The sequence below is a fragment of the Eucalyptus grandis genome, chromosome 2 (genome assembly GCF_016545825.1).
Source record: "Eucalyptus grandis isolate ANBG69807.140 chromosome 2, ASM1654582v1, whole genome shotgun sequence".
Lineage (NCBI taxonomy): Eukaryota > Viridiplantae > Streptophyta > Magnoliopsida > Myrtales > Myrtaceae > Eucalyptus > Eucalyptus grandis.
Genome location: NC_052613.1, coordinates 31,930,849 through 32,002,937, shown reverse-complemented (window position 1 = coordinate 32,002,937; position 72,089 = coordinate 31,930,849). Strand labels below are relative to the sequence as shown.

At 38.3% G+C, this 72,089-nt stretch overlaps 1 protein-coding gene and 1 long non-coding RNA gene across 2 annotated transcripts; both read left to right on the top strand.

The window, feature by feature from the left end:
* Positions 1-45,186: 45,186 nt before the first annotated feature.
* LOC108956246 lies at positions 45,187-45,670 on the top strand. Its single transcript, XR_005547992.1, has 2 exons — positions 45,187-45,359; positions 45,452-45,670. It is a non-coding gene; the product is annotated as an uncharacterized LOC108956246 (long non-coding RNA).
* Positions 45,671-60,944: 15,274 nt separating this feature from the next.
* On the top strand, positions 60,945-69,011 carry LOC104435163 (probable disease resistance protein At4g27220). The gene is made up of 6 exons (XM_039306988.1): positions 60,945-63,104; positions 63,293-63,742; positions 66,117-66,731; positions 66,953-67,584; positions 67,740-68,367; positions 68,463-69,011. The coding sequence occupies exons 1-4, from the start codon at positions 60,945-60,947 to the stop codon at positions 67,466-67,468; spliced, it is 3,741 nt and encodes a 1,246-aa protein (XP_039162922.1). The 3' UTR covers positions 67,469-67,584; positions 67,740-68,367; positions 68,463-69,011.
* The last annotated feature ends 3,078 nt before the right edge of the window (positions 69,012-72,089 follow it).

Below are 72,089 nucleotides of genomic sequence, written 5' to 3'. Positions count from 1 at the left end.
GCCACACCGCCATCGAGGTAAGCGTGGCCACAACTATTATCGCGTCGCCTTTGGTGCTCTTATCGAATTCAATGGGCAACGCCAGGATCAGTTCCTCCGCGGAACGTAGAAAAAAAAGGCGACCATGGAGAAAGCACCATTCGCAGCAGGGCTGGGCACTGGGTCTCTAGTCTCGTCTTGCTCAGTCTCACAATTTCTCTTATTTCTCGGCAAAAGTAGATACATAAAAGAAGGGTAATGGACGCCCGCTTATAGCTACCACATGAGTGGTGCTGGCGATCACCGTCGAGGCCGCTTGCAGACCTTGCCTTTATGGGGCGAGGAAGTTGACCGATCTCTAAAACATTGATTATGACCCCGACAACGAGGGCAAGCTCATGCTCACGCCCTTCGAATTGCCCTTCTAACCCTAACCTTATAAATTTAAATCCAAAGTGCATCGATGGTTGCTTCCATGTATCTTCTAAAACCGTTTGATCAATGCTCTCTATTGTAGTATTAACGTCCAAATAATGATTTCTCATTTTCACTGTGACTATTTTTTCGGGTATTAAAAATAGGGGCAAGAGGTTGGTATTTCCTTTTCTCTTAGTACTACCGTATTATCACATATCAAACTATAATCTCAATCTGACATTGATGAAGTTGGCTTTGAAACCATGAGGGGGTTACAGCTGGACTATTAACACTCAGAGTTAGGAATCACTCTTGGTCTCAGGACATCACTAGTCCATAAAGTTCTCCGGCCTCCATAAGCTTTTTGATCCACAATAAAAGGGCAATAATGCAAATCACTATGGCCAGAACAATGGCCAATGAAAAAAAATAAAAGCACGCTAATTACAACATTATCAAATCCCCTAGAATCGATTTTGAGGGATCAGAATTGCCAACCTCGGCCAACCATCACCGCCAACTATTCAAATTCATGAGCTCAAGATCCACACCTTATGCGATGTTTTTCTATGTAAATCGAAAGGAATAAATGAAAGGCAAATGTGACATCTGCCTTTGCGTTAAGATTCCGTTACTTTTTTTTTTTCTTTCATCTTTGATTAAAAAACATTTTCTTTCTGAATTTAAAATCGTTAAGTTTTTTTATGTTTTACTTTTTCAATGATAAAAACAATGCCACATCAGCTTAGCATATAAGCATAATTGGGCTCGTACGCTCATCGAAAAAGATAATAGTGGTCATTTTTATACATCAAAAGGAATACAGGCCTTTGTTATTCCTTTCTTATAAATACATTGTTCTTTTTTATCTGGATTTGGCCAGAACTTCAAATTATGCTTCAACCCACGACGGGGCCCTAGTGCTCTTTGTTGGCATCTTGATATGTCCAAGTTGCAATAGCATCATGGGAATGAGAAAAAAAAAAAAAGCGAAAATGAAGAAAAAGCCATTGCGGTTGTCACCATCGACAAGTCAAAAACGACCGATTACGTTTGGGCTTCGGTCGACAATGTCCTTCGTTCCCTGCTGTTTTCGCCCGTCACGGGGTCCACTCGTTCGAGGCAATGAAGAGACAATGATTGCCAAGCGAACACATCATCTTCCTCGTTGGCTTAAAAATACGAGATCGCAATTGGACACAAAAACCTCGATGCATTCCGCAAAATGAAGATAATCGCCTGATCCGCGCATGTCCTTGTGTCTCTAAAGCAAGAATTAAGCAAATTTAAAAATATACAATATTTATATCATCATTATTTTTAGGACAGTCCAAATAGGTGAAATAGGACTCAAATTCAAAAGACGGGACGAGTGGAAACAAACCTTAGAAAGAGATGAGAGGAAGAGAGCATGCTATTGATCAAACAGATCCATGCTTCAAATCTCAGAAAGGTTGTATATGGCATTCGACCTTTGTCTTAAGTCTATCATAATCCACGCTTTTTTTTCCCTCCTAATTTAGATCTAGCCAAAAAATCAATATCATTGTAATAGCACTATGGACTATTCTCAAATTAGACTTATCAACTATCCACGCCTTTTGCCTATATGTGGGTGGCGCAACTTCAAACAACTTGCACATTATTGGTGGTATTCGAATAGGTGACCTCTAAGTCTTGACCTAAAATTTTCTTGATATCCCAACCAACTGTGCCAACTTTGACAATTATAAAAAAAAAAAAAAAAAGATGGAGATAAGAGAGAAAAAGGTTAATGAATTGGGTATAAACATCTTCTTTTCACTTTGAAGGCTCTATTTCAAAATGGAGAGAAAACTTAAGGCAGACTATGATGTGAATAAAATCATAGACTTGATCGACCATTCAAGACTAGGTTGAAACTATTACAAGGTTGTTGACTTAAATTGAATTTTTATCCCCACATGTCACGAACAGAAGTGATGATATGAGGTAATCCTCCTTTGTCTGCCATTAAATATGACTGGCAAAGATTGAAATTTACAAGTTGTGTGTATTGGGCTCAGCCCAAAACCTAATTAGCCCACTAGTTGTGTCTTAGTCTAATTGATGCCACAGACAACTCGTAGGACCAAGGAGGCCCAAAACAGAATTGTATTCCCAGAAGTTCCATGTCTTTGCTACATTTGCGATGAGGGGGTGAGGAAAAATTAGAGGAAATTTCAAAATTTCACCCTTTACTTTCTCGAAGAAATTTTAAGTTTTTCTGCATTTCCCAGCCAAACATTCATTTTCTCCATTTCCCTTAATTTCCCAAATGTTAAAAGGAGTAACTCTGCCATCACTAAATCTATGGTGAATATGAAAAGTGATGAAGTCATACGGGAAAATTGGCCGGAAAGGACTGAATTGGCATAACGTAAAAAGGTTTAGGACTAAATCGGCACCAAAAAAAGGTTTAGGGCTAAATCAGCACAAAAACAAAAGGTTTAAAACTTTTTTGGCACTTTTCCGGTCGAAAGTATATTAGGTCTAGGGTGAATCGGTGTGGCCGTGTTATTTATTTTAATTACCTATGCTAGTCATAATCCAGTATGTCTTTTGCAAATATAATAATTACCACATTAAAGCAGCATAATCCAAAATTTTTATCTTGTGGCTAGCGTCTCTTGAATTCAACTTATGCAAAGATTTAATGAATATGTAAGTGTAGATTTCATATTGACAATATATGGCACACTTAGCATGCATTAATATAAAAAAGAGCACGAAAGAGGGACGCTTGTCTGATTTAAAGTAGTTCAACTTAAATTAGTGGCCAGTCCACCCCTCAAGACCGTTCAGGAATTCTTTTGATTCCACTATATTTGAAGTTTCATAGAAAAGTTGATTTATGAGGACCTATTTGGTAACTGGTCAAACAGTGTCTGATTCTATTCTTTTGTTCTGTAGAACAAAAAAAAAAAAAAAAAAAAAAAAAGAATAGAAATTTGTTAGGTAACTTTTTTGTTCTCGAGAATAGATTTGGAATAGAATCAAAATTTAAAAAAAAAAAAAAATTGATTCTTTGTTCTTGAGAATAACTCCAGAATCAAACACATTTTCTTTTTTTCCTCTTTTTTTTTTTCTTTTTTCTTTTCCTTTTCTTCTTATTACTTGAGTCGGTCTCTAACTAGACAAGGGCTAGCAAACTCACCGAAGCGTTGCCAACCCCTGATGAGACTCGACCTCGCCTTAGCTAAGCGAGGTCGACATTGCCCAAATTTGGTGAGGCTAAGCTCACCCAACCATCGGCAAGGCTCGATCTCGCCCACCCACCGCGAGGTTGAGTCTCGTCAGTGGCTAGACAAGCTTGGCCTTGCTAGATCTGGGCGAGCTTGACCTCGCCCTTGCCGAGCCACGGCGAGGCTCAAACTGATAAGGCTCGGTCTTGCCGGGGGCCGGCGACACTTTGATGATTAACTCAAGGAAGAAGAAAAGAAACAAAAAAAAAAAAAAAAAGAAGAAGAGAAAATGCAATAAAATTATTCAAAAAATTAAAAGAAATTCTAAGTTATAAAAGTATTTTGAGGATCATACCAAATGCATTTCTATTCGGAGAATAGAAATTTTGGACAATTATTAAATGCATTCAAATAATGAAAAATTCGTCCAAGGAATGGAATTAAAAAAAAAACATTTCTAAGTAGAAATTGTTCTCAAGAATAGAATGATTACTAAATGCATCTTAATAGAGCTAGCATTCCTCTACGAATAAGGTGAATCCTTTACAAACAATTTTTCTCGCAAGAAGTTGATTTGCAAAGTGAATACAAGAATGACTTTGAAAGTATTTTCACGTACACATGTCCCAAGACGATGAGCTACCTTATTTGAAGGAAAGCAAACTCTCCTGACTAATCCCTATTAAGGATGGCAGATCCCAAGGCGTTACTAACATTCCGGATGTCCATTCAAAAGATGGCCCAACACTAATTAGGTTGGGTGAGCAAAATTACAATGTATATTATAAAGCTGGGTATTTGGCCAATCCTAGTCTATTATCTTGCAATTACTTAGCCGGGTACCTAGATATGTTTTTAGACAGCAGTCGGTTTCCACCTTGCACAAACTTACAGAAAACACATAAAAAAAATTCATAGCGATTACAAATATACAAAAGTGAGTCTTAGAATCATCAAAATTAAGTTAAGGTTGACAATCTCCCATTTCTTATGATGACAAAATCACTTTTAGAACCTCAAATTAAATCCCCCTTAACGTAATATAGGAGAAATAAATCAAGTGATTACATCACATATAATAAAACATTATTCTATTCCCCCCCCTTGTCATAACATCAAAAAGGACTTTAAGGTTGAATGTATCATCAAACACAAAAAACCCAGTTGTGTAACAAAGATATTCACGAAACATCAATTCAACACAAGGTTGACAATTATTAAGTACAACACAAACATATAGCAAGTTCAACATAAAACAACTTCAACATTGTCGCGACCAAATTTTCGAATGTGAACTACCTAGGGTTTGGCTAATGGATTGTTAAGCCTAGATTTAACTCAGGCTCTCCCAAGCCCATACCAATTCGCGACTTTAGGTTCAAGTTTTTGACATGCAGTTGATTTTTAACTAGGAGTCGCCGCTAATCTATTTTTGTTGGGTCGATTAGAAACCTAAATAAAGTAACGGGAGATTTACTTTACTCCTACGAACCAGAGATTTGGGTACGGGGACTTGGTTACGCTAGATTTCTCTAACGCCCTTTCGGTACCATTTCTTTTTATTTTGACAAAAAGGTTTTGCAGGCAACTTGAATTGATTTTAAACTATCTCACTAACATGTAAGGTGATCATACGGGTGCGCAAACCACCAATTTAACACCTAGATAAACAATAAATAAATTGCAAAAACTTACCTCCAAGCAACAAAAGCATCTGCAATGTTAAATTAATATCCACATCAACAACCCTAGATATGGTTTCTAATTAACACGCAATTTTTTTTATTTTCACTTAATTAATGAAAATCATGCAATATGCAATGCAATATTAACTAAATGACTTAATTCTAATGACATGTAATTTCTAATTAAATGGGCCTAGCAAAAATACTAAATGACATACATCTCAATGAATCTAACCCTAATGACATGCATATGGCATTTTTTCTTTTTCCTAAAAGAATGCATTCTATCCTAAATAATGAAACTAATTTAGCCTAAGGCATTTTTGTATTTTTCATGAAATTCGAAATTTGGTAAAATATGAAAATTGACTAATTAGATTAAGATCATATTTAATTTATATTAGGAATTAGGTTGAGCCAAATCCTAATTTAAACTAAGATATTATCTTAACCTAAATAATCCTAAAATGCAATCTATTTAATAAAATACCTAAACCTATAATAAATTAAGAAAAATATCATTTAAAAATAAACTAAATGCAATTTTACCATAATATGCAATGACGTGCAAAAGATGCCCTAATTTTACATGACATATGCATAATGACCTTTTTTGTGTTTTTCCTTTTTCCTTTTTTTTTTTTAATTTCGAAATTAATAATTGCCAAATAATTAAACATGCAATACAAGTTTTTTTTTTTAAAAATAGCAACCTAAATTAATTGATTTGATTTTTTTATTTTTTGAAAATTCAAAATAAAATTCTTATTATGAGCATGCAAACCCTAAAACTACATTTTTTTTTTGTTTTAAAGAAAACTAATTTAAGTAACACCACAACAAATCAAGCCATATTGATACCCAAATTGACGAACCATATCTCGCGCATGAGATCGGGTTAGCCAATTTCACATAAATCACGAATCGGATCTCGGGCAAGAGATCGGATTGGCAATTTTTTAAGTAATTGCAAGTCGGATTTCGGGCGCGAAAATCGGACTGACAATCACTAATTTCAAGGCAATTTCATATCATGGAATTTCAATTTCACATTAAAGGAATAATTACACTAAAAAGATAAAATAAAAAAAAAAAAATAATAAAACAAAAATAAGATAAAGAAAATACCTAAATTTTCTCTTGCTTTTCTCTTTTTCTTTTCTTTTTTTTTCTGAAAAAGAAAAAGAAAAATAAAGCTGGTGGCCGGTCCGGCGAGGGGAGATCGCTGGCTAGCATTTCGGCGAGGGCACTAGGAGCGGCGCGACGGCGGCACAAAGCAACAGGGCTTCGGGATCGGCGCGGCGGCGTCGCGGCACTGTGGGGCTTCGGGATCAACACAGACGACGTTGGCTCTAGGAGCAAAGTCGCAGAGGGGACCTTGGGCACCGGTAGAGGCGAGGCGAAAGTGGCGACGAAGCGGCACGGCAAGATCGGCGAACGGCGTCGCGGGTAGGGACGAGGAGATAGGGACGGCGTCGGATCTAGGTCAGTTGCTGTTCAGATTTGCAGGCGGCGAGCGGTGTCGAGCTGCGAGCGTCGGGGCGGCGTAGTGGCTCTTCGGGACAGCGACGTGGCGGCACGGGGAAGGTTGGCTCGGCGGTGGCGCGACTCTGGGTTGCCAATGGCTTGGCAGCCTACGCAAGCAAGCGGGGACGGCACGGGCAGACACCCCCCATGAGGAAGATAAATAGTCGCGGGGGGTTTTCTCTTCTTCTTCGGTTTTTCTTTCTCTTACCTCACCTTTTCACCTTTTGCTCTCTTTTTTTTACCAACGGAAAGGACCCCCCATGCTCCCACCGTACGCGACTCCTTTTATACACCAAAAAATTGTATCTCCATGGTATATTTCATTGCCAACTTTGCTTGTACAAAATACTATTGAATATATCATCCCACCACGCGCAATATTTTTTGTGTTTTTTTTCAATATTTCATTCAAGAATTTCCTTTCCGTAAAAAATACATCCCTTGATGTATATTGCCTAAATATATGAAAATCCCAATGGCAAATGTGAAAAATTTTGCACTTGCCTGTGGCACCCCTCGACGGCTCCCGATCCGATTAGGGTCGCCACAGTTCGCTTACCATTCACTATTCCTATGTCATGTCACTCGGATACCATTTCAATTGCAGCGGGTTCATACAACCATGGGGGTTTACAAATTTTTTTTTGATAGGTCCCTTGCGCAATTCATATACGGAAGCACATCCAACAAACTCCCTTCCCTATATTTAGAAAACGATGCACACCTACTAAACATCTTATATAAGTTAAAGCCGTACACTTTTATTTACATAAAGCAGATGGACATCTTTAGTCGGTACATCGAAATGCCATAGTTTCCTATACATGGCTATACTTCAAAAGATGACCGACATCTCCTCCAACAGTCGTACACTTAAAGTCCATCGATCAGTGTCGGCGTCAAAAAAGCTCATTCCTTTGCTATCCTCCTCCTCACGATCATATCCAATCACTCAATCTGTCTACTAGTAGCAGTGGCAGCAGAGGCATCTTATTTAGTCTGAAATGTTGGTCCCCGAAGGGGTGAGTACAACCACTCATCAGGTAAAGGACCAATAAACCACTCAATACATCATGCCATGCAATCATCACAATCATAGCATCACATGTCATACACATCTATACACAACATACCATGGCATCATGCACATGTCATCATACCTCATGTACCATCATCATCATATAGACATCATCATCGTATCGTACACTTACCATCAACATGTCACATACGGCATCATCCTGACCATGCATCAATGCGTATAACATCATCATCATATCACACGTACCATCATCATTGCCATGCATCCATGCACATGTCATACTCATATCATTGTCATCATGACATTATTATATCACACACATGCCATCCTCATCATATACATGACACCATCATACCATACACATGTCATCATCATAATGGCATCATCATATCACACGTCATCATGCCTTATCATACATCATCATCATCATATCATTATGCCATGGGTGTTCATCATCATGGTTTAATTTCCACTTTTAACTTTCAATTTGATCGCCACATCATCCTTCCTCGGATCATCAATTTCATCTCATATTATACACTCGCATCCTATGCGAGAAAAACCTCCGCATTCAGCCATTCCAGCCACCGGGCATCCGGCCCCCCACATTCCGGGCATCTCGCATCCCAACTGACATCACGAGGCATTCCCCTCGGGCAAAAACGTCCGACAGGGCTTCCGGCATTTACACTCCCTAGCCGGGCATCCCACACCCCAATCCTGGCATCACGAGGCATTCCCCTCGGGCAAAGACCTCCGACAGGGCTTCCAGAATTATGTACCGACATACCACCAGGCCTCCCCTGGAATTACGTACCGCATACCACCGGGCATCCCGACACTCCCGGGAATTATCATCCGCCACATCAATCTCCTCATTGAACATTATTCATGTTCACCAATTTCGGTCTTAATTTAGCATGGCATATGATGTGATGGGAAACAAAGTCATATTCAGCATAGAATCCATACATGCATCTCAATCTATTGTCATGCATACATCAAGGCCCCATCATACATGCTACATGGTACAATTATTTATGAAATAAAATTTATGGAATTTATGCCAATTAAAATAATCCATTTATCATGCCCCTTTTTTACATTTATTTAAATTCCAGCTTGTGCCATTTTCAAAAATATTAAATTTAATATCTATATCATTCTCAAAAGTCATAAAAAAATTAGGGCAAGAAATAAACAAGAAAACAGGATAATGATTTCATGCAAAATACATGGCCAAATAGAATTCCACACAAATCCATAATTCACACAAAACAGCATATAATTTTCGGATGAAATCAGAATGCACAGTCTCCGAAATAATTTTATTAAAATATTCATACGGCCTCCAAAAATTACGAAATTTTACCGAATTACAGCCAAGACATTTTCGTACATCTTTCATCAAGATTTCCAAGCCAGATTCTTTTTATATTAATTTCTACAGTCTCACGAAGCTTCTGCATCCATTACCGCATCGTCCAGTGCATGCTTCTCCGAGATACTGCGTTTTCACCTACCTATTCTCTATCGTTTCCTCTGAAATTTGGATATGTTATACATAAAGATTTCCTCTACAAGTTTCATGAAGAGATATAAGTCAAATAACCAGATTATAGTCGTCATTTAAGTCCATGAAGTCTCGGGTGTCCCGAAATACATCTCCAGAATTACCGTCTTCAAGATCTAGTCGATTTACTAGGCTATACTTGTTCATTTCACTTCAAATTTGAGTATGTTGTAGTTTAAGATGTCCCCTAAAACTTTAATGAAGAGATCAAAGAAATATTCTTAGCACAAATCAACATGCAACCACAAATCCAACAAGAGGTCCGTAAAATCGTTCCAGATCTGAGGTCTCCGTAGGATGAGATTTTAACCCTTTAAATCTCCATCATTTTCCACCAAATTTTAGTATGTTATATTTCAAGATGTTAGCTACAACTTTCATGAAGACATCAAAGCCAAAATCAGACTCTAAACATGCATGCAACCTCTCACAACATTCTGTCTCAGGCGGATCTCACGAAATCAGCATGCAAGGTCAAGAACAGCCACATTCTAGCTCCGATTTTTGCCTTCCCTATGATCCGAAACCTACCACAAACAAATCATACATGCACTGCACACATGAAAGGGTGGAAATCAGTCCCAACTGGCCTCAAAGACCAAGCGGACAGCAACACACGAACGGCACACCGGCGGACGGACGGACGGCGTGCGGCGGCGACGGGTGAGCTCCTTCCTTTCTCTCTTCCTCTCTTTCTCTCTTTCTCTCCTCTCTCTCTCACCTCTCTTGGACGACAACCCTCAACCATCAGCCACTCCCTCTCTCTTTTTCCTTTTTGGTTGTATTTATATTGCATGCACCCCCTCTTTGCATGGGGGACACTTGTCCCTAAGAAGGAGACAAGTGTCTCCTTTGCCGAAGACACTTGGAGGCCATGCGTCGGCAGCCCAATGGGCTTCCCGGGCCGGGCCTCTTGGCCCACTTTAGGCCCACCTCACTTGGGCCTAAAGCCCAAACTTAAATGGCCCAAGTTTATATTTAATAATACATCTTAATCCTTATTTAAATAAATACCTAATTGCATAATAAAAAGGCCAAAAGACTTTGCAACATAGTTTAATAAAATCCAACCTATAAAATTCATGGCCAAATACATAATTTCCTCATCAAATAAAATCCTTGGTCTCACATGGACATAGGATGCGTTTCCAACAACAATAATTATCCATTTATATAAATACCAGACCATTCTTATTCACTTGACCATAAATCTTGAAATCATAATTCAATAAACTCCTACTTATAAAACACATGGCCGTGAGTTATTTTTGAGATGCCACAATTCTCCCCTCCTTAGAGAATTTCTTCCTCGAAATTAGACATCACTTATGTTTCTTCAAACAAGTGGTACCTTTCCTTCATCTCATTTTCACTCTCCCATGTGGCTTCCTCCACATCATGATATCACCATAACATCTTAACCAATAGAATTCTCTTGGTCCTGAGAATTTGTTCCTTTCAATCCAAGACTTGCACAGGCTCTTCAATGTTCCTCACTTTCTCATCCATTTTGATGGCTTCATGATCAAGTATGTGACAAGGGTCTAACTAATACTTCCTCAGCACATGCCTCTACTTTTCTAAAAGCTATTGCTGTACACAAATTCTACCAGGTATAACTTTTCATCCCAACTTCCTTTAAAGTCAAGGATGCAAGCTCTTAACATATCTTAATTTATCTCAACACCAAAACAGTTTTAAACCAATAACCACATCTGAAATTCCTTTTGAACGCTTGAAAATCTTCCTTCATGAAATCAAACAATACAAACTGAAGTTTTCAGAAGTATTCAACAACAACAGCAAGCTTTGAAATCATATGTCATTTCCATGTCAAAACGTTTTCAAATCACCAATGTGGAAAATCCTTGAGTTCTTGAAAATTCCACTTTATGATGTAAAATAGGGATTTCAAAGACACAACAATATAACAATAATAGTCTTTGAAAATAGGTAAATCTCATATCATTGAAACCAATTCACAAAATCAAAGCATGATACCAAATCCATAAAATCCATGTTCGCGTTTAAATTTCAAATGTTTTTTCGAAATCCACATGTAAAGCCTCGAGTCGCACTTGCATCACAGCGCGAAATAAAATACTTTATCAAAACCCTTAGTAAATTTAAATCAGTACATTGGTAAATTCCAATCTCAATCCCAACTCCAATGGGTTGGAATGTTTTCTATAAAAAGTTCAGAAATCCTTGAAATAGAAAACATTTCTTAAAACATTTGGGCACGGTGTCATAGTACTCATAAATTTTGATGAAATTCAAGAGATTTTCTAAAATAGTTCACAATCAAAATCTTTTAATAATTCCATCCACCTCCTCTGTCTCATATTCGATTCCTTTTGTGAAAACATCTATTTCAAGCTCTATCCTAAGTGCAACTATCAATGAGATTCAAATTTAAAGAATTCCACCTTTTCGACTCAATCAAACACACCATTTAGCCAAATTATTCATATATCTTTGTCACCACCAATTCAAGCCTATAACCATCAAAATCGACACCACTAATAACTCATTTGGTTCAGTCCAACAAAGACATTCACTATGCATTCACCGCAACATAGATTCAAGCCTAAAATATAGCATCATTCCTTCGATTCAAATATCTATAGTCCACCAAGACTTATTTAATTCAAAGATCGACAATCCACCAAAATAAAACTTGTCTAGTTTCCACCGAATATATCTCATATCTCATCCTAAAGAATCATCACTTAGACTAACCATTCATCAAATCCACAATTTGAACTTCCACCATCTCATCTTGGAAAGACTATAACCACAAATGATCATATCCACTAATTCCACAAAACCTTTTCAAACTGGGATCATCACCTAAATTAAAAGTTGATCATCGTCAATTAAACCTATTATTCCAATATATAAACCGCAAATAATTTCATGTCTCATATGACCACTCAAACTCATGACTTCCAAGATCAATCTATACATGATAAATGCCTCCATGTAATGCATCAAGACTTCCAATGAGATCCTCTAATGGGAAATCACTACTTAGCTCAAATGATCATAACTTAATCCTCAAATTCATAATTCACTCTCCATAATTCACTTCTTAAGCCTTGCTTGCAACACTACGCTTAGGTGCTACGCATGCTCTTTAGGTCCTTTAGAATATATCAGGATATCATTAAATGAAGACAATCACAATTTGATCCAAATAAGGCTTAAATATCCTATTCATTAAATCATGAATGCATCTAAGGCATTCGTCAATCCAAATAGCATAACTAGGAACTCGTAGTGTCCATAGTGAGTTCTAAATACAGTCTTAGGAATGTCTCATTTCTTAATCCTTAACTAATATCCTGATCTCAAGTAAATTTTTAGAAAAGACCGAACTTCCTTGCAGTTGATCAAATAGGTCATCAATTTTAGGTAATGAGTACTTACTCTTAACAATTACATGATTCAATTGCCTATTATCAATGCACAAACGCATCGACCTGTCCTTCTTTCTTACAAACGAGAGTTCCACAAGCTTAACCATGCTTCCGCTGCGCCACTCTGACAAAATTATCCCAAAAACACTACCTTTCCAGTTCAGCTCATAGTTCGGTTCATTCCTGCCCCCTTTTTACCATCCTAGAAGCCTGCCAGGAGCCGCTCCTTGTTCAGGTCCTCTGACCTCGGCGTCCACTCCTTGCTCTCATCAAACCAGGATGTTACAGGTACACCAGCTTTCGCCTGGTTCGAACCCAAACTACACATCTACTGAAGGGTCTCATTTCAATAGGGATTAACTTACAGAGTTATTATCCGATTTGGCCTATCCCATACTAGGCCTCATGGTTTCATCCTTAGCGCATGGGTAAGTACTATCTTAGGAGATCACTCATCCTAGTCCATTGCTTACGGAGCTAGTCCATACTTACGACGACGTCAAAGTCATACATAACTATCACTATCAAGTCCATTCCCAGATCTCATTCTACTAGGGTTATGTCACACATCTCACATACTAACGTAGATAACAACATATCTTTCAGCGATGTAGAAATACAAAGAGGCATATCTAGAGATTTGTTCCTACTCCTCACAATCACCTATATTTTTCAGACACAAATGAATGCATGTCACTCATATCAAATAACACATATACCTTCTTATCCTTCTATCAAAATCATACCTGAGATAACACTTTTGGAAGCTCCTGCTTCCTCTTGAGTGACCGCATACACCCTTCCTTGTGGTGGCGGCCTCTGTGGATTCCTTGGTGGATTTGGTTCAACGGTACTTTGTTGCACCTGTCCGCACCGAGCTAACATTCGGCTGCAACCTCTTTTGTGGACAATCTTTCTTAAAGTGTCCTATTTGCCCACATCCATTACATCTCGCTTGGCTATTACAAGGTCCCCGCCCATGTTGTCTACCACATCTCTGGCAAAAATTACCCTGGTAGGGTGCTCTTCCTAAAATCGGGCCATTCCAAGCTCTTCTAAAATTTCCAAAGTTATTCTTTTTCTTAACATCCCAGGTCTGACCTTGACCAGGATAGGGTCTCTTACCTCTTCGAACATCATTAAAGGTCATCTGCCTCTTAGGTTCTAGTTGCTCTCTCACTAACTCTTGCTCCACCAACTGTGCCCTCTCATAAATCTCATTATAATCCCTTATATTCAAAGGCACCAGTTGTTTCCTAATATCAGTCCTTAATCCTTTCAAGAATCTCTTAGCCTTTTCCTCTTGATCCTCAACCAGCCTAGGAGCATACCTAGACAATTTAGAAAATTTTGTCTCATACTGGTCTACTATCAGCTCCCTTTGTTCTAACTGAACAAATTCAGTGATCTTCCTATCCTTGGCACAATCAGAGAAATGCTTCCTATTGAAAGCCCTAACAAACTCATCCCAGTTCACATCAATACTTGGTGGAAAGATCGTATCCCTCGAAGCTCTCCACCAAAACTTTGCATTTTCCTCCAGTTGGTACTCTGCCAAAACTATTTTCTCAGCATCACTGCAGTCCAACAACCGAAAAATTCATTCCATTCCATCAATCCATTGTTTCGCCTCCTCCGAACTTCCCATTCCACTAAACTTAAGTGGCTTCAATTTTAGGAATTGTTCCACCAGTCCTTAAGGGCGACGTTCCACTATGGGTTGTTGCTGCGCTTGTCTATCCATCATATTTCCAATATTAGCCAATGCCTGCAGGATATCTTCCATCCGGGGTTCAGCCCTTGATGGATGAGCACTTCCAGCTCGTACCATGATTTTCCTGCAGTTTCCAAGCATTGCCTCAGGAATAATCTGAGACTCACTGTCTCCTATTCAAAGCAACTACTACTACTACATAAGTAACATATACATGTTACTGGTACCTAAAGACAACTCAAGATAAACTACTAGGGATCTACGAGTGAATACTCATCACCCGTTATTCAATGTTAATCAATTTTTCCGTTTTATATCCTATGGTGTACATCATTCTATCCTCATTTCCATCTCGAGGCACCTTATCACTCCAAATAGACCATAGCTCGATACCAAAATAGGCCGTGGCACCCTCGACGGCCCCCGATCCGATTAGAGTCGCCACGCCGTTAAACTTACCATTCACTATTCCTATGTCATGTCACTCTGATACCATTTCAATTGCAGCGGGTTCATACAACCATGGGCGTTTACAATTTTTTTTTTTTTATAGGTCCCTTGCGCAATTCATATACGAAAGCACATCCAACAAACTTCATTCCCTATATTCAGAAAACGATGCACACCTACTAAACATCTTATATAAGTTAAAGCCGTATACTTTTATTTACATAAAGCAGATGGACATCTTTAGTCGGTACATCGAAATGCCATAGTTTCCTATACATGGCTATACTTCAAAAGATGACCGACATCTCCTCCAACAGTCGTACACTTAAAGTCCATCGATCAGTGTCGGCGTCAAAAAAGCTCATTCCTTTGCTATCCTCCTCCTCACGATCATATCCAATCACTCGATCCGTCTACTAGTAGTAGTGGCAGCAGAGGCATCTTATCTAGTCTGAAATGTTGGTCCCCGAAGGGGTGAGTACAACCACTCAGCAGGTAAAGGACCAATAAACCACTCAATACATCATGCCATGCAATCATCACAATCATAGCATCACATGTCATACAAGCATCCATACACAACATACCATGGCATCATGCACATGTCATCATACCTCATGTACCATCATCATCATATAGACATCATCATCGTATCGTACACTTACCATCAACATGTCACATACGGCATCATCCTTACCATGCATCTATGCGTATAACATCATCATCATATCACATGTACCATCATCATTGACATGCATCCATGCACATGTCATACTCATATCATTGTCATCATGACATTATTATATCACATACATGCCATCCTCATCATATACATGACACCATCATACCATACACATGTCATCACCATAATGACATCATCATATCACACATGTCATCATGCCTTATCACATATCATCATCATAATCATCATGCATATCATCATCATCATCATCATCATATCATTATGCCATGGGTGATCATCATCATGGTTTAATTTCCACTTTTAACTTTCAATTTGATCACCACATCATCCTTCCTCGGATCATCAATTTCATCTCATATTATACACTCGCATCCTATGCGAGAAAAACCTCCGGCATTCAGCCATTCCAGGCCACCGGGCATCCGGCCCCCCACATTCCGGGTATCTTGCATCCCAACTGACATCACGAGGCATTCCCCTCAGGCAAAAACGTCCGACAGGGCTTCCGACATTTACACTCCCTGGCCGGGCATCCCACACCCCAATCCTGGCATCGCGAGACATTCCCCTCGAGCAAAGACCTCCGACAGGGCTTCCGGAATTATGTACCGACATACCACCAGGCCTCCCCTGGAATTATGTACCGTATACCACCGGGCATCCCGACACTCCCAGGGAATTATCATCCGCCACATCAATCTCCTCATTGAACATTATTCATGTTCACCAATTTCGGTCTTAATTTAGCATGGCATATGATGTGATGGCAAACAAAGTCATATTCAACATGGAATTCATACATGCATCTCAATCTATTGTCATGCATACATCAAGGCCCCATCATACATGCATCTCAATCTATTGTCATGCATACATCAAGGCCCCATCATACATGCTACATGGTACAATTATTTATGAAATAAATTTATGGAATTTATGCCAATTAAAATAATCCATTTATCATGCCCTTTTTTACATTTATTTAAATTCCAGCTTGTGCCATTTTCAAAAATATTAAATTTAATTTCTATATCATTCTCAAAAATCATAAAAAAAAAAATTAGGGCAAGAAATAAACAAGAAAATAGGATAATGATTTCATGCAAAATACATGGCCAAAAAGAATTCCACACAAATCCATAATTCACACAAAACAGCATATAATTTTTTCAGATGAAATCAGAATGCACAGTCTCCGAAATAATTTGATTAAAATATCATACAACCTCTAAAAATTACGAAATTTTACTTAATTACAGCCAAGACATTTTCGTACATCTTTCATGAAGACTTCCAAGCCAGATTCTTTTATATTAATTTATACAGTCTCACGAAGCTTCTGGATCCATTACCGCATCGTCCAGTGCATGCTTCTCCGAAATACTGAATTTTTACCTACCTATTCTCTTTTTTTTTCCTATGAAATTTGGATATTTTATACATAAAGATTTCCTCTACAAGTTTCATGAAGATATCTAAGTCAAATAACCAGAGTATAGTCTTTATTTAAGTCCATGAAGTCTCGGGTGTCCCGAAATACATCTCCAGAATTACCGTCTTCAAGATCTAGTCGATTTACTAGGCTATACTTGTTCATTTCACTTAAAATTTGAATATGTTGTAGTTTAATATGTCTCCTACAACTTTAATGAAGAGATAGAAGAAATATTCTTAGCAAAAATCAACATGCAACCACAAATCCAACAAGAGGTCAGTAAAATCGTTCCAGATCTGAGGTCTCCGTAGGATGAGAGTTTAACCCTTTAAATCTCCATCATTTTTCACCAAATTTTAGTATGTTATATTTCAAGATGTTAACTACAACTTTCATGAAGACATCAAAGCCAAAATCAGACTCTAAACATGCATGCAACCTCTCACAACATTCTGTCTCAGGTGGATCTCACGAAATCAGCATGCAAGGTCAAGAACAGCCACATTCTAGCTCCGATTTTTGCCTTCCCTATGATCCGAAACCTACCACAAACAAATCATACATGCACGGCACACATGAAAGGGTGGAAATCAGTCCCAACTTGCCTCAAAGACCAAGCGGACAGCGACACACGAACGGCACACGGGCGACGGACGGACGGCGTGCGGCGGCGACGGGCGAGCTCCTTCCTTTCTCTCTTCCTCTCTTTCTCTCTTTCTCTCCTCTCTCTCGGCACCTCTCTTGGACGACAACCCTCAACCATCAGCCACTCCCTCTCTCTCTTTTCCTTTTTGGTTGTATTTATATTGCATGCACCCCTCTTTGCATGGGGACACTTGTCCCTAAGAAGGAGACAAGTGTCTCCTTTGCCGAAGACACTTGGAGGCCATGCGTCGGCAGCCCAATGGGCTTCCTGGGCCGGGCCTCTTGGCCCACTTTAGGCCCATCTCACTTGGGCCTAAAGCCCAAACTTAAATGGCCCAAGTTTATATTTAATAATACATCTTAATCCTTATTTAAATAAATACCTAATTGCATAATAAAAGGCCAAAAGACTTTGCAACATAGTTTAATAAAATCCAACCTATAAAATTCATGGCCAAATACATAATTTCCTCATCAAATAAAATCCTTGGTCTCACATGGACATAGGATGCGTTTCCAACAACAATAATTATCCATTTATATAAATACCATATCATTCTTATTCACTTGGCTATAAATCTTTGTTGACACCTAAATTTTGACGATTTAGTTTATTTATTTATTACATAGGAAATTAGGGCTTAATTTTATTAATTACATAGCATATAGATTTAGGTGCATTTTATTTTAATTGGCATTTTATTTATTGGACCAGTGCGGATGGGTTCAAATTAATTGGACTAAGCCCACGAAGCGAGCAAGTTGGTCCAAGCCCGTGTTTTTTAATAATTAAAAAATTATCTCGTGGGAATATAATATTTTAAAATTTTTCCGAGATATGAATATTTTTTGGATAGGCCGATGGGTAAAAGAATATTGCAATTTGGTTTTGAAAGATTTGGATTTAGAGAAAAATTCTATCATAATCTTGAATCCTTATCAATATGGGATAAAATTGGTGAAGGAATATTGCGTTCGAAAAATTCTCGTGGACATTGATCTAAAACCCTAGTTCACTCACCTATAAATAGGTCGCTACACCACAAGGAAAAAAAAACATGGACACATACGGCCATTGAGAGTAAAACGTGAGTGGGGCTTCACAATTGAGAGACAAGTGAGAGAGGAGAGAGTGTGAGTTTTCTTGGCCAATTCTTGACCAAGACCCACGTCGATGCTTCTGCCGCGGTGCTTTTGTCATCCCCAATACATTGTCAATGAGCTGCTATCCTGTTGAGTTATTACTCGATCGCTTGACAACGCCACCGCAGCCCCTTCATCGATGACATCACTGCAGCTCGACCCTCGTAGTTGCTGTTCCGACTATTACCCAATCGCCGCCGTCGCTGCTGCCGCGAGACCACACGTTGATCTGTTGGCCAGCTGTTGCCTTGTTGACGCCATCCCTGTCTTGCTAATCTGTTCCGACCCGAGCAGCAACATTGCAACGATCTCATCAATTCTAGTGAGCCCCTCCATGATTTCGGGTGCGTCCTTGCATCAATGACGAAGCAGCCACGCCTTGCACGAAGCACACTAGTCTGTCCTTGGAGGTTGAAAATTTAAGTGTGGGTTTTAAGAGGTCAAAGTTTGACAATCGGTGGGATTGTCGAAGGCTAGTGGATTTCCTTGCGTCACCAAATTCCACAAAACCAACAGTGGGAGACCAAGATTCGCCATCCATCGACGAGTCCCTTGCCGAGCTTACAAATTTTTGTTTCGCAGGTCTCGTGGAGCTCATCGAGCGATTTTTGAGCAACCAAGCATCGCACGTTGCATCGCGAGTAGCCATTCGAGGATCAGAATTCAAAAACCAATATTCAAATTAGGTGAAAATCTTATCTATTTTGATTTTCGAAAATTCCATTACCTTATTTGGGATATTTGTCGCTGCATACAATTGAAATTCCCGATATGCCATGATATTCGCAACTCGAGTAGCCTCCTGAATTAGGAAATTTTCCTAATTTCGCAACGTGCGTATGATTGACAGTCCGATTTCACGCTCGAAATACGACTGGCAATCGCACGGAAAAATCGCCAATCCGATCTCACGCTCGAGATACGATTCGCGATTTTATTTGAAAATTGGCCAATCCGATCTCATGCGCGAGATATGATTCGTCAATTTATTTCCAAAATGGACATAGATGATATCTTGCCTGATTTGTTGCCGTGCTGTTCTTGATGTCTCATTTCGATATCTCCCGTAAAAGAAAGGAAAAATCCGAAAAAATCCGAGTTAGATTAGATTTGTTTTAGAATATTCATGGTTTTAGGGTTATCCTGCATGTTTAGAATAGGAAATCTATTTATTCGAATTTTTGAAAAAATGAAAAAATCCAAAACAAAATGCATTTGTTTAGGATGTTAGTTTTTTTATTTAAGTTGCATGTGGCAATTTTTTTTAATTTCGAAATTAAGAAAAAAAACAACAAAAAATCATCATGCATATGTCATGTAGAACTAAGGCATTTAAATCAATTTTTTTAGATAGATTGCATCTTAGGTTAGAGATTGCTAGGTTAAGATAATATCCTGGTTTAAATTAGGTTTAGTCTGACCTAATCCTTAATATAAGTTGGATAAAATCTTAATTTAGCTAGATAATTTTCATATTTTTCTAATTTCGAATTTCACATTAAAAATGCAAAAAATGACATAGGATAAGTTAGTTTCAATTCCTAGGATAGATTGCATTCTTTTTTAAATAAAATAAAATAAAAATGCCATTGCATGTCATATAGAATTAGAGTTGGTAATTATTGCTAGGTCTATTTAATTGGAAATTACTCATCATTAGAATTAAGTCATTAGATTAATTTAGATTGCACATTTAATTATTGCATTTCTTTTATCCATGTCATATAGTTTAGGCTATATTGCCATGCCATATCACTACATGTTAGATTAGTAACATTGCATTGCATGTAGATTAGATTCTCATTAAGAAAAGTGAAAACAAAATTGGGAAACTGCGTGTTAATTAGAAACCATATCTAGGGTTGTTGATGTGGATTTTAATTTAACATTGCAGATGCTTTCGTTGCTTTAAGTAAGTCCTGCAATTTATTTTCTGCTTTACTTGGGTGTTAAATTAGTGGTTTGCGCACCCGCATGATCACCTTACATGTTAGGAAAATAGACTTAAAATCAATCTAAACTGCTTGCAAAAACATTTTTGAAATTAAAAGAATGGTACCGAAAGGGCATTAGAGATTTCTAGCGTAACCAAGTCCCCGTACCCATAGTCTCTGCTTCGTAGAAGTAAAATAATTCTCCCGTTATTTTACTTGGGTTTCTAATCGACCCACCAAAAATAGATTATTGGCGACTCCTAGTTAAAATTCAATTGCATGTTAACAATTCAAATCTAAGTCGCGAATTGGTATGGGCTTGGGAGAGCCCGAGTTAAGTCTAGGCTTAACAATCCATTAGCCAAACCCTAGGTAGTTCACACCCAAAAATTTGGTCGCGACAATCTTGAAATCATAATTCAATAAACTCCTACTTATAAAACACATGGGCGTGAGTTATTTTTTGGGTTGCCACATCGCCATCAGTCCAATAAACAAAAATATTCCTAAACTATATGCCATGTGATTTTTTTTTTTAGTAAAAATTAACCCTAAAAATTATGCAAAAATTTAGGTGTCAACAGCTGCCCCTCTTTGAAAGTGAGCTCGAAGAGGTTGGCTTCAAAGACAAATTGAGACCTAAATTTTGGTCATGCACATGCAATGAATGATTTTTTGTTGGAAAATGAATTCCATTTTTTAATGCAATTTATATGATGCATGGAAATACTAATACAAATGATAGATGAACCTACATGGAATAACTTACCTTCGAGGATGATAGAGTAATTCGAGGTAGTGGGTGTTACCTGTCCAGGACCCGTACTATTTTACGATCGCCTAGAATAGTAACATGACTTTGTGAAGATGCTGCTTTCCCAGGACCCGTACCATTCTACGGTCGCCCAATACGGCAAAAAGGTTTTGTAAGGAACTGCTTTCCCAGGACTCGTACCATTCTACGGTCGCCCAGTACAGTAGAAAGGTTTTGTCTAGGACCCATACCATTCTACGGTCACCTAAATGGGGATTCGTTTTCCAGGACCCGTACTATTCTACGGTCGCCTGAATAAGGAACAGGTGTTGTCAAGGACCCGTACCATTCTACGGTCGCCTCGACGAAGAAAATTATTTTTCCAGGACCCGTACCATTGTACGATCGCCTGAATGAGGAAATTGCTTTTCCAGGACCCGTACCATTCTACGGTCGCCTGTTAGAGCAATAAATGTTGTCTAGGACCCGTACCATTCTACGGTCACCTAGACTGAGGTTTTGCTTGGCTAGGACCCGAACCATTCTTCGGTCGCCCGGCTTTGCGACAGAATTCATCTGACCCGGACCCGAACCATTCTTCGGTCGCCTTAATCAAATTGAATCTGGGGAGAAATCTTTGGGGGACAACTCAATTGAGTGTCGGTATGCTTAAAAGGAAATACCTGTGCAATGACAAATATTCAAGGTATGGATAGAGATATACTTACCTAGTAACATCTCCGATCTTCGGGGATACGTCTCCTGTAAAACGTGGTCGTAGGAGAGGCAACATGCATTGGTAATCATAAACATGCATCAATTTAATGGAGGTTCGTGATGATTTCCATTAATCTTGCATCACCTAATTTCCATTATGAGCACATGAGTGTCATGAATGTGTCAAATGAGGGATCCCTAAATTTTCCATGCAATGTTTATCAAGAGAGTTGTCCAAGAAGTTTTGTTTTACACGAGGCACGCGGCCTAGTGATTGGGCGGTCGATTGGGACATGAGATCGGCATGAAAGTTATGTGTTAATAAAGTGGTGATATAACTACCGTGAAAGCAAAATAAAGTTATGCAAAATGTCTAAAATGGTGATTTAACCCCAGTAAAAACAAAATAAAGTTGTGTTGATCAAGTCGTGATGTTTTATCGCTTTATTATGTTTTCTTTGTCCTATGTTGAATTGCAATTATTCATTTGGACAAGTTGGACAAAACCATGTCGATGAATTCTGTCCTCGTTATTATTAAATATCCATTTCACTTTGATTTGCGTGGCCCGTGATCCAATTATAAAGGGAACTAACAAAATATCCTGAAGTGTACATAAGGGGAATTCTTCTTGCCAGTTTAGAGGAAGGGATTTTTTGGGTGGTGTTGGACAAAGGATGAAGATTAAAAGTAAATTTGCCTCATAAACCCTATAAAGAAACGCAATCCACCACAAGATTTCGTACATCCTGAGTGCATTTGGTTCATCTTCTGGGGCAAGAGAAAAAGTAAAGCCCCATTTAATGGCAAGAAGGGCTTGTGCTTGAAGAGGAGACTTCGCTTGCGCCAATCACGTGAGATAACCCTTCTATATCTCACCCTTCTATTAAGAAACAGAGCGTTTGGACTGAAATAAAGAGAAGGACACTAGAAGTGCTAAAAGTTGTGTATAGTGTTCACTATAGTGTCAAAAGATTTTTTTTTTCCGGATCACTTAAGTGTCACTTTTTTAAAATAAAATAATAACTTTAATGCTAACTTCAATATGAGTTGCCGGAAATCCGACATAACTATATTTGATTAATTTCTCGGTCCTATGTGGCTTATCGACGTGCCTAGTTAGCATTGTTAAAAGGCGATACGAAAAAAAATGACGTCGTCTAAAAATTGTAAATAGTGATGCTAAATTTTCTTTAAAGTGATTGCTTTAGTGCTAATCATTGTTAAAAAGCGATTACTTCTATGCCAAACACACCATAGGAAAATATCACATGGATTGGATTTTTTGTATATAATATGCCAAGTCGGATAAATTTTTTAATTATAAATGCCATGTATTATTTTTAGCTAGAAATTCTCGCCGTTGGCACTTAAATGATCGTTTTTTCTCCGATTTGACACTTAAGTGATATGGAAAATACTTTTGCTATTAAAGTGATCGTTATACACAACTTTTAGTGTTCTTCTACCTAATGAAATGCAAGTGCTGGAGGAAAATCCATATAAAGAGATTTAGCAATCAATCGTCTCATTATGAGTACTTGAATTTTTTTTTTAAATATATTCATTCGCTAAGCTCTTTGGCCTGCTTTTCATGATTTGAAATTTTGAAGATATAGTTGGGATTCATTTATTAAGGTCTATACTAAATTACAACGTTTGGGTTATTACCATATTTAGATTTCTCTCATTGTAAATGAGATTTCCACTAGCATTTGAGAGAGAGAGAGAGAGAGAGAGAGAGAGAGAGAGAGAGAGAGAGAGAGAGAGAGAGAGAGAGCATGGGGACTTGCCCTAACTAGAGAGAGAGAGAGAGAGAGAGAGAGAGAGAGAGAGAGAGAGAGAGAGAGCATGGGGACTTGCCCTAACTATAGTCCATACCGCTATATATGAAAACAAATGATTTAAAAATATTTTCTAAAAATAATTGCTTTTATCACTTATAAAAATAAATTAACAAAAAAACTATAATTGTCCATAAAAGTTTTTAAATGTAAATTGTTATCAATAATAAATAAAAAAATTCATTGGTTAATCATTTCAAGGAAAATTGTCCAATAAGTCCTACACTTATTGTGCTTTTATCAATTCAATCATAAACCTTTCAATTTTGCCAATTAAAGTCTAAGCTTTTTATCTTTTGCCAATTGAGTCTATTAAACCAAAATTGACCGAAAATTACTGACACGGACATTCTTAATAATTTTAAAAAAAAAATATATGAATTTTCTTTTTTTTTCCTTTTCCTATTTATTTATTTATTAAGGTTTTGGAAAAAGGGGCCACAAGTGAGGGCCGGCCAACCCTCATTAGCCCTCGGCAAGGGCCACGATGCCCTTGCCGACCAAAGCAAGGCCACGCGAGCCCTCGCACACAATCGGTGAGTGTTGCGTTGCCCTTCCCAAATTTGGCTAGGTGAGGGCATCATGCCCTTCATCGGCCCTATGCAAGGGTGGTGACCCTTGCCTGGCTAGATTTGGCGAAGGTGTTGTGGCCCTCACCAATTCTGTGCACTGGCGTTGTGGCTATTGCCCAAACCTAGCGAGGAAGGCAATGCCCTCACCCAAAGCTGGTGAGGGTTGGCCAATCCTTGCCTTGGCTAGTGAGGGTCGGTTGGCAACCCTTGCCGGCCCTCTCTCCAATTTTTGCTTTTTTTTTTTTTTAAAGCAAAGAAAAGGAAAAAAAGAAAAAAATCATAGAAAATTCAAAAGAAATACTAAAAATGTTCACATTAGCGCCAGCTGTATCACATAGGATGGCTGGTGATAATGCTAGCAAGTTCAAATCAAAATTGATTGGATGAACTCAATTGGCAAAAAGTGAATTTATGATTCAATTGGCAAAATTACAATGTCTAAAACTAAATTGGCAAAAGTACAATAGGTTTATGTCTTTCTAGAAATTTTTTTATAATTTCAATCGATATAAATTGTCATCTTTTAGAAAATTATTTCAAATCATTCATTTTCTGTGAGACAAATTGAACCTAAATAAATATTGTTGTTTAGCTATTCTTTTTGTTCTATTTTTTTTTTTAGTTTGACTATCTTGGACAAGAAGTGTAAAGGCTTATTGAAAAATGAATTAATCTAATCTGATGCCTTTTGAATTTAGTTCTTGCCAATTTACTTTTGTGGAAACTAAGTAGAACGTTATGCGCAAATTCTATGCCGTTTAATGTCCCTGTATGTACGACCCAAAAAATAAAAATAAAAATTCCCGTGTGATTTTAGTAAAACAGTAGTATCGACTATGCTGATGTGTGGGTCTCCCTCCATTGCACTGAGTTCAAGCTAGAACATAGTCCGACCATCAAAGAGGGAGAAAAATGCCTTGGATTCAATTTTGTATAGAATGTCCTCATAAAACTCGCCCCATTTTTCCAATATTCATGGATGGCGCTACCATCTGAATTTTATGAGATCCTCTTCCCGGGAGGATAAGTGACATATCAAGGAAGTGAGCTAGTTGATTGAAGGTGACGTAATTGCTTTGCGAATCACCTATTTTAGATACATCTAATACAAATGAACTCTCAAGACTGGGCTTGGCCCAAAACCTGATAGGCCTCAATCACAAATCCACTCGGAGCAGTCACATGAGTGGTGCTGGTGATCAATATCAAGGCCTCTCGCAAGCCTTGCCGTGACAGGGGTGGGGAAGCCATCGACTTGTCTCTCAACCTCGATTATAACCTGACGGGAAGAAACATCAACAAAGAGGATTAGACTTGATTCCACTTGGTAATTTGGTCTGGTAATAAATCTGAGAGCTTGAGCTCTCATAATCTAGTTATAGATCTGAAAGTTATCCTCTTTCAATTAAATCTGGGACTTTGATAAATATTTATTTGATGATCCGATACCCCTTCTATTCTGTCTGTATACAAGTTCTCAACCTTCAGCTTCAACAGTGATCGTAGGAGTTTTGGCATCTCACTGAATCACAAAAATTTGATCTTCCATATTTTAGAGTAGTGTTTGTTCAATATGTTTTGGTTATCTCCGTATGACGATGGTATAGAGAAAGTTAAATTTAGGTGTGCACCGCCAATTGGCAACACTGTACCTATTAGAAAAGAAATTTCCAGCGTGTGCTCGTCACTTATGAATATACATACAAGATCAAATGATTGGTGATTGATTATTTTGCTTAATAAATCCATTCTTATGGAACGAGTGTATACCTAAGCTTGTTAGTGCTCCGTTGATTCTCATTATTTTTTGGATTTGGCTTTATTATACGGTATTATGGGCTTTGCTCCGTTTCGATTTACTATGCCATAATATTTCCTGGATATCCTATTAAACAATGAATAAATTTTTCTTTCAACAAAAGACAAAATGATCTCTATTATGTATAACGTCCGATTCATAATTGTTTTTTTTTCCCTTCTATCATTCCTCCTTTTCACTGTGATTTTGTGTATGTGTTTGTAATCTCTAAAGAAAATGAGGGAAAATCTGACATTTGGCTATGCTTCAAGATTTTCTCCTTTGTTTTTTTTTTCTATTTGATAAAAATCATTTTGTAAAATGAAGACATTTTCTATTTGAGTTTGAAATAATTAATTTTATATTTTTAAAATTTTTTAAAGGGTTTTTTTTTTTGGTAAAGGTAAAGAATATTATAGCTTTGGACAAAAATACAAAAGACGGCGCTAAAGGCTTACACTCTAAGGAACACCGAAGAGTGGAAGGGAGCCGTTACAAAAGCCAAAGGCAAGCAGACCAAAAGGAGAAGAACCACAGTTACAATACAAAAACAACTACAACCACCAGACCTCCGCCAAACATTCGAAAACAAAGAACGGAGAGATGATGAAGCTTGTAGCAGAGCGAGAGAAGAAGTGGGGAATCTAATGCCCGAGACGATCCGTAAAGATGGAGGGATCAAGATCCTAGCTTCTTTGGAGACGCCTATTTCTTGGAGTGTCCGGAACACTTGTGAACGTAGTCGCTTTATCTTTGACTATCTTCATAAGGTGGTTCTTCAAAGCAAGGACAAACAGTGCTTCCCTTTGGAAAATAATATTATTCTTTTTCTTCCAAATCAAATAACAAAAGGGCACCGAAAGAGAACCGCGCAATCCGATGGTAGAAATCCTTACCGGAGAGCAACTTGATTGCCCAAGCAAGGTTGTCCATCCATGGCCTCGATTTCTAAGGTAAATTGCATCTCGTCGCCCAAAAAGAAGCAAGCGTGGCCGAGATACAACAGTTGAAGAACAAGTGATCGATAGAGTCCGGAATAACATTACAGAATGCGAAGTACCCGAGTCGATTCTGCCAGAATGGATAAGGACTTCCTGGGTGGGTAACCTGTTTTTGGTAATCAACCACAAGTTAAATTGATTTCTAGGGACAATATCAGAGTTCCAAATAAAGGAGTCCCAAGAAACTCTTTCCTTCTTTGTTCTAATGAAATCCCATGCAGAGGCAACAGAAAAGGATCCGGTTGGGTGACGATTCCAAGTGAAACAATCCAGTGCAGCAGTCTGATCCGGGTTAGAGAAGCCGCGGCTCTCAAGTGAACTTTTAATTAATGACTGAGGGGGGAGAATAAATCTGCAACAACAGCATGCTTAGGGAGACTCGACATTTCAATGATGGATCTCATAAATAAAAGATCCAGGGGGCCATTAGTGAGCCATTGATCATACCATAAGGACACCGAGAATTTGTTACTAATCTTCCAAGCGAAGTAAGACCTAAACTCTGTTTTTAATTGCAATATTTTTTTTTCAGTCCCAAGAACAACTAGAAGGTGTCAAGGAAATCTAGAAATTGTCCTTTTTTAAGAAATTAGAATGGATCCATCGACACCACAACGATTCTTTGTCGGTGAAAAGGATCCATATGTACTTAAGCATGGCCGCTCTATTGCAGTCTTTCAAATTCCTTATGTCGAGCCCACCTTCATTTTTTGGGAGGTATATGTCATCCCACGCAACCTTAGCCCCACCTTTACCAAGTGCGGATCCTTTCCATAAGAATTGTCTCAAGATTGTTTTAATACTAATCAGAACCGACGCCGATAAGGTAAACACACTCGACCAATATGATTGAATGGAATGGAGGATCGACTCGATGAGCTGCGGTCTTCCAAAGAAATGATAGAAATCTTTGAGTTCAAGATCGAGCCTTAGCAGTGATCCGATCAATTAGAGCAATACAGTGAACTTTTCAAAGTCTAGAAGAGGTGATGGGAACCCCGAGGTATCGTACAAGCAAGGTACCTTCTTGGAATCCAAAGGCCATTTGAATATAATTGCGAAGAGAAAGAGATCCTCCCGACATAAAAATTTTGCTCTTGTTTCTATTCGGGATTAAGCCACTCCATGAAGAGAAAATATCAATGCCCTTTTTCATTAAGGTGATAGACGCCCAATCAGCTCGGCAAAAAGGAATATGTCATCCGCGAAAAAAAGGTGAGTCAGCCAAGTTGCATTGCACCTTCAATAGGGTTTGAATTCCTTAAGAGAAGTCTGGGAGTTTAGAATTCCAGAGAATACCTCCATCACAAGCGTGAACAAATAAGGGGATATAGGATCTCCTTGTCGTAGTCCCCTCCCTCCGGCAAAGAAACCATGAAATTCTCCATTGATTGAAATTGAGTATTTGGGAGACCGAACACAAGCCATAATCAATTGAACAAAAACATCAGGGAAGCCAAATATAGATAATATCATAGGCCTTTTGGAAATCCATTTTTATCGCACATTTGGGGAGGTGAGGTTCCAAATGAAACCCAGCAAATAATTCTTGAGCCATAATAATGTTATCTCTAATCCTCCTCCATTTGACAAAGGCATTTGTGAGAGTAGTCAACTAAGTTCCCAAGGACAGCAGCTAGGCGATTGGCTAAAATCTTTGTAATAATCTTATAAATGGTGTTGCAACATGCAATAGGGCAAAAATTCAAGACATCACAAGCATTAGGGACCTTTGGAACTAAGGCAAGGATTGTATTATTCACCTCTCTGAGCAGACAGCCTGATATGAAGAATTCCTGCACTACCTCTATTACGAGATGGCCAACAGTATCCCTGCATCTCTTGAAGAATTCGGCAATGAATCCATCAGGACCCGGCGCTTTCCCCTTCGCTAGGGAGAAAACAGTTTCTCGAATTTCAGGGACTAGCATTGGTCTGGTCAGGTCACCGGCCTGGTCCACTGACAGGGGATTGTGAATGAACTTCCTTACCTCCTGCAAGGAAGGCTTGGACAATCCAGAATGAGGAGAAAGCAGATTAGTAAAAAACGTAACAAAGACTTAGGGAACCGCCTCAAGGTCGTCGATAAAAATGCCCGAGGAATCCTTCACCGTAAGGATTCTATTTGTAAGCTATCTCCTTATGACAGAATGATGAAAAAACTTTGTATTTTGGTCCCCTTCCTTGAGCCAACGGATTCTTGATTTTTGCCTATAGAAGGATTCTTCATCTCTACGGAGGTTAACAAAGAGCTTGCGGCAATTCTTCTCTGTATTGGCGAGGTCAGAATCATTAGGGTTAAGATGTAGATCAAGCTGAGTAGAGCGAAGAGCTTCCCTGGCTTCCTTTGTTCTTACTGAAATGTTTGAATACGTATCTCTATTTAAGAGTTTAAGCCGGCTCTTCAAAGTTTTGAGTTTGGAAACAACCCTAAACATAGCATAGCCTTGAACTGGGACATCCCATACCTGCTGCACAATGAGGGAGAAGTCAGGGTGCTGAGCCCAGAAATCAAAATACTTGAAAGGCCTCCTCTTGCAAATCAGGTCAATGACTCTAACTACCATTGGAGAGTGGTTGGAGATGCTCGAGTTTAGGAAAGAGGCCTCAAAGAAAGAGAATTCCATATTCCAAGTGGTATTAATCAAAACACGATATATTTTCCTCATTTTCCTACTTGCACCCGCAGAGGTGGACCAGGTAAACCTAAGGCCAACGTACTTGAGGTCCTCCAACTCAATTTGAGCCAAGCAATTCGTAAACTCATCAAAGTATGGAATCCAAGTGTCAGAACTACCAAAACGGTCAGATGGATCATTGATAGCGTTAAAATCTCCTGCAACCAACCAGGCCATGTCTTGCATGAGAGCATTTATCCGAATAAGATCTTCCCAGAGAGGGCGACAACGAATAAACGAGTGTTCACCATATATAATAGATACACAGCACGTCTTTTAGACAAGATAATCCTCACACGGCCATGCACAGCTTGAGCACTAACTGAAATGGGTTCATAATTTATATAGTTCGGGTTCCAACCAACCCATATTCTTCCACGAGGGGAGTGTTCATAATTCGCAATCCATTTCCAGCCATTCAGCAAAAAGGAGGATAGGGAATCAAAAGTATCTTCAGGGACTTTGGTCTCAATGAGCCTAATTAAGCACAGATTATGAGAAGTGACAAGCTTCCGCACTTCAGCCCATGTAACAAAATTCATAAGGCCTCTAACGTTCCAGACAGCTATATACATATTTACAGAAGAAGGGGAAGATGGTTACCTCTTTCTGGAACCCTTATTCATACCCACGGTCGAAGGAGGATCCGCAGTAGGAGGAGGGTCCAGGCATAGCAGCAGCAGCTTGTCCTGCAATGTCATAGTTGGGGCAGTAGAGTGAGGACCTTCCAGTGGGGAGAAGTCTACTGAAAGTAGGTCCTCATCATCTATCTTCCTGGAAGCTGGGATTAACAATCTCATCTGAATAATCAGACATTGACGATTGAGGAGCAGTTGCTTTCCCTTTAATCGATCTGAGGGGCCCCGACCAGCTTTAGAGGGTGCCGCACCCGCACACGGCCAGACTTACGAGATACCGGTGCAACTCTCACTCTCCTTAAAACAAAATCTTTCGGTTTCAAATGGGGCCTCCTTTACCGGTGCGGCTAAACTGGTGGAGGCAGCCTTTTTTGTGAAAGGCTTTTTCTTCCTTTTGACTTGCTTCCACTCATAATCACCCGAGGGTGGGATGCTAGATGGATCGTTCGTCCTCCTCAAATCCAGTCTTTCTTCATTAGCAGCGCCTACAGTAGGCTTGTCTGTGAACAGAGGATCAACTGCATCTGTTTCTATAGTCTTCAATATTTCAGCCGAGTTCCCCCCCCCCCTGAGGGCTTCCAGGAACATGCCTTGTAGTAACTAGAGAGTTGATACGCGTCTCTGTAGTTCAAAGATTCATGTGCTGGGAGTTCGATTGGCCCTGAGGTCGAGAAGCAGTAGGATCAGACACATTTTGAACACCAACAGGTGCTTCAACAACTGGAGAGGTATCAACAGCAATAGGTCTAGCCTTAGCCGCATTACATTTATGACCAAATATTCCACACCTTGCACATGCCGTTGGTTTCCATTCATATTCTACATCAACCATACAAGATTGGCCTTCATAAACCAGCTCAACACACTCACAATGAGGTTGGTTGGCTGTGATCTCTACACATACTCTAGCATCGGTAAGCATGTGCATCTGTTCTGTTTTTTAATTGACATACAATGGTTTCCCGACACCACTAGCAACTTTGCTTATTAATTGTGCAGACCAGAATGCAACAGGGAGATTTATGAGTCTAACCCATACAAGCACAATGAGGTGAGCATCTTTCCTCAATTCCAAGGCCGGTGTCCATTGTTGAAGAACTAAGGGGACCTTAGAGACGGTAATGGGCCCTCCTTCCAGCACCTTCATTCGAAATTCCTTGTCTGTGATATGGAAGAAAAAAAAGCCCTTCCCATTAGCCATAACTCTCGCCAAATTGGTTCCCCAAGCCTTTTCAAAAGCTACTTTAGTAACTACAAATGGTATCCTCCTACCTATGTAGTATCCCACTAAACACTCCTGCAGTTTTGGATATGCAACTAGGATGTTGTCCTTTGTCATTTCAACAACCGGTCAGTTACTAACTTGGGTTGGAGGGAAGTAATCAAGGTCATATCCCTTTGAGGCTACTTTAGTTACAGTAACACTCGCCCAAGAGCGAAAATTCAAGGTCCTTGAGAAGGCTTGCCGGGGGCGTTTGGAGGACGATCTTCCTTTGCTCATGCCTCTACGTCCATCAATGCGGAAAGAATGAGCACGAACAGTAGATTCCTCCAGCAAAACAGGGGCTTGGTTTTAACCACCGATGTTCTCATTCACAATAGCATTTGATAGAGAGTGATTATCGCTTCCCGTTCGCACCCTAGCAGGACGATGAGCAGAACACGACCTGTCAGTTGCAGTCGGGGAGCTCGTGTTCGAGGGCGTGCGCCCCTTATCGTTCATAAGTAACCCATCAACCGAAGAACGGCTCTGATGTTGGGGACCTGGAGCAGAAGCACTTGGCCCTTCATCTAAACCATGAGCCTTGGCCAAAGCCGAGGCCATCGCAAAGAATGTAACGGACAAACAAAGAAACGAGAATCGGAAAAAACCTTAACCGATCTCCTCCATAGAAGGGCCTAATAAGTAAACGAACCAGGGAAAAGCTTTGGAGGGTTTGTAGAGAGGTCCAAGGCGCCTCTTACTGCCAAATGGCAGCCTCAACTACCGGTCTGAACGCTTGGAATTAGCCGAGGAAGAAGTCGCGTGTACGGGAGCTCGGTCGCCGGCCTAGAGAGGTTTGCCCTGAACAGGTTACTTTGAATGAATTTTAAAGGGTTAATACCTTGAAAAACCCCAAATTGGTAAACCCGTGTCAAATTTACCCCAAACTATTTTTTTAACCATGAAAAACCCCAAACCGGTACACTTGTGACAAATTTACCCCAACCGACCATAAAAAAAAAAAAAAAAAAAACTCTAAACCGGTACATTTATGATAAATTTACTACAAACTAATTCATTCGACCGCAAAAAACCCTAACATGGTAAATTTGTGACAAATATATTATTTGCTAAATTAGATTAATACCACAAAAATCACAAAAATTGTAAACTATGACAAATGGAGCTTAAAATCTCAAATTGGTATACCAGTCAATTGCTATGTGTCATTTAACTTAATAATTTGATAGTAAAATTTAACAAAAACTAATATAGGGTAAATTTGTCACAAATGTACCAGTTTGAGATAAATTTGTCAAAAGTATACCAGTTTGGGGTTTTTGGTGGTAAAAAAATAATTTTGAATAAATTTGTCAAAAGTGTACCAGTTTGGAGTCTTTCAATGAAATAATTTGTCAAAAACTAATATAGGGTAATTTTGAATAAATTTGTCAAAAAATAATTTTAAATGAAAAATGTTATGTCAACTTAATAGGTAAGTGTCGTTTACCATGCAAGCTCCTTGGCTATTTCAATCGATCGAGGAAGAGAACGTGCTTCTTTTTGGGATGCTCGAAATGTGAGATCATTTTTATTGTTTTGATTTATTTACATGATTTTTTTTTTCTAGATTTGACCTACCAGTCATGTGAAAACTTCGAATAGCACTCCAACCCTCTGTGGCCACTAGGCGCCGAAGCTCTTTATTAATGATTTGCAAAGTCTAAGTCGCAATAGCATGGCAATGAAACAAAAGATAAAAAAAGAAGTGCCATCTCTTTCCATGCCATCAAGATGAAGAAAGGAAGATTTTGGTGCTGTTACTCACAACGGATCGAAACAATTGATCCTGTTTGGGCTTGGTTGAAAATGTCTTCGGGGGATTGAAATAAATTGTGGTATCTCGCGCCTCTTCATCCTTTTCCTCTAATATTATACCCTAGTTCTCAAGATAAGTTTCTTAATTGCAAGTTGTGTGCTGATAAAGAGTTTCGATTTTTTGTTGCCTTCTTTTGTCTTTCTCCGATGGTGATTTGCACTTAACTGAGCAGATCGGACAGAACCACGTGATGAATACTCCTGTCATCATTTCCCACTAATATTATACATTTCTAAACAATGAATGTGGGTATTTGTGTTGCATGTGAGGTAGGGAGAGAGTTCAGAAAATGCCAAGGACGGGTTTCTTGAGATCAACATGTTGACCTGTGGACTACTAATTATTTTTCTTGATATGCGGGCCAGCACATGGCTTGCGAAATTGGGTATAGCTACCATTCTAATAAGTTGGGCTTAGACTTGATCTAGGAACAGCTTTAACTACCTAATTTGAGCTTGTCCTCTAGCAACCTCGGCCAAGTAAAAAAGTAGAGTGAATAGTGCTCATTACAAGAAGTTGATTTGCAAAGTGAATAAAATATGGATTTTGTTCGTATTTTGCATGGGTATACATGCCCTAGACAACGGGTTACCCTATTTATAGGAAAACAGAGTCAACTAGCCATTACAACACCTCAAACAGCCAATTTTTTTACTGTTGAGTATTCTGGATATCTGCAAAATGTGACCAGACACCCGCTAGATTAAGCAGGCAAATTCAAATTTGAGCTGTAGAACTAAATATAGTATCAAAGTTGGCTGGATGTCTGGCTAGCCGGGTACTAGCCGAGACCTCTTTTCATATAGGGTTAGGTCCCTTTTAACCCTTTGTCACGCCCTGATCCTCCAACACGCACACATCCTTCTCAATCAGTCGATTTTATAATGCGATATCCCATGACTATGTATCGCCGACCCTTTTTTTTATTAAGCACACGCGGAAGCAATTAAAATCCCCAGACAATAAAACGATGGGATAGAAAAGCAGGGCCATATTTTTCATATTAAAACTTATAACCAAACTTTTATACAAAACACAAACCAGAATACTTCACAACTTTTTACTCTATCTCTATTCACATCAAAATGGAGATCTCAAATGAAGATAGAATTTCAGTCCATCCGGGTCGTATTCAAGACCCCTCTCGGTATTATCTTCTTCTTCCAAAAATCCTTCTCCTCAGATTTCATCTCCGAGTTCTCCTTCTCAAACTTCTCCTCCTCAGCTCCTCTTCGGGGTCCTGAAATGTTTTCCCCAAACCGGGATGAGACTACGTCTCAGCGAGTTCTACCCCAGTAAGGCCCAATTAGTAAACCATTATACTATAGGCTGCCTAAACACGCACAGGGCATAGGACTTATCTTGGCCTCAGATCTCACCTGCAAGTTAGTACAATTCACAATAGGCACCCATTTACTCCAAACAAATCGAACCAGTCAATTACATGTCACACAAATCATTCTCCACTAAGGAGTATCTAAAAGCTAGGCCACGTGCATTCTCTAGGACGACATCCCAAGTCTCCGAGCCACGTGCCTCGAACCTTGGGCCCACGTGTATTCTCTAAGGCGACCTTTTCACCAAGGTGGTACATTAAGTCACCGAGCCACGTGCCATTTTAGATGCTATTTCCAAATACTGGACCCACGTGCATTCTCTAAGGCACTCATTCGCCAAGGTGACGCATCAGATCATCGAGCCACGTGTCCTTTTTACGATGCCCGGGCCCATGTGCCTTCTCTTAAGTGCTATCTCACAAAAGTGATGCATCAATTCACCGAGCCATGTGCCCTTTTAGATGCCAAATTCTGTCACCGAGCCACATGCATTCTCTAGGAAGACTTACCGAGTCTCCGAGCCACGTGCATTCTCTAGGAAGACTTACCGAGTCTTTGAGCCACGTGCATTCTCTTAGGCGACCTCTTCGCCAAGATGACATACTCAATTACTGAATTCACGTGCATTCTCCAGGTGATATTTCAATTCACCGAACCCACGTATTTCCTTTCAAGTGATAACCAATACCCAACGATTTCTCAACCAAATAATTAACAATCAACTCAATATGAATAACTCCTAAAAATTCATAATTAAATCAATTCCATACAAATTGTAGCTCAATTAAATAAACAAACTACACCACGACGATCAGCACAAGATTTCGGTTGTCGACCATCTCAATCTTAATTTCCGAAAAATAATTAATTAATTAATTAATTTCGAAAATTAATTAATAAATATTAAAAATTCCATTTAGCTAAAAATAAGGCTTGATTAAATAAACAGACTTCACCACGGTCATCAGCATAAAATTCTGGTCATGGGCCATCCTAGTTGAATTTTCGGAAAATAAATAATTATTTAATTTAATTCCGAAAATTAATATTTAAATACCAAAAATTCCACTTAGGCCGAAAAGCCTAATTGAAGCCCACTAAGGGTCGGGAAAAATCCCGATATACTTTCAATAAATAGTAGACAACATCTACTTGCTAAATGCGCACTCAATTTGTCTAATTCGCATCACAATTGACTAATAAACACTAATCCATACTAATCTAACCACCTAAACCTAATTAATTAAAAATAAACCACCCTTAAGACTAATTAGCCAACTAATAAGGGATTAGTGAGATTACTCACAAGAATCGTGCGCAAATCAGATCAATCCGACGGGGGCGACGCGAGGAACAACAAACTCCAAAGTGCGGCTAGGGTTTGAGGCCCGGAAACGGCCCAAAACGGCCCAAAACGACCCACGAATCGGTTGGAAACCCACTCGCAGGTTTGCTGGTTCGGCTGCAAAACAGAGAGAAAGAGAGAGGTGGGGGCGGCAAGGGGTCGGGAAGGTAGGCGGCGGTCCTGGCGAGGCCGCACGGCGGCTCCGGCGGCTGCTCGGCCCGCTCACGAGGGTTGGAACGAGATCGGATAGAGGCAGATGGAAGCTAGACGACGCTAGACTGGCGTGAGGGGAGGGATGGACGGCAGCTCGGTGGGGCAGCACACGCGTGAACGGCGGGGCAGTGGCGGGTGGTGGAGCAGACGGTGGTCCGGCGAGCTATTCTGGTCTCCCTCTTCTCTCTACGCAGCTACTTCTGTTTTTTGCTTCTGTTTTTGCTCGTTCGAATGTGCGGAGGGGAGAAGGAGAGAGAGAGAGAGAGAGAGATAAAAGTTTGACCGGTCAAAAAATTTAAATAAAAGAGGAGTAGAGTGGAAGACAGCAGGGGGTAGTCGGTGGAGAGGATTCTCGCATGAGGGCGAGGGGAGAGGAGAGAGAAAATAGAGAGAAAAAGAGCGAAAAAAAAAATGAGAAAAGGGAGAGAGAAAGAAAAAGGGAAAAAAATAACATTTTAAATAAGAAAACACAATTTTCTTATTACTTCTATTATTTTTCTTTTCTCATTCAATTCTTCATCCGATAATTTCTTTATTGAAATTTCGGACTCATCAATAATTTGGCAGATGATGAGACAGGATCCTAAAAATGAATTGTGACACGCTTGAATATTCGATTCCCGAAACCAAATTAAATTTCATGGTTAGAATCAATCTAACACGATTTTAGTCCAATCCAACAAATTGAGTAGCTTTTAGGGATTTTACTGCAAATACATCCCTTAACGGCTTCACCCAATAGGTTAGTTAATTCGTGAGTAATCAGCTCAAAGAAAAAGGATCATAAGCACGTCGACAAAATGCCCATTTCACTTTATCGAAAACATGGTCGAATTTCAGGATGTCACACCCTTACCAACCAGAAAAGCTTGTAGGAAACGTATCCAAATAGTTTCTAAACTTACAAATATACAAAAGTTGAGCTTTGGAATCATAATATATTTAGGGTCACTATTGACTACTTGTATATAAAGATTGCAACTAAAGATCAGGTGTTGCTACCAAAAATTTAAATATGATAAAAGTAACTTGTTGACAGTTTAATATATTATATGAATTGGGAAAAAAGAATCTACAATATTAAAATAACAAGAGGATTTTTGGGGTGGCCTGTGTGAGCTTCATCTTCACTTCTAAGTAATGACACTAGGAAAAATGGAAAATAAGCGAGGATATGACTATACTGCAAAGTGATGTTGATAAATTAAGTCTTTTGACCTTTAGCTTCCGTTTAATCTTATGAATAAAAGTGGTACATACCCATTTTTCTTGACACGGAAGATAGTAAGATCTTGAATTAGCCAATTAAATGATGCCGTGCCTTTGTTAAAATATAGAGCATAATTATGAGGAATGAAAGTTGATAACCCAATTTATTGCGGTGATGCCATCCAATTTTATTTGGTGCACACTTTTTGGTAGACTTCCTTTCCTCCTAATAAACATGGACCACTTTGTGATAATTTACGTGCTGAAAAGTAACATCAATTGCTCCGAGCCCTTCTTACTATAAATATCTGGGAAAATTCCAAATAAGGACCCGAAGTAGATCAATTTTCTCAAATAAGGACTCAAAGTGAACTCTGTGTCAGATAAGGACCCAAAGTAAACTTATTATCTCGAATAAGGACCCAAAGTGGTTGAATCAATTCCAAATAAGGACCCGAGCTTACTGGTCAACCAAATATTTGCCGGCTATCAAGCATGTGACATTTCCGACAACCGGAGTTTGGACAATTTTGTCCAAAAAAAAATCTAGGATAAAATTAACAAATCCTAAAACGGAAAAAAAAAAAAAAACCCTAGGTTTTCTACGGTATCCCCATGGGAGAAGCAATCGCTACATAGATTGAACGTCTTGGCCTCACCGGCATCCTTGAAGCACTTCACACACGTGAAGAACATCCCCAGTGCGAGGCACCCACACCCATCACATAGAGGCCTAGCGCTCATGGCAATGTAGAAAAACGTGATGGCCTTGTCGAAGCTAAGCTTTCCTGTGCCACTCGCGTTCAGCTCCTTGAACAAGTAAGGGTTGCTCATCCTCACATAGCCTTTGACCTTCGTGAAGGAAAGAAACTCCGAGAGGCACATGACGCCGTTGCGGTCGTGGTCCATCTCAGTGACAAAGTCCTGTGCTAACCGTTTGACGTTCTCAGTAGCCGCATCAAAGTAGGCCTTCGCAGTACACTGCAAATCCTCCAATTTTCCCTTGCACAAAGCACAAAGCTCAAGCAGGCCCACCTCCCCATCAATCAAGGTTAGTTTTTCTGTCTTAGAATTCACTAATTCACTCACGTTAAACTGGCAAAATGTAGACAAAGCTTGTGTATAAAGCCCAATTTTCCATCATCTTTTTCCAGGTTTTCCATTTATTTCAATTTGCACTCACGTTCAACCGTGGTTAGTTTCGTTCAAATTGGTGTACCCAATCATTCGTTCGTCGAATAGAAAGTGTTCGTGGCTCATTGAAGCAACATGGCGACAAGGTGTGGGCATGTGATGGAATATCACACGGATGGCAGCGACGACAGTGATGGTACAAGAGAGTTCTGTTTTATAGTATTGTTTTTATCTGTTTTGATGGATTTTTGAGTGAATGTCTCATTTTGTCCGAATCAATGCATATGAGTTGCGTCCACTATGATTTTTTTAATTGGATATGCTGTGTTGTGATCCTATGTGCTAGTGGCGTTGGTCTCTTTTTTGCAATTTTTTAATGCTTTTCCATTGTTTCTATTTTTTTGGTGTATACTTTATCGTTAATAGCTAGAGCTCATGGCATGTCCTAAAATCTAAATGTTAGTTTTTGATGTTTTATGAGCTATAATACATTGACCATACCAAGGAAAAATCACTAATAAAAGGTGCAGGTTTTTGATGATGCTCTTACTACGAAGGACCATACTTAGGATATGGTATGTCACCATAGCAGTAGCATTTTCGTGCCCGCATGAGTCCTAATGTGTATTACCAAATCATTAGCACAAAAAACATTTTAAGTCAATAATGCACAATTTTTTTTTTGGTGACAAATGGTATCTAATAAAAGTGTGGTACATGGTCACTAGCATGACTAATTTTCTTTCATCAATAGTAGTGTGGTACAAATGTATTGCAATTTTTTTTATAGTTTTTGTTTTGTTTTTCCCTAATGCATATTATGCATAAGAGTATATTGATGTTATTTTTTGCTTCCACTTTTCACCAGTTGAGGGATGTGAAGAAGTGAACTATTCTATGTATAATAGAAGGCGTGGTATGGATGCTGAGGGTGCTGAAGAAGATGGGTTTCCCTTTATTGATCTTGATGAGTTAAATATATGAGCTAGATGTGTAGACGATGATGGTTCAATGGAGAGGGATATGGAGATTGGAGATATCAGTCTATATGTAGATGTGTTAGCTGATAATGTCGATTTCTTGAACAAGAATAGTGAAAATGAGTATATGCATCCTGAGTTCAATGCAGAGGTTGATATGGAAAATCCTACCTTCAAGTTGGGGATGTGCTTTAGTAATGCGAATGAATTTAGAGAAGCTGTTAGGAACCATGCCATAAAAAATGGGAGAAATGTGAGGTTTGTTAAAAATACACCTAATAAGTTGAGGGTAGTGTGACATCCTGAAATTCGACCCCGTTTCGATAAAGTGAAATGGGCATTTCGTCGACGTGCCTATGGCCTTTTTCTCGAGCCGATCACTCACGAGTTAACTAACCTATTGGGTGAAGCCGTTAAGGGATGTATCAGCTGTAAAATCCCTAAAAGCTACCTAATTGGTTGGATTGAGCTAAAATCACGTTCGATCGATTTTTAACCACGAAATCAACTCGATTTCGGGAATCGAATTTTAAGCGCGTCATAATTCTTATTTTTAGGATCCTGTCTCATCGCTCGTCAATTTATCGACGGTCCGAAATTTCAATAAAGAAATTATCGGAAGAAAATTTGAAGCCCAAAAGAAAAGAGAAAGGAAAAGGAAAATTGAAATAAGGAATTATACATTTCCTTTTCTTTTTCCTCTCTCTCCCTCTCTTTTCTTTTCTTTCTTTTCTTTCTCTCTTCTCTCTCCTCTCCCTTTCCCCCTCGTGCGAATTCCCCACCGCCCACTTTATCTCTCTCTTCTTTGACTAGTCAAAACCCCACACCCTTATCTCTCTCTTTTCTCTCCTCTCTCTTCTTTCTTCCTCTGCACGCTCGACCGAACCCCCTTTTCTTCTTTCTTCTTCTCCTTCTTTTCTCCACGCCGAGCGAACCAGAAGCTGTAGCTCGCCCCTCAGCCGCTTGCCGCTCGTCCCGCTCGCCGCACCGCCGCACCGCCGCCCGCGCCCGTGCGCTCGCCGCCGTCCGCGTGCGCCCAGGCCGCGCAATCCAGCTCGGCCCAGCCCTGTTTCGTCTCTGTTCCGCACCGACCAGCCCATCTCCGGCCACCTCCGGCCACCGCCAACCTCGCCGGACCTCCCCCGCGACTCCCTCACCCTCTGCCAACCTTCCCCCGCCGCCCTAGCCGCCGGAGCTGCTCTGTTCAGCCGCAACCAGCAAGACCCACGAAGTGGGTTTCAGCATCTTCGGGCCCGCTTTTGGGCCGTTTCCGGGCCCCGGATCCGTGAGTCGCTTTGGGAACAATCGTTCCTCGCGTCGCCGCCGTCGGATTGATCCGATTTGCGGGCGATTTGGTGAGTAATCTCACTAATCCAGGATTAGTGGCTAATTATGCTTTAAGCTGGTTTAGATTTAATTAATTATGTTTAGGTTGTTAGATTAGAATAAATTAGCAATTATTAGTCAATTGTGATGCGATTTAAATAAATTGATTGCGCAATTAGCAAGTAGACGTGGTCTACTAATTATTGGAAGTGCTTCGATTTTTCCCGACCCTTAGTGGGCTCCAATTAGGCTTTTCGGGCCTAAGTGGATATTTTTAGTATTTAATTATTAATTTTCGGAATTTCATTAAATAATTATTTATTTTCTGAAAATTCAACTGAGATGGCCCGGGGCCGGAATATTGTGCTGATGACTGTGGTGAAGTCCGTTTATGTAATCGGGCTTTATTTTGAGCTAAATTGAATTTTTAATATTAATTATTTAATTTTCGAAATTAATAAATAAATTAATTATTTTTCGGAAATTAAGATTTTGATGGCCGACGACCGAAATCTCGTGCTGATCGTCGTGGTGCAGTCCGTTTGTTTATTTGAGCTCCACGTTGTATGGAATTGAATAAATTGTGATATTTTAGGATTTACCCTAAATTGATTGGAATCGATTGAGATTGAATTATCGATTGGTGAATGGCCAAGTATGTTGATTCAGTATTTATAATGCTTTGTTGAGTTAATTTAATTATTTGATTGAGTATTGATTGGTGAATGGCCAAGTATGTTTATTCAGCATTTATAATGTTTTGTTGAGTTGATTTATTTATTTGATTGAGAAATCGTTGGGCATTGGTTGTCGATATTGAAAGTGAACTGGTAACCACCGCAAAGAGGACACGTGGCTCGGTGAATTGGAATGTCACCTGGAAAATGCACGTGAGTTCGGTGGTTGAATATGTCACTTTGGCGAAAAGGTCGCCCGAGAGAATGCACGTGGCTCGGAGACTCGGTATGTCGTCCTGGAGAATGCACGTGGCTCGATGACAGGATTTAGCATCTAAAAGGACACGTGGTCTCGGCGAATTGATGCATCGCTTTGGTGAGATGCACCTTAGAGAATGCACGTGGGTCCAAAGATTCCGGAATGGCATCTAAAAGGGCACGTGGTCTCGGCGAATGATGCATCGCTTTGGTGAGATGCACCTAAGAGAATGCACGTGGGCCCGGGCATCTAAAAGGGCACGTGGTCTCGGTGACTTGATGCATCACTTTGGCGAAAAGGGTCGCCCGAGAGAATGCACGTGGGCCCAGGTTCGAGGCACGTGAACTCGGAGACTTGGAATGTCGTCCTAGAGAATGCACGTGGCCTCGCTTTTAGATACTCCTCTCGTGGAGAGTGATTTGTTTGACATGTAATCGACTAGGTCGATGCTTTGATTTGATGTGAATTGATTGACTGAATGGGAATGACCGTGAGTGGTCTTGTTGGAATATAATCGACTAGGTCGATTTGATCGATGCTTCGATCGGTGATATGATTGCTTGGGTGCCTATTATGAATTGTACCGACTTGCGGTGGGGATCCGAGGCCAAGGTAAGTCCTCCGCCCGTGCGTGTTTAGGCAGCCTTTAGTATAATAGTTTACTAATCGGGCTTAGTGGGGTAGAACTCGCCGAGACGTAGTCTCATCCCGGTTGGGAAAACCATTTCGGACCCCGCCGAAGAGCGAGGAGGAGGAATCCGAGAAGGAGAACTCGGAGGTGAGATCTGAAGAAAATGATTTTGGAAGAAGAAGACAATCCCGAGAGGGGTCTTGAGTACGGCCCGCCTCGTCTAAGTTTCGTCTTCTTTTGAGATCTCCGTTTTGATGTGAATAGTTATGAAGTGAATTGTGGTTTGTATAAAAGTTTGGTTATAAATTTCAATATGAAAAATATGGCCCCGCTTTTCTATCCCATCGTTTTATTGTCTGGGGATTTTAATCGCGTCCGCATGTGCTTAAAAATTAAAAGGGTCGGCGATACATTGTCCCGGGATATCGCTTTATAAAATCGACCAAGTGAGACGGATGTGTGCGTGCCTGAGGATCGGGGCGTGACAGGTAGTGTGCTCGGAAGACTATGATTGGCTCATATATGCCTCTAAAGTGCAAAGGGAGCATACTTTACAAGTTAAAACCTTCAACTCAGTACATACATGTAATAGAACACTACAAGTTCCTCAGTTAAGTACTAAATAACTAGCGAATAAGTACTGTGATAGGCTGAGAAACAATCCTACATGGCCAAGTGCTTCAATGAAAAAAATAGTGGAGTTTAAGAATGTTTTGAAGTTGTCAAGGACAATGGTTTATAGAGCTAGGGCAATAGCAATGAGTATGATCACAGGGAATGAGGAGGAGCAATTTTGGATGCTTAGGAGTTATTACCAGGCACTTCTTAATGCCAACCCAGGATCCACATGTATAATGAAGACTGAGCAATGTCAAGACCAAATCAAGTTTAGGGGAGTCTACATTTGTTTGGATGCATTAAGGAGGGGCTTTGTAGAAGGATGTAGGCGCTTTGTGGGATTCGATGGTTGCCATTTGTCATTAGGCTATAAGGGGATACTTCTAGTAGCAATGGGCGTAGATGGCAACAATCAGATATATCCCTTTGCATGGGTAGTTGTCGGACAAGAAACATATAAGACATGGCACTGGTTTATTAGTTTGATTGCAGAAGACTTGGGAATTATGGACCTTGAAAATTCAAAGTACTAGACTTTTTTGTGTGACAAACAAAAGGGATTAGTGCAAGCACATAGATTTTGCTTAAGGCATATTTATGAAAACTTTAAACTACATCACAAAGGAGTAAAACTTAAAAAGCTTCTTTGGAAGGTTGCCATGGCAACTAGAGTATGTGATTTTGACTTGGCAATGGCACAACTGAAGGCAATTGACGAGAAAGCTTATGATTGGTTATCCTGCAGGCCTCCAAAGTGCAATGGAGCAAGTCCTACTTTAGGACAAGTTCAAAATGTGACATTTCCTTGAACAACTGGTGTGAAAGTTTCAACAAAAGCATCATTGATGCAAGGGACGAGCCTATCATCACAATGCTTGAAACTATAAGAGCGTAGCTTATGGAGAGAATTCATAAGCAAAGGGATGGGATGACCAAATACACTGGTGTGATTTGTCCTAATATCCAGAAGATATTAGATCTTCAAAATTAGTTTTCGACATCATGGATTCCAACTTGGAATGGAGAGGATGAATTTGAATTAAGTGGGCCATATGGAGACAACAGAGTTGTTAATATTAGACATAGATCTTGTAGCTGTAGAAGATGGGACATCAGTGGGATTCCTTGTTGTCATGCTATGGTGGCTCTTATATACATGAGGGAAGAACCTGAAAAATGGGTTCACACAAGTTTTAGTAAGAAAACATTCATGCAAATATATAGCCATGTTGTGCATGTTGTAGATTCTAAAGACACGTGACCTGCTAGAGAGCCATTACTCCCACTGGATGTGCCCAAGCAAGTTGGTAGAAAGAAGAAACAAAGAACAAAAAGTGAATGAAACAACTGATAGAAATTTGAAGGCAAGAAAGAAAAAAGTTGTGCAAGAGCCGGTGGGAACAAAGTTGAAGAGACAAAATACCACAATTACTTGTGGAAAATGTGGTGGTTTAGGCCATAACAAGTATCATTGTAAGAATCCACTAGTAGCATCAATAGCATCAGTAGCAGCAGCATCAGCCCCAGTAGATTTTATGGTTGCCTCATGTTCACAAGATATGGTAGAAAGCAATCCCTCAGACCCAACATGTTAACTTGAGATCAAGGAATTGCTTGCGTCAATTTTTGGCACAATTTCAAGCTCAATATTATCTATGGGAAGAGAGAAGATAAAGGTAGTTATTTATGCTTGACTTGGTCATAAAACTATTCTTACTTATACTTGACTTTATTTTAACTAATGATTTATTTTGTGTTTCAAGCGCAGGTAAAGAGAAGGATGTAAGGATTTCAACTTTTAAGTGGCCAAAGATGAGCAGCTTTTTTGGAGATACACAAGAGCATCAAGACCAATAAACACAAACTCTTTTTGTTTTACCGTTGGTTGATATGGATGGATCTATTTTGGAAGCATCTTAAAATATGTGTAGATAAATTTTGTTGAAAAGATTTCTTGTGTTGGGATGTCTCAATTCAAGTTTATCTAGTGCTATTTACTTTGCTATGGAATGTCCCAGCACTTCATTGTAATATGGTGGTACTCACAACAAATCTACGTGAGCTTATCAATCCAACGAGAAAAAAGAAAATATAAAACAATAGCATAAAAAAAAAAGACCTGCGAAGAGCAACGAACACAGCAGTCTAACAACACACTCAATTAAAATGCACTATAGTATAGGCCGAAGAAAAATATAGAACGTTAATGGGCTCTGTCAAAGCTTGAGCTCTATACACAACAAAATATAGAATATCTGACTCAAATGAAACCAAATACAGCTTGTAGTACCAAAAAGCATCATCATTAATTCATCATTGAACACTTGAGTTGATTGAACTTCAATACCTCCATTACAAAAAGAGATAACAAATTGAGTTTACAACTGTAAAATGTGCACACATAACGCGCACAACGCTACAAGAAAGAGAAGAAACAATTGAATTTACAAAACAAACTCCCACTGATCATATGCAGTTATCACATCCCATCCTCTACTACAACCAATCTAAAGCACCCAATAAAAGTTGAAAGACTCCACTACTGAGCTAATGAATTGATGCGATTATAGTTCTTTGGGTTCCATCTCTTTGGTCAAAGATGGTTATTCTGCTCACAACATAATAGGATGGTCGAGTCCACTGGTTGGTTTCGTCAAGGAAGAGAAGCTCCAAGCAGGTGACAAGCTTCAGGCAAATGCTAGCTCTTCTCTTTTGACCATCACTTAGTCCTTTGGTCCCTCAACCTCAAATTTTTATGTCCATGGCACTTGCAGTCCCATTACCCTATTGCCATTTTTGCCATTTCCCTCTTCTCAGATACTGGTATGGAGTTTGGCAATTGTAGTTGAGCTGTGTAGTAAACAACTTCTCTCACAGTAGCATTGAGATCAATCCATCGTCTTGCATCACATAAGCCTGAATTCATAAAAATAAAGAACCCTGATAAGTGATGAGAAGATAGTTGCTTATCATTTACCAATGAATATTAGATCACCACAAAATATAGGACAGTTGAATTAGGTTCAATTTTTTTTTTATGTGAAGTCACAAATTATTTCATAAAAACCAAAGAAATGAAGGATTTGAGGGATTTGGTTCATTAGTATGATAAGTTTCGAGCTCAATGTAAAAACTTTGTTTTGATAGAATTAAGTGGTGCTTTAGAGTCAATAGAGACAAAAATTTTAAAAAGCAAGCCATATCAAGTAACCATCTCCAAATAGGACAATGCATTATCCACAGAACATCCTCAAAACAGATAGAAACCTATCAAAGGAAAATTAAATTCCTCGTGCACAAGAGTTAGTCCTTTAGCAGTTTGCTTCAAACTTGGATGAATGTGAATCTCCACCCAACCTTCTAGAGATGGAGCATGTCTCACCATATTTAACAAGAAATCAGCCAATACTTGTTGAATTCATAACTAATCACCACAGACTGACAGCCGGAGTTTTGATTTTATCTATAATATCACAAATCAATTGCAAATCCCGTTGTCTTAGCAATATCATCCCTACCTCCGGTCATCCAGATTTTCCTTCTCTTATTAGGTCCCTTCAAAATTTTCTTTTTTTCTTTTTTTGCTTGACTAGCAAAGCAGTTGGGTTATAGTTATCAAAAAGAAACAACTTAATTACCAAACCACAGGGATGACTGCTCCAAAGCCTGTCCTCAAAAGTTTTCCTGCCTGCCTAAAATACTTTGAATACTCTAGCATTTCACTCAAGATTGCACAAGCCAACTTGTAGTGTGGATACGAAAAAGAGAACGTAGATACGCAATTACATCTACTTCGGCCCGAGAACCTCAAATCCAACAGCACAGCAAGAACCGCACTGTCCTGTCATCCTAAAATTTCCAGGCCAAAAATCACCACAAAACTACAATACGCGCGCGCGCACGAGTGAACAAGTAACAATTTCTGCCAAAGTTGCAATGGCGAAAGCACAACAACGGCAACTATGAGATGATAACCCAGCAAACACCTAAGTGCCAGTGCCGAACACACACATACACACAGAAACACGGACTTTATGCACAGAGACACAAAACATTGGCCTTTTAGCGATCCAATCAGCTACAAGTACAGCAAAAACAAACAGCCAGACGGAATTTCTCAAAACAGAGATTGTATCGAAAGAAAAGCAGAGACCTTGGAACCGTCTCGGCTCTGACCTAGAGCAAACGAGTACCGGCGACCCCTGAGCAAGAACCGGGAGCGGGACCGCAACAAAGGAGAGAGAGGAGGGACAGTACGGCCCCAAGGGAGCGTTCTCTGCGGTGCAAATTCCCATGGCCATCGCCTCCGTGACTCTGCCGAGCTTACCAGCGCAGGGAGCCGTCTTGACAAAATTTACAAGAGGCTGCCAATAGAAAGAAGAGACGATGGTGAACAATCGACCGATGCTTGCAAGGGGCAGGTGAGAAGCGACCATAATCGAGCAGGGCGAGGAGCGACGAGAATCGAGTTGCGACGATGATCGGGCAGTGATTTGGTTGAGGTGCAAGGGAGAAGAAAGAAGAAAACATAAACATTTACATGAATAACCTAAACTTAATTAATTTAGAATTTTCCCTTTTTTCCAATCATAAATTTCTGACAAAATTACCCCTATTTTAATCGCCGGAAAATGTTTGCCAGTGAGCTAAGGTCCTCAATAGAAATTAAGTTGATTATTTCGAGTCCTTATTTGACATAAAATTTACTTCGGATCCTTATTCGAGACAATGAGTTTACTTCGGGTCCTTATCTGACACAGAGTTTACTTTGAGTCGTTATTTGAGAAAATAGATTCACTTCGGGTCCTTATTTGGAATTTTCCCTAAATATCTAGTGTGAGATTTTCTTTATTTCCCATCTCACATTTACACTAAATACTCTCCCTCTTAAAGTGTGAGTCTATTGAACCAGGGCCAACCGTGCCAAATGATACATGAGCTCCTCCTTTGATAATGATTTTTTTTTGGGTCAAAATAAAACTTTCATATTTATATAACCGGTAAATTACACCCTGAAGCAATAGTATCCGCGACCAAGAGATCAAGCAAAGCAGCAAGGGGGTTAAAAAGCCAGTTCTAGGCCGAGAAAGCATTGCTGTGGGCCTTCGCGGCCCAGTCGGCAACCCTATTCGCTTCTTGCCTACAGTGATTCAGCATTAGGTTAGGAAACCGTGAAAGCAAAAAGACAGCCTCCGCTTGCAGCGAGCGAAGCTCCCATGGCGTCGATCCTTCATTCCGCACAGCTTCTATGAGAATAAGGCAGTCCGTTTCAAGCTCGATCTTGCGGTCTTGTAGATGCCAACTCAGCAGGTGATCAAGGGTGTAGGTGAGTGCTTTAAACTCCGTTTCCAGAGCCGAGTGAGATCGAAAAGAGTTTGAATATAGATCAGTGATTCTACCTTAACTCAAATGTCAAATGTGGCATTATTTTTCACCTTATATGTTCACTCAATAAAGGAATGCTTCAAAATGTATTTACCTATTAAAAAAAAAAAAAAGGCAAACTCTTCAGTGGGCCATGGATTGATTTGTATTGCCAACTTTCAACCTCCTGGGGCTTTTTTTTTTTTTTAATTGGGATCTAAGGGTAGTGATCAAATCAAGCACTCAAATGATTTGAGTGATCACACCAAGCACCCAATGTTTTTCTCATTTTATAAAGGCGCAGGTGCACCTTATTCGGGAAATCCCAAGTTTAGGAAATACATCACTAATCTCAATGATGGACTGAGTCAGATGCAATTCAAAACTCTGATGATTGTCCAAATTGGAGTTGTTTGCATTGATCAAAGATGCACTAATTGAGTGCAATTCACGTACAACCCCGTTTCTTAAAATGCACTGTCTTTGAAACCTACAATTCTTTCTTGTCCAAATTTATCTTTGGAAAACATGCTTAAACCTTCCTCTTCTTTTTTTTTTTTTTTGGCCCAAGTGCATTGACCTCCTTATGCATGTGTTTTCCATCAATAAATTTGGACAAGAAGGAATAGTAGGTTTTCTAAATATTCAGTGCATTTTAAGAAACGGGTGGGTACGTGAATTGCACTCAATTAGTGCAACTTTGATAATTGCAAACAATTCTAATTCGCCAAACATCAGAGTTTTGAGTTGCATCTGACTCGGCTCATTATTGAGGTAGCTGGTGCATTTCTCGAGACCATAATTTTATCAATTGCCGAAGCTTGACCATTAATTGGTTTAAAAGTTTTCTTATGCTGTCCAATTTGCCCTCCTACGAGTTTAAATTGCAAAGATATTTTGACTTTTTACTTGCTTCATAACTCCTTTCTGGATGAAATGTTTCTCCAACTTAACAAGTACACTGGTATTGCGCATACTTTCAAAGTGTTCCGAGAAACAAAGATGTTTTTCTTTCTTTTTTTGTTCGACCTTCAGTGGATTAGCTATGGATTCGTTCAGCTTTTAGGAACCGCAAACACCCTATGAAACTGCTTTCAAAATTTATTCGATAATCCCGATGTACATAAATTTGGTGATTTACATTCATTCATGTGGATTAGTCTGACTTTTAAAAGTTCAAGTATCCCATTTCATTTAATAGAAAAATATTTGATGTGGAAAAATCAGCTTTTTCATTTTTTCATTTTTTATATTAAGGATGAGAGATATGATAAAAAAATCAGACTCGGAAAAATACTGTATTAACTCTAACCCACCAGTTATATCATAACTTTACAAGTGACTCCATTCCATCATGGCCACTATGCCCCAATGCTCTTTGCCGCTAACTTGCCATCTCCAAGTCGCGATAGCATGTTATTATGTCTGGACCGGCACGCCACCGTAGGAATGATTTGCATGCTTTCGATTCCTTAGTGAAGGTTGTTGCCCATCAATGGATCTCCCTTGATTCAATCTTTAATTTTCTGCATGTTTGAGTCAATTGATTGTCACCATGCATCATATACTTTAGCTGAATTTTGTCTATTGGAAACTTAAGATAAATGAGCTCATCAAGCATTTCATCAATAGGCCTCGCAAGTCATGTTTATGATCTGAATTGGGTTATTAACTTCGTCGCATTTGGGCAAAAGGGAAAAAAAAAATAGCATAAAAAAAAAGACATAAAAGTAGAACAATGGCTGCAATCAGAAACCGGCTTATAGGAATGACATGAGTGGTGCTGGTGATCACCATCACGATCGCTTGAAAGCCTTGCCTTGATAAAGGTGAGGAAGCCATTGATTGATCTCTGAATCCCAAAGACAACGGTTGGTCACGCTTGCGCGCTTTTAGTCGCCCATCCTAAACCGAATCTTGTACATTCAAATTCGAAGTGCATCGAGGGTTGCTCCTTTGTATCTTTTAAAACCGTCCAACCAATGCTATGAGTTGTTTTGTAGGTATTACGTCCGATTCATAAATTTTTTTCCCTTCAGATATTGTTCTTCTTCAGTGTGATTTTGTTTTTGTTTGTAATGTCTCTACAAATTGAAAGGAAGAAAGGAGGAAATTGCGACATTTGCTTTTACTTCAAGATTCTGTTCATTTTTTTCTTTCAAAATCCTAGCGTTTTGAGTATAAAATCATTGATTTTATTTTTTGTACTTTTTCTTTTATGGAAAAAGGCCAAATCAGCTTACCAGATAAGTGCCTTTTGGCATGTAGGCTGCTTGGTAAAGATAATAGTGGTCATTTTTGTCCATCGAGGAAGAGTACATGCATATATTAGGATATTTAGATAGGAGACTAATTTTATCCCTTTTATGATATATACACGATTTTTTGTCTTTTTTTTGGATTTGGCCCACATATTACGTGAGAACTTCAAATAACACTCCAACCCACCGTGACCACTAGCCAACACCTTCTGTTAACAACTTGTTATGTCTTAAGTCACAACAGCGGGGTCAATGAAAAAGAAGAAAAACAAGTGTCCATGCCATCAAGAATGAGGAAAGACAAATACGTTGAGGTCGTTGCTGTCGACAAGTCTGAATGACGGGTTACGTCTCAGCTTGGGTTGAGAATGTCTTCATGGAGATCGAGATACTTGGTGATATCTGTCCCTCCTTCATCATCTCCTTACAATATCACACACCATTTCTCAACTAATTGATTTCTTAATTGCAAGTGGTATTGATGAAGATACGATTTTTGGTTGCTTTGTTTTGTTTGTGTGTGTCCGTCGGTGATTTGCAATTATTTTTATGGTCAAGTTGGAGAGAACCACGTGTCGTCTTCTGTCCGCATCATTTCCCTCTAATATTATACATTTCTCCACTAATCAATTTTTTAATCGCAAGTTCTTTGTTGATGAACAATGAACATGGGTATTTGTGTTGCGCGCTCGAGTGTGAGAGAGAGAGAGTTTTTGGACATCGCCAATGTAGGGTTTCTTGAGAACAACAAATTGACCTATTGGCCGCTAATTGTTTTTCTTGATTTGCTTGGCAGAACATGGCTTGTGAAATTTTTTATACCTGCCAGTCCAATCAGTCAGGCTTAGTATTTGATCGAGGAAGAGTATTGACTACCTAATGCCAGCTTGTCCTAAGTTAAAACATTATAAAAAATGGCCAACCACGTGCTTGCCCTTTAGACATATTGGTCTTGATATATTCTCGGCAATTATGTGTTTTCATCTCTCTCTGTCATCGGCCCATTGCAAGGACTAAGCAAAGAATCCTTTCATCCTCCAGCCGTTCCAAGGCGAAGCTGAAGGTATCGAGACATCTTTCTCCATTGCATTTTCTCTTCCATGATTTTTCCGTTCCTCACCGTTTTCTTCCACCCCGGTGACCACTTGTTTTTGCGTCGTATTGATATGTCGGCTTATATTATAATATTATCAGGACTGGTTTAGCCTAGATTGCCCTTCATCCATCTTGCGGACAAGTCTGTACCCAAGAAATCTCCGCTCCCCTTGCATCCTTACGGTGAAGCCACTCCTTGTATGTGTGTCATTATATATCGACTTCTCATGTGCTATCAGCTCTTGTTTCACTTCGAAAAAATGAAAAAGAAACAAAAATGGGTGAGATAACTGCAATATAAGCTCATTTCAGAGGCATTAATATTTATCTCTCTTAAGATTTTATATTTCTCTAAAATGATGATTGTATGACATCACGATTAACTGCCTTTTTTGTTAGTTGCATTATTTGCGTCTTGAAAATAGCAGGGTGAACTTGGAAAATTAGCATGTCTCTATACTCACACACATTTAGACAATTCGGCCTATTACAATTGATGGGAAAAGTATCATTTCTAAATATTTAAGACACTAAGACTTATAATTGCAAAAATAACATAAAAAAGGTAATAAGATAATAAAAGGGATATCATTTTTTTTTTAATTTAGGAAAATGGGTGACATAAAATATATTTGAAAATCTGAAAAATAGTGTAATTATGAAAACTTGTTAATAGTATTAAATGATCTATTGACTTTGTCATGAAAAGTTGAAAGACTAAATTGAACAAATCGAAAATTTAGATACTACATTGCATATTTAAGATTAGTTGAAGGACCATATTGAGCAAATTAAAAGTCCAAAAATAATATTGCACATTGGGCCAAAATTTAGGAAGTTTTAGTGTCAATTTCTCCTTTTCAAAATTATAATTACATATATTGGTTATTACTTTATTCTTTATACTCCACCCTATCGGTGTAAACAGTTGTGCCGGTTGAATTGGTGGAATTTCATACCGGCCCTCACTCCAGTTATGCTATTTTCAAAACATGGCTTATAATTAGAGACCAGAATTGTTGACTAAAAGTCATTGGGTTTTTCTTTAACGGTGGTGAGTACAAGTCTTTAATTAAGGGTCCTCACCTTTGGTTCATCTATACGTAAAATTCCTTTAACAGGCTCTTAACTTACTAAAATTTCATTTGCTTTATTCGAAGTAAAGCGCAAGTAGATTTGTAGATTATACATATAAAAAATTGGACATTGTAGCAAGTGTATGTGTCGATTATGGGTATTGGATGTCGTTGCTTTAAACCTGCTTGGTCTTTTTCTAAGTGGGAAGACTCACCCAAAAAAAAAAAAAAAAAAAGTTTCGAACATGTGGGGTTTTTTTTTCCTTTTTTTTTGGGGGTGAGGGGTTAGAGAGAGAGAGAGTCTAATGCTAACACATGCTAACCAAACTTTCTAGATTTTATAACAAACGAGTAAACTATAAAATGTACCATATTTTATGTTATCCTGACTTGATGCTTGTATTTTATTATGCTTAGCACATGGAATTGTAGATAAGTACATTATCTAACTAAAAACGGCCGAAGTTGTTGAGGCTCCATCTACCTCACAACTTCACGTGATCCCTAATGATGGAACAGATAATTGATATTCAAATATGATAAATATAACTTTTTGGCTGTCTTGAATTAGGGCAAAAAGAATACAGTAAATTAAAATACCATAGCAAGTAACAACTAAGGGTTATATAGTGGCGTGTGTGAACTTTATCTTCACTAATAAGTAATGATACTCAGAAAAACAACATAGAAGAGTGAGGATACGACCATCTTACATAAATTTGGAGAATTATGCCTTTTGGTTGAGTTGAGGAAAATAATTGGAAGCATGCTATTCAACATCTTGCAAAAGTTGCCGGTAAAGGAGATGGTTACGTGGCCCTTGAAGATTAGCATCATCTGAAAATCAATTTCTGCCGTGAGCTCCCTCACTCTGACATGAGTATTATTCTTTTTTGGCCCAAGCTAAGTGTTGATTAAAACATCTTTTAGCAAAAAGACCAATTATTTGAGAACGTCAATTAACAAAAGACCAATTTGCAACCATAGCATTAATTTTCTTTTAAATGAAGAGATCAATTAGACGTTGAGGTTGCAATAGCATGTTCAGTGAAGAAAAATGAAATTAAAAAATAAGTGCCGTCTCCTTTCATGTCATCTAGAATGAAGAAAGAAAGGAAGATGTTGAGATCGTCTCCATCAACAAGTCGGAATTCTGTCTGGACTTTAGTTGAAAATGTCTTGGGGATCGAGATGCCTGGCCATCTCTGTCCCTCTTCGTCATTTTCCTATAACAGGATACACTAGTTCTCAACTAATCAATTTCTTAATTGCAAGTTGTCTAGATAAAGTTGCGATTTTTTGTTGCCTTGTTTTGTCTGTCTTTGTGCGATGGTCATTTTGCAATTATTTATCTGGGCAAATGTGACAGAAGCACGTGATGATTCTGTCCTCATCAGTTCCCTCTAAAATGATTCTGTCCTCATCAGTTCCCTCTAAAGCATAATTAAACAATTTCTCAATTGCAAGTTGTTTTTTGATGAACAATGAACGTGGGTATTTGTGCTGCACGTGGGAGGGAGGCAGGGAGGGAGGGAGAGAGAGAGGGAGAGAGAGTTTGGACAATACCAAGGTCTGGTCTATAGAATACAACTCATTGACCTGTTGACTGCTACTTGTGTTTCCTGATGTCTCTAGCAGCACATGGCCAGTCCAATAAGTCGGGCTTAGTCTTTTTTCCTTTTCTTTTCTTCGCTAGAAGGTCGGGCTTAGTCTTTCCTTCAAGAACTCGGCAAAGAATCCCTTCATCCTCTAGCCATTCCAAGTCGAAGCCGAAGGTATTGAAACTACAATTCTCTTCAATGAATTTTCAGTTCCCTGCTGTACTCTTCCCCACAGTGTCCACTTGTTTTTGCCTGATGCTGATATGTCCACTCATATTATGGTATTATCAGGACTGATTTTGGCCTGCATTGCCCTTCATCCATCTTGCAAACAAGTCGGAGTGAAGCCAAGAATCTCAGTTCCCCTTGCATCCTTACAGTGAAGCCAGTCCTGGTACGTGTGTCATTATTATATCTAACTTTTGCGTGCTATCAACTCTTGTTTCACATTCAACCTTTTGTTTGGTAATTTGGTTGTATTGATTTTACCCTACAAACCCAAAAGCCAAAAAAATAAAAAATAAAAATAAAAATAATGGAAGAAAAAATAAAATGGGTAAAATAATTGCAACACAAACACATTTTAGAGGCAATAATATTTGTCGCTCTAAGCATTTATACGTCATTGAATTTAGTTAAATTAAACTATGATAATATTTATAAATACCAAAAAGGTAATAAAAAGATACTATATTTTTTGTTAATTTAGCAAAAGAATTAAAATGAAAATATATTCGAAAATATGAGAAATAGTGTAATTATCAAAACTTGTGAATGCTACGGAAGAATTAATTTGACTTTATCATGCAAAGTTAAGAGACTAGATTAAACAAATTGAAAGTTTGTAACATGGAACATTCACGAATACTTTAAGGACTACATTAAATAAATTAGAAGTCCGAGGATGACATTATACATTGGGCCAAATTTTAGAGACTATTGATGTCAATTTTCCTTTTCAAAATATTACATATATTGCTTATTACTTCACTTTTTATATTCAAACTGATCAGTATAAATAGTTGGACTGGTTGAAACAATGGAATCACATATTGACTTCTACTTTGCTTATATTGGTTTCAAAATATTGCCTATAATCAGAGACCAAAATGATTGACTAAGGCTATGTTTGTTTGTGTTTCTTTCTTTTCTTTTTTTTTTTTTTTTTGAACACTTTTTCTGTTTTTTGTTCTCGGAACAAAAAAGGAACAGAAACGCGTTTGGGTGCGTTTATGTTCCTTTTTTGTTCTTTTGTTCCCAGGAACAAAAAAGAAACAGAAATAAGAAACAACAAATTTGTGTTTCTTATTTCTGAAACACATTTGAGGAACACTTTTCTATTTTCTTCTTCTTTTTCTTCTTCTTTTTTTCTTTCGAGGCCGGCGACCGGGCCGACGAGGGCCGGCGGCCTCGCCTAGCCATGGCGAGGCTCACCCGTCCCCGGCGAGGCCGAGCCTCGCCGTAGCTAGGCGAGGGTCGGCTCGCCTTGGCTAGGCGAGCTCGAGCTCGCCCGGATCCGGCGAGGCCGAGCTCGCCCAGCCAAGGCGAGGCCGACCTCGCGCCGGGCTGGGCGAGCTCGATCTCGCCCAAATCCGGCGAGGCCGAGCTCGCCCAGCGGCCGGCGAGGCTCGGCCTCGCCGGATCTCGGGTGAGTCGGCGTTGCTGGCGGTGGCCGGCGAGGCCGAGCCTCGCCACCCGCCGGGCGAGCTCGGCCTCACCGGGGCCGGCGAGCCTCACCGTGGCCGGGCGAGGCCACCAGCCAAAAGAAGACAAAAGAAAAAAGAAAAAAGAAAAAAAGGAAAAATAAGAAAAAAAATAGAAAAAATAAAAGAAATAAAAAAATTATACAAATTTACCAAACGTGTTTCTGTTTATTTTTTATTCCCGGAACAAGTTTACCAAACGCGTTTTTTGTTCAAAAATTATTCCCCGGAACAGAAACATTTTTTTCTATTTCTCGTTCCACGGAACAATTTTTAAACAAAAACGCAAACAAACGCACCCTAAAAGCCATTTCTTCTTTTCTTGAAGGTGGGTATTGGAAAACCTTTAATTGAGGGCCCTCACCTTCAGTTCATATATATTTATACATAAAATTTCTTCAACATGCAACCTCACTCTTAACTTACCAAAATTCCATCTGCTTTATTCGTAGTAAAGTGTAAGTTTGTATGTAGATTAAATCCATAGGAAATTGGACAGAGTTGTTTTAAACCTTCTTTATCTGTTTACTAATCGAGAGGATCCAACACAGATAAACGTTTTCAAACATGTGGAGAGGGAGGGAGGGAGGGAGGGAGAGAAAGAGAGAGAGATCTTTGCAAACACATGCTAACCAAAATTACTCGATTTGATAACAAAAGAGTAAAATACAAATTGTAACATATTTTACGTCTCCTTGACTTGATGCTTGTATTTTATTATGCTTAGCACATGACTACATTTTCTAACAAAAAGGCCTAACTTGTTGAGGCTCCATCTACCTCACAACCTCACTTGATAAGTGATGAAGAACAAACGATAAAAATTTTAAATATGATAAATGTAACTTTTCGACCTTTTATTCTATTATATGAATTCGGAGAAACAGAATATAATATGTTAAAATAACATATCAAGTAACAATTTAGGGTTTTGTGGTGGCTTGTGTGAGCTCATAAATCACTAGTGAGTAATGATATTCAAAAGTAAAAGGATAGAAGAGCGAAGATATGATCGTCCAACGAAAATTTGTTGATAAAATCTGAATTTTAGAACCTTTAGCTTTCGTTAAATCTAATGGATAAAAAACATACATGTCCCTTTTTCTTAACACGACCAATAATAAGATCTTGCAGTTGCCCATTAATATAATGCATTAACTGAATTATAAATCATAATTCTGAGGGGGTAGAGATTGATAACCCCCGATTATTTAGGATGTCACTATGCCATGTAATTTTGGCCGGTGAACATGATCCACTCATTTTTGTTAACTATCTTTCCTCCTAATCAATATGGGCCTTTTATTAAATTTATGAGTTGAAAGTTCCAGACTACGAGCCGTCCATTAGCTATATATTTTCAAACACAGAGTAATTAATAAGTAAATATATTGCATAGTGCGGAATAGTGTGAGAAAATGTGTAGAGCATTGAAGAAATTATTGCTTAGGTCCTCAAGATTATGTTTTGACTTGGTTATGCCTCATAGCTTCTTTCTTGACGAAAAGTTTATCCAATCTAGCGAGTGCTGGTACCGCATATATTTTTCAAGTGTTTCGCGAAATTGAGGATTTTTCCACGTGTGATCCCTAATTGATCAAGCAGCAAATTTATTAAACTTTAGGAAGCATGAACACGAATTTTCCTATTTCTCTTCCTACAAAAATGCTTTTGAAAAGAATTTGATAAGTCCCGAGGTACATCAATTCGGTAATATACATGCATTCATGTAGATTAGTCAACTTTGAAAGTTCAAGTACTTCAAGTTTTATAATATATATATTTGATAAGGAAAAATCAACTTTTCAAATTTAATATTATTAGGATGAGAAGTTTCTTTACATGAAAATTTTTAGTCCATAAAATATCTTATAGGATCATCGCAGAAGCATTGACATATATCATAGGGACACAAATAACTCAACTTTTCAAATGTCTTCAAAAAAGCATTTACTATCAAGGCATAAAAATGTGCCACCATTGTTTTTTCCGTCCAGGAGAATTACGTGGCAATTGTCGTAAACAAATGGTGCCTGCATTACATATATGCCTGGCGTGTCTTTTTTATCATTAAATAAGTAAAAAATTTATTTTTATCAAAGAGAACATAAAAAACAAAAAGGTAGAAGCAGTGAGAGAATACGTGCTTTTTTTTTCCTGACATATTTAGAAAGTGAAACAAATTTGACCCCTTGAGGTCGATGGTTGATTTTTTTTTTTTCTGGATTTGACCCACCATTTATGTGAGAACTCAAAACGGCACTCCATCCCACCGTAACCACCGGACCCCAACTCTCCTCATTAACAACTTCCTATGTCCAAGTCAGAAACAACCGACTCCGTCCGGGCTTAGGTTGAAAAATGTCTTTAAGGGGGTCAAGATATCTGGCGATATCTGTTTGTGAAATTTTGAGGAGACTACTATCAATTATTTTAAAATCTTAAATTATTAGACAAATGTATGGTTTAATATTTAATTATTTTGATATTTTTCCTCACGCTTATTCTAGTCTTTTTGCCTCGCATTAAGCATGGACATACTTAATTGAAGAAGTAAATGGTGCTTGAAAAGATCTGAACTCAGGAACTCTAACTCTAATATCATGTGAGATTTTAATGAGATCACTGTGTTATAAAAACTTAAGTTATTAGATGAGTGTATAATTTAATATTTAATTATTCTAACATTGTTGCCCTTCATTATTTCATTTCCCTCTAATATTTCTTGACTAATTGCAACTTTGATGATAAATTTGAGGTTTTACGTTGTCTTGTTTTGTTTGTCGTTGTCCGACGGTCATTTGCTAATTTATCTAGGCAAAGGGGACAGAAAGGACAGAACCACGTGATGATTTCTGTCCTCATCATATTTCACTAAGATTATACGTTTCTCAGTTAATCAATATCTTAATTGCAAGTTGTTTGTTGATGAATAATGAGCATGCGTACTTGCGTTGTGTGCGTGGGTGTGAGTGAGAAAAGAATTTGGACAATGCAACTTTGCTCAAGTCAAAAAGTAGGAGTGAGTAGTGGTCAGTATAAAAATGCCATTACAATTAAGATGAATAGGAAAATTTTATTAAAAAATTAACAATCTAGGCAAAGTAGTATTTTATTGACCAAAGTTATAAACCTAAGAATCTCACAGAATTTCATCCATCTGAAATTACAAAAAGTATATTTAATTAATAATTAATTGATTTTCAAACTCAAGAGGATATTTTAGTCAATTAATAATAAACATAGAACCCGAAGAGGAGTTGAGAGAGAAAAAAAGCAGGGTGAATTGGTGATTGACCATGTTTTCAAGGATAGAAGGTTATTTTGATCGATTGATAATAAAATATTTGTACCAAACCAAAGGTGGGGAAAAATGGCCCCACCCTATTTATTTTATTTAAAATAAAGCAACAGTATCAAAATTTTTACTTGGTGCAACTTTTTCCTTTAAATTATAATTTCCCACAAACATCAAACAGTTACCAGCCATCAAAACAAAAGGTGGATTGTACAAACATCAAAACAATTACCAGCTATCTACGAAGTACACGGCATCTTTTAATTTGTAACCTCAACTTATTGCTTTAAGGTGAAATCATAAAAAGGAAAATAAATTTTTTTAGCTTTGAAATATTGAGAAAATGTTCTAGATGATTCTGACTGTCAATTTTCGAATCGACAATTGTTGAACTAGTATGAAAGAAAACAGGGACTAAAGGAGCAAAAAAATGAGAAAAAAAAAAATCTAGCCTTCCACTGCACATGGTAGACCGGTGAAATGTTGCTCGTCCTCGTAAAATAATCAGCAAGTTGTCCACGTAGACCTGTAACGTGTTACTTGGATGCACCGAGTGCAGTGAGCCACCGTCGTGGAGCGACCAAGTTTTTTTTGCCAAGTAACTGTACGTTCTAAGTTGCTCTGGCCGATATTCCTCAGTCCCTGTTTATTTACATCGCTCATGCTTCCGTACACTCCAGCCTCTCTCTCTCTCTCTCTCTCTCTCTCTTCTGTGATTTTGTTTCACCGTTCTAACTGATTAGCTCTGTTCTCTTTTTAGTTTCCTTCGCACCCATTTGTTTAAGCGAATATCAAAAGGACGCGACAAAAGAGGAACGAAAGACGGGGGGAAAAGGGGAATTCTAGAAATTAAAGAAGTAATTATGGGTGCGGAACTTGCTACCTCCGTCGCATCGAATCTTGTGTCAAAACTCGGGGAGTACCTGATTGCTCCCATTGGACGCCAATTTGGGTACGTGCTGTACTACAAGAGCTACGTCGAAGATCTCGAAAATGGAGTCAAGGAGCTGAAGACTGCACAGGAGAGGGTGGAGCACTCCGTCGATGAAGCCGTGTATAACGGAAAACCCATACACAAGGATGTTGAGAATTGGCTGAAGAGTGTGAAGGAGGAGACTGAGAAGGCAGATAACCTGTTAAAACATAACGAAAGTGCAAAACATGCTTGCTTCCGTGGGTGGCTCCCCAACCCTGTGGTGCGCCATCCAATTGGCAGGAAGGTGAAGAAGATGACTCAAGTCATTCAGGGTCTCCATGACAAAAGCAATAACAGTATCTTCCGGAAGGTCTTTTATGAGAATACTCCCATAGGAGTCGTCACTGCTACCACTTCTGCTGCAAGATCTATTCTCAGGAATGAAGATGTCTTGGAGTCGAGGGCTTCAATCACAGAGGATGTAATGAAGGCTATAGCTGATGACAAGGTGCATGTGATTGGAGTGTATGGACCAGGGGGGGTTGGTAAGTCCAAGCTTATGGAGGACATAGAAAAGCGAGTTAAGGAAGAGCAGCTATTCAATGTGGTTGCCACGACAAATGTATCACGCAATCCAGATCTAAAAAGAATTCAAGGAGAAATCGCTTATGCACTTGGTCTGAAGCTAACAAATGAGGAAACTACTCGTGGAAGAGCAAATCTTTTGTGCAAGAGGTTGGAGGAATATTCTGAAAAAAAGATTCTCATAATTTTAGATAATTTGTGGATGAAGTTAGAGTTGAAGGAAGTTGGAATCCCTTGCGGATATGATAATAAAGTAAGAGGTTGCAAGCTATTGCTAACATCTAGAGATCGATATGTTTTGTACACTGAGATGGGGTCTGATCAAGAATTTCCACTCAATGTGTTAGAGCATGAAGAAGCACAAATACTCTTTGAAAGGATAGTGGGGGATAAAGTTAAGGACCCTCAATTTAAGAGTTTGGTGGATGGAGTGGTCAAGAATTGTGGAGGCTTGCCTCTTTTGGTTCTCTCGGTAGCAAAAAGGTTGAAGCGAGGAGATTTGCCTGAATGGAGGAATGCTTTGACCAATATAGAAGGGTTGAGTATAAAATCAATAGTGGAACTAAGTTACAATGACTTAGAAGATGAGAGGATCAAATCATTGTTCTTGGTTCTTGCTCTACACTTTGGAAGATGTGACATAAGGGATACCCTTATCTACTGCATGGGTTTGGGTTTACATAAAAAATTCAGCAAGACCATGGAAGACGCTAGAGATAGGTTAATTATGGATCTACGCCGCCTGCGTGACTCTTCTTTGTTGCTAGGCAGTGATCTGGTATGGTTGAGTATGCATGACTTATTTATTGATGTGGCCATCTCTATGCGTGACAAATTTATTGACACGGAATGGAACGCCTTGGTCGGGAGAAAGGATTCAGGGTTTAAAGAGTGGTCGAAAAATGATCTCAGAAAATGCACCGCAATGGCCTTCAATAATGTTGGCATTGATGAACTTCCCGAAAAATTGGACTGCCCAAACATGAGAATTCTTCTGTTATCAAAAGACAATCGATCTCTCAATATGCCCGAGTCATTTTTCGAATCTACGGAGAAGCTCCAAGTCTTGGACTTGAATGGCTTATCTTTTACCTCCCTACCTTCGTCGATGGAGTTACTTAAAAACCTCACGTCACTATGTCTTGATTCATGCCATTTAGAGGATGTGACTGCTCTTGGAAAGCTGAAAGGATTGCAGTTCCTCAGTTTTTGTGACTCTACAATTGCTCGGCTGCCCAAAGAAGTGGGTGAACTAACAGAATTGAGATTTTTGGACTTGACAAGTTGTTCCATGCTCAGAGTCATTGAACCTGGCGTGCTTGAAAGCTTGGTTGAATTAGAAGAATTGTTTATGCAATACAGTTTTGATCGTTGGGAGGCCGAAGATGAAACCACTCGAAGCAACGCTAGCCTAGCTGAGTTCAAGAACATGAATAAGTTGAGCACTTTATACATTGCCATTCCTTGTTCAGCCAGTATCCCAGGAGACCTGCCATTTGGGAAACTAAATAAGCATCGAATCGTAATTGGGGACGTTTGGAATTGGTCAGATGAGTGCAAAGAAACCAGAACTTTAAAGCTCAACCTAGATTCAGATAATCTTCTTCATGAAGAGTGGGCGCAAAAATGTTTGCAAAGAACACAAGATCTCAACTTGGTGGGATTGCGAGATAATCACAGTTACACGATTTGTGTTTCAACGGTTTTCAGGAATTGAAGCATCTTTACGTACAAAATAGCCCCTCAATTCAGTACGTCGTTCACTCCGAGAATATCCAGTGCACCGCATTTACAAGTTTAGAATCGTTGTTTCTCAAGAATCTAAACAACTTCGAGAAGATTTTTCACGGCCGTCTTGCCCTAGAATCCTTTAGCAAATTAAAGATTGTGAAATTGGATAATTGCGGTGAAATCAAACATTTGTTTCATTCGTCCCTGATGAGAATATTCTTGCAGCTAGAGGACATTAAAATAAGTAGATGCTACTTGATAAAGCAAATTATTACAGATGCTAAGGCAGATGAAGTTGGAGATGAAATAGATGTTGATCCCCAAGTGAAGTCATGCAATTTGCGTAGGCTAACATTACAAAACTTGCCGGAGTTGAGGAGCTTCTATAAAACCATGGACCATTCAGTTGTACTCTTCGAAAGACAACAGGTAAATTTCATGTTTTCTAAAATGGTCATGTTTTCCTCCATCGAGATCATCCTAATTGGAGAAAACTTTCTCCGGCTAGTCTTAAGATCCATGAGTTATAAATAAACATTGTCTTCAACTGATATAGTTCCCACACATTGTGCGGACTTCAAAATAAAATTGACTTATTGAAATATTTACCTTGGAGATACAATGTAAGTCGTTTCGTGTAATTTGACAAAGTAATATGCATTTATTAACTATGCAAATTCTTTTTGTAGCAACATTTGGATTGTTTAGTATTTTGTGTTAAAAAAGTGTTGATTTTGTTCAAATGTGAATACTTCAGAAAATTTGATTTATAAGCACATTGAAATATTGACTTTAGAGTTATCTCAATTTGCTTTTGATATGTGGGTGATTACTAATGTGATACGTTTTGCATTTTATAGGAAATGAAATTTTATGCATGGGTATTAGAGAAGTCTACTAGTACATATAAATATATTTTTTTAATTAAGACAAAATAATGATTTAACTTTTCAAAATATAATTGCTATGTAGATATGAATGCATAAAAACATATATATTAGCTAATTACATTTATATGTGTTATGTTATCAACATAATTAAAGAAGCACCATACGATGTATTGATTTATCAAATAATCTAAAAGTTTATTATTGCTTTATGGTAAAGTATATACACATACAGTTATGGATATAATCATAACTTCAAGAAAGTATTTGCGACCGATATAATTTGTATGACCTTCATATAATAATTATGGAAAATTGTAGGATTCTATTATATCCACTTGATTAAAGCGAAAAAACAGTGAATGTAATTAGAGATTGCGTAAAATAACATCCAGATAAACTGATTACAGAAAATTATTTTGCAATTTTCGTCTCGAGTACAATAATGCTAAGGTAATTGAGACGATTAAGTTGCTGTTTTTTCTTTCCAATAATTGTGAAAAGTGGGGTTAGGTGAATAGACCTCAGTGGAAATGTGGTTCTACACAAAGTCCCATCATATAAAATTTTTTGTACTCTTATATGTGAGTTGATGGAACTGTTATGTGACAATGGAATGAGAATTCAATTATCATGTTCCATAGGCAGATATGCGTTTGTTACCCTCGGTAAAATGAGATGTTAGTGGAATAATTAATTTTTTTGTTTTGTTCTGATTTATGTGAGCTATGGACGTTTTGTAGTGATCAAATCTACCACAGATCTTCATTCTAATAACTTTTCTAATATTCTTGGTAGAATTTATGTACGGCACATCTTTAATTGTTGCTTGAAAGTATTAACTAGAAACACATCTAGCATTAATTTGTGCACTATTGTTTGGAATTAACAAATTTTATAACTATGCTGTTAGTATAAAATAAATAAAAAATTGGAACCCCTTTTTCTACCTATTTTTTAAAACTATGTTTATCAGGTGACCCAAACCACAAAAGCATGATGCTGGACTGAAATCACTATCAAATGAAGCAATTCTCTTTCTTGGCTACATGACTAAAACTTTCTACTTTCTACATGAAATAACTTTTTTATGACGAGGAAGTGTATCTTGGGTCCTCATATTTTTAAATTAGATCCTTTGCTGAAATTGACTTTGATGACCATACGGCGCTGTTATGACCAATTTATAGATGTTATGGCCACCAATGGATCTTATGGAGATGAACCGTTTTTCTAACATTTGGTCGATGTGGCATCTATTCCGCTTTACATCAATACCAGAAAATAATGGATCCTATAGTGCTATGCATGGGGACATTAAAATCTTAAGACTACTTTAGTATTTCTCTTATAAATTTATAATTACTTTTTACTTTTACTCTCTCGATAAGAGATACTTTTTTTTTTTTTTTTTGGAACAGTTTGGAAAAAATGCTAGGCTTATTTAACACCTACAAATCAACTAAAAGTATACTTTTATTTTTCAGTTTATCAATTTAGTTCATAACTATTTAGGAGAGAATTATTAAGATTTTTTTTTTTTTGCACTGTCATTTGAGATATTATATCAGACCACATTGAAAAATCAATTGAGCCTATGCCATGAATTTCTAAAATTTAGGCAGATTGCACAAAATGTGAGGGTAAATACAACAACCTCAATAATTGATCCTCGTTAATATATGTATAATAAAGTCCAAATACATAATAGATAAATGATAAATAAGTGTAAAGTAGATAATTTTATAGAAGGATAAGGGAAAATTCAAAATCACCGCTCCGCTTTATCTTCCATTATTTTTAGATCTACTATGTGAGGTTATTTCTTCTGTTATTATTTCACATGCAACTCGTATTCATACTTTCTAGTTAATAGCATTGTTATGAGATCATGTGGTGTTTTTCACCCCTTGCAGCTAATAAGGCTGCAGAACCTGGAAGCTATAACGGTTGAAAGATGTCAATTAATACGGGAAGTATTTGACCTTGAAGAACTGACGACTAGTGGGGATGTCAAGATTCTATGGCAATTAACTACATTAACCTTGGGTGGCTTACCAAGGTTGGAACGCATATGGAACAAGAATCCAAGAAAAGCATTGTGTTTCCGAAATTTAAAGACACTGAAGGTGCAAAATTGCGAGAGCCTAAGGTTTCTTTTTTCTTCTTCCATGGCTAAAGCACTCGTGCAGATAAAAGAAATAGAAATAGTGAGTTGTGCAATGATGGAGGAAATTGTGTATGTGGAAGAAGAAGAATTAGAGGAAGCTATGACCACCGACACTATTGAGTTTCCTCTGTTAACCTCCTTGTCTCTTGAGGAATTGCCAAAACTCAAGACATTCTCATATGGAAAGTATTATATCCACTGTCTATCCTTAACAAGATTGACAATATCCAGGTGCCCCAAAATGATGACATTTTCTTCATTCAAAGGAAGACAACAATCGATGACAGTTGATACAGGTTTACAACAAGCATTTGGTTGTATCAACTCTAGCTTGTCCTTGCCTGGCTTCTTCAATGAAAAGGTAAGCATCTATAGTATTTTTCTGTTGATCATTCTTCTAATTCTAGTTAGTGAAGCAATTTAGTAGATACTAGATCATTATTTTGTACCAAAAGATTGGCACTTCATGGCAGAGAAACTAACTTGCTGTTGGTCATTCCCAAAGTTGCCCTTGAATTTCGACATAATAAAATTATATACCAAAAATTTCGGCCATTTTACATATACAATATTTTTACGCAGGTTCTTTTTCCAAGCTTGGAGAAATTGAAGCTTTCTTCCATGTGCCAATTAAAGAGGATATGGCACAATCAGCTCCAAGGACAATCCTTCTACAAACTTGCATCCCTCACTGTTGAACTTTGTGAAAATCTTTCATATATTTTTCCGTCAAATTCAATGGATATGTTGCAGAGCCTAAATAAAATTAAGGCAACCGAGTGTCCATCCTTGGAAGCATTATTTGAACCAATAAGTCTCAGTGCTGAGAAAAGGCAAAAGCCATTGGTCCTACTTGCATTAAGAGAATTGACGTTGTTGAATCTATCAAGGCTAAGAGACATTTTGAAGAGTGACTGCAAGGTCACCTTGGCATTTCCTAGTTTGATGGAAGTGAAAGTGAGGGATTGTCATAGTTTGCCATATCTCTTCTCAAGTGCCACGGCCGAAACTCTCAATAAACTTACGGTCCTTGATGTTTCCTGTTGCAATAACCTACAGGGCATAATTGCAATGGAAGAAATAAAAGGAAAACCTTAGAGACTTTGAAGTTCCATAAATTAAGCACAATCAAGCTTGATGACCTTGAGAATTTGATTAGTTTCCACTTGGCGAGTTGTGCTGATGATGGGTTACATCCTCTATTTGATGAGAAGGTATCATATCCCAATTTATCTTTTATGTCATTTTACTTTGTTTTTAGTGCTTTGTCCTTAAGCAATTTTGCCTACTTTTTGTTTATCTTTGTACATTGGTAGCATAATAAAATTCTATACCAAAATTACTATATATATACAATGTTTTCACGCAGGTTCTTTTTCCAAGCTTGGAGGAATTGAAGCTTTCTTCCATGTGCCAATTAAAGAAAATATGGCACAATCAAATCCACACAGTCCTTCTGCAAACTTGCATCCCTCACCATTAAACTTTGTGAAAATTTGTCACATGTTTTTCTGTCAAATATAACGGATAGGTTGCCGAGTCTAAATAAAATTGAGGTGGCCAACTGTCCCTCCTTGGAAGCATTATTTGAACCGGTAAGTCTCGGCTCTGAGAAAAGGCAAAAGCCATTGGTCCTCTCTACATTAAGAGAAATGACATTGTTGAATCTATCAATGCTGAGAGACATTTTGAAGAGTGACTGCAAAGTAACCTTGGCATTTCCTAGTCTGATGGAAGTGAACGTGAGGTGTTGTCACAGTTTGCCATATATCTTCTCAAGTGCCACGGCTGAAACTCTCGATAAACTTGTGGTCCTTAATGTTTCCTGTTGCAATAACCTGCGGGGCATAATAGCAATGGAAGAAGGAAAAAGGAAAACCGTAGAGACATTCAAGTTCCCTCATTTAACCAAACTCAAGCTTGATGACCTTAAGAGTTTGATTTGCTTTAGTTTAGGTTGTGCTGGTGATGGGTTACATCCTCTATTTGATGAGAAGGTATCCAATTTATCCGATCTGTTATTTTTCTTTGTTTTTAGTGTTGTGACCCTAAGTTGTTTTGCATATTTTTGTTTATATATGTACATTTGTAGCTTGCATTTCCAAAGTTAGAAGAACTACACGTTGAGGGAGTTCAACAGAAAGAAATATGGAATGATAAAATCCATGTGGAATCATTTTGTCTTCTAAAGGTCCTTAAGGTGAAGCAGTGTCACAACCTAATGAATGTGATTCCACCATCCATGTGGAAGAGGCTGCTTCACTGTATGGAGTCCTTGACAGTTGAGAAGTGCCAACGTTTGAGAAACCTTTTTACAATGTCTATGGCAAAAAGTCTAGGACAACTCCAATACCTAGGTCTTGGTGGTTGTGGAGAGATAGAGTATATTGTCGCCAAGGAAGAGGAGAAACTTGAAGAAGCAGCCGACAAAATTATAATTCCTCAACTTGTTACTCTGTATCTTCACAACATGCCAAAACTCAGAAGTTTCTACGAAGGGAAGCATATTTCAGAGTGGCCCTCCTTGAAAGAGTTTACTATTGAAGATTGCAAAGCTGTGAAGGTGATTCTCGGAGATGTTAGTTGTAGAAAATTGGAGGGTAGTGTTCCAACACATCAACCACTTTTACTCGTTGAAAAGGTATGCACTCATTCTTCTTGCATGGCATATCTAGTTTGTCGTCATGATGGTTTGAGCTAGGACAATGTAAGGGTTTGCAAAATCATTTATGATAACTTATCATTTTCTTTTACAAACCTTTGACCTCAAATGAGAAACATCTCAAAGCTACTTCTTTAATATAAACATATAGAAATGTATATCAAAACAATTCATAAGTTTCAAAAACTTCATATTTTTTTCTTTCCTTTTCAAGTCTTAGACTAAAGTGTAGCTAAAGTACAAATATTAATGAGAGGCTAAGCTTCAATTAACAACTTTTAATTAATCTAGAGTCTAGACAATGCCAAAGATGTCTGCTTAAATTTAAATATTGTTCAATGTAAGATCAAGGATTAATGACACTACAAGTTCTAAAACTTGTGTTGGTTCGGCACTTAAGTCCTAAAATTTGCACAACTGATGCATTTCAAGACTTGTTAAGTCCGTCCCATTTTTGTAGAGAAATTCTGCATTTTTATCATATTTTTGGTCCTCCATGAGCTTTGACATGGTGATGGATCTTCCTCAAGCACAAAGGGAGTTGTTTCACCATTGCCACATTGAAAAATTGAAAATTTAAAAATAGAGTAAAAATTAGAAAAAAAATCAGAAGTAATATGAAACTGGAAATAAAAGAAAGTCCTACGAGAGATCGTCAATCAAAGGGGGGGAGGGCTGCACAGGGAGCGCCACTACTATTTCCCTTCCTACCGGTGAGGGTTGGCCCTCATCATGAGCAAGCAATGGCTTGTCACCACCCTTGGCAATTTGCATGAAGGCAGGTGGGCTCACTCGCGTGGCCGCGAGGAGCCAAGTTTGGCAACTGCTGGTGACTTAGCGAGGGTACTCAGTGCCCTAGCCATGACCTGGGGTACGGTTGCAGCCCTCGCTTGTGCAAAAGCCAAGACAAACCCTCCCTCTCTCTTGCCTTGTTTTCTTATACATACTTTTTAAATTTTCTATCACCTTTTTTAAAGTGGCATCACCATATTTGCACCACATTTTTACAATTAAGAAAGGAAAATTTGATGAAAAGTGCCATAGATACTTGCTGTCCTCTGAAACTAATTTGGGCAAGGGAAAGACTCAAATGCTCAACTGAAATAAGTTTTACTAACAAAGGAAAATAAGTTTTAGTTCTTAAACATGCCAAACTAGAATAAGTTTTAGGAGTCATTTTGTCACTATTCCTAAAGTCAATTGTAAATATTGTGATGGGAAAATCGTTCCGCAGGTCCTAAAATGTATTTATGAAATGCAATCAAGTCATAAATTTTTGAGTTGGTGCAATGATGTGCAATCAACTCCCAAACCTTTCAGTTGGTGTAATTAAGTCGTAAATTAATGCAAGCAAATGTAATTTGAGGTTGCCCCATAGGCAATCTAATTATTGTGTACTAAAATAACTTGATTACGCTTTTTCAATAAATTCTAAAACTTAAGTAAACCAATTGAAAGATTTAGGACTTGACTACATTTCAAATATAAGATCAATACTTCCAACACACTTTTATTTCTTGATTATAACTAAAACTACAAGTAGTTGACATAATATTTTTCACTTTTGGGTCAAATGTAGTGAGCTTAATCAAATGCTAAATAAAGGAGCTTGGGTGTAAAATTGGAATCATGGACTCAGAAACTTTGCATTATCACTCCACACGAAGCCAATATTTTATTTGCCGCATGCATCATATGTAAATAACTCAATTGCACTAACATAGAAGATGGTTGAAGAATCATTTCATATATCATTCTCCACAAAAGGGAGATTTGGATATGCACTTTGGAAGTATAAGGCTATGCTAAGTATTTTAGTACAAATTTTAGCATCATGAATTTGCAATTCTGTGAATGATCAATAGGGGAAATTATGTTCCAGATTTTACTAAATTTCAGAAGGTGTTTCTATAAATTCATCCAGATTAGTTAGTAGAATTTTACTCCACTCACTTCACTATTCCCACAAGCATAGTCCTTATTTAACACTTGAAGACATTGAGAGCACTTATCCATGCTATTTTGCTCAATAGCGAACTAATTTTGGATTGTTTTCTTGTCTTTTTTACAGTTTTTCATTGAATCTATTCAATTCTTGCTAAAATTGTTGAAAGACCACTAAAATTTGTTCAACCTCTTGAAGATTATTAAGGATTTATGATAACCACAATCACAACAATAGTCGGATTACTCCTGACAGTCAACATTGTTAGAGTAGCATGATAATCATAATAATAATAATGCCATACCAATCAATGAATAATCTTGATAACCCTACTCTTTTCAAATTTAGAAATATCAAAGTTCATAAATATTGTAACATTATTCAAAGAGAAAATTTACCAAACATAGAGTGGCTACAAATTAGAAAGCCTAGCTGGCTGAAGTTTCAATAGGCATGAATGCCATATATCTTCATTAGCATATCAGATCAGAAATGCAAGTGTAGCATCTAAAAGAAGTACTATAGCGTTGGCCTTTGGTCTAGAATAGTTGCAAAATGATAATACGTAGTTAAAGCGAAGTTTTGATACCAATTAATGTTGAAGAGATCTAGCTTAATGACCAATTGATGAAGAGCAGATCTAGATCCAATACCAACTAATGTTGAAAGAAAGTATGTAGAAAGTTAGGTTTAGATCATTGGAAGTGGAGGAAAATCATATGATAAGAAAAGATGGAGAAACTAAGGAGATATGGAAGAGATAGAAAGGCCAATTCATTTAATAGGCAAACTTAGTTATTAAATCAACTCATCATTAATACTAAAGAAAAATATTTAATTGGTTTATATTTATAGGCAACTTAAATAAGAGATGAACTACTAACTGGAATAAATTAAGATTAATACCTAAGTCTTGATAATTTCAAATAACAAACTTATAAAGAAACAAATCAGCTAGTGATCAAAGAGTCCCGTACAACATAAATTAAACAATTGTTCAATCCTTTTCTTCAGTATTTGTTGTGTTTTCTTTGAGTCTATACTTTGTCGAAGAATTTTTGAAGTGCAAGATCCATGAAGTATTGGTTTGTGCGAATTGGTTTTTGTTTTGT

What these genes read in the sequence shown, in the direction of transcription:
- LOC104435163 (XM_039306988.1), top strand. Translation starts at nt 60,945, where the DNA reads ATGGGTGCGGAACTTGCTACCTCCGTCGCATCGAATCTTGTGTCAAAA. An exon ending in AACTAAATAAGCATCGAATC is followed by an intron (nt 63,105 to 63,292) that starts GTAATTGGGGAC and finishes AACGGTTTTCAG; the next exon opens with GAATTGAAGCATCTTTACGT. An exon ending in CTGGCTTCTTCAATGAAAAG is followed by an intron (nt 66,732 to 66,952) that starts GTAAGCATCTAT and finishes ATTTTTACGCAG; the next exon opens with GTTCTTTTTCCAAGCTTGGA.